Consider the following 72,089-nt stretch of genomic DNA (forward strand, 5'->3'; position numbering starts at 1 on the left):
TCATTAGAACCTCAGTGACTTGGACCTCTGGGCAGTCCACTCTTCCGGCTTCTCTTCCTCTCAGCACAGACGTACTTTCATCTCAGCTCTCCGTCCTGCTCGCCTTTACCGGCCCCGGGGCTGCTGACTCAGTCTCACAGATCCTAAGAGCCTGTGCCTCCCGTCCTAGTGCCCTAATTAATTTATAATGGAGACTGGACAAGAAAATATGTTCTCTCCAGTACGTTCTCCTCCTGAAGCTGAGTCACGTGGAAGCCGGGTTATAGTAGATGGTAACCTGGTGAGCGTGGGGTTAAGAGCAAGGGAGTGAGTCACGTGACGCACATGTCCATGCACCCGGCGGCGGGCTGTTTCACCCGGCTCACATCCAAGCTCTTTCTGCTGTGGGCCTGGACAGCACAGAACGCTGCTGCTGACATTTGCTCCTTCAGCAGCAGCCTTTCCCGAAGCTGCCCTGCCTGTGGGTCGGACCCGCTGGCGCCTCACACCCTCTCTGCCCGTCTTCCACTCCATTCATATCTCCGGAAACCGCTTCGCGTGGGTGTAGCTGACTAAACTTCATGTGGTTTCAGGAAATCTCTCTCTTTGTCTGCTCCAGGGCTTGTCTGAGACTGAGACGTGGGGCTCGGGTGCAAACGTGGCAGCGTGAGGGGTTCACAATCTGGACTCGGGTGCAAACCCGGCAGGGTGAGGGGTTCACACCCAGACCCGATGCAAACCCGGCAGCATGAGGGGTTCACATCTGGACCCAGGAACAAACCTGGCAGCGTGAGGGGTTCACATCTCTTGGATCACAATTGACAAACGAAGTGTAAGCTGGTGCAGAAACTTTCTCCTGTTCTGAACGATTCTGAGACACATTAGACATCATTCGTCAGGATGTTCCCTCGTAGGCAAGGGCATCCTCCACTCACCTGGAGACTCTGTGCGTGGAACGTGGCTTCCTCCACATTGGCCCCACCTCCCCACCTTGCCAACAGTCCAGTATCCAGGGCACAGCGGCAGGGACCGAAGATCCTGTACCAGGAGGACAAAGCACTGAAAGGCCACGAGTACTGGCAAGGACCCAGGGGACCTGGGAGGGGAGGTTGAAAGTGCTGTGCCACTGAGGGCGGAAAATCAGGCAGAGTGGGAGAGAACTGCGGTCATGAAAGCCTTCTCCCTGGACTGGTGATTCAGCGTCCTTGCAGGGACACCAGGGCAGGGCCCTTGGCGACCGACACACGTGATGCACTGCAAGTGTGACCTAGGGATCCCTGAGTCCCTCGGTATCATACTGAGATGGGATGAGAAGGAAGCTGCGGGCGGAAGAGGTGTGGGATGTGTTTACTATGTGAGAGCAGGAGATCTGTCACCGCAGTCGTGTTCCTTGGGGAGCCCAGAGGACACACCCTTCAATAAAGCAGTAAGGGAAGCCTGGTGGAGGGTCAAACACTGGCGCTTTGAAGAATCTTGGAAAAGTGCAAGAAGACACAAATGCTGGAAGGTGGGAGGTGGGCCCCTCGGCGAGGCAGCGGCTGAACCTATGAAGGTTCAGGTGCCAGTGTCTGAGGCATGTTGTCTTAACCTCTTCGGGATCAATGGCCAGGGACCGTATTCACCTTGCAGATGACTAAGAAAGAGGCGTGTGGCTTGGGAAGACTCTGGCATTTGGAAGCAAAGTGTCGCTTCAACCCATTTACCTGGTGACTCAAATGCTCCCAGTTCTGAGGGTTTCTCGGAACAAAATTGAGCTTTGCTACAGGTCCAGCCACAGCGCAAACTGCTCTGTTGATCACAGAGTGTGAGCCAGCGAGTCTGATGGTTCTGGAGGCATCTGTGGTGGACAGCGGTGCTGGGGAGGGGTCTGGAGAGCCCCCGAGAGGAGAGGCAGTGCAGACCCCGGAGGTCTGGAGCAAGGCCTTCCGCAGCAGAGAGCGGCTCCCGGCTGGAGAAGCGCCGCGCTGCCGGCTGAGGGCGTGGCTGCCTCTGCCCATCAGGGTCTGGGCGGTGTCAGATCCATCAGGCCCTCGGGCCAGGCAGGGAGCATCAGATCCTGCACTGACGACAGTTCATTGGAGATCGCTCTCGGACGGGTCTAGAGTATTGTCATTTACATGAACAGGTAGCTCAGACTCTGTGACACCAACATCTCAGCTTACAGCTGTGGCCTCGGGGCCTCCCATGACCCACCGACAGAGGCAGAGAGACCTGGGCCTGGTTCCCAGACAGTGGGCTCTATACTCGGTCCTGGAAGAAAGTGGAGCAGGCCCACTGCAGCCTCACTCAGGGGAGCTCGGAGGAGAGTCTCCCGGCCGGCAGGATGGGGAGCCCCGTCGTTCACTGGGAAGGGAGAGACATGCTCGTGGGATGCTGTGCGGGTTTTTGACCTGTGTCGATGGCTTGTCCGCAGGGGAGGGGCCTGGACGAGGAAGACTGGACACACGGAAGTGCAGGAAGAGGCACGTGAATGGTCTTCTGGCAGTGGGAGCACACCAGAGCATCTCAGGAGGTGCCGATGCCACCTGAGATCACAACGTTGGAGGCATTGTGGCACCTGTCAGAGACGGGGACTGTCCTTTGGGTGTCCCTCTGTCCCCAGCTCCAGTGCTTGGGAGCAGGCCCATGAGTGGTGATGGGCACAAAGGCCAGGCACAAGCTGCCTCCACGGCTGCATAGACGCTGCCACTGCTGCCAGCCTGACCTGCCACCAGCACTCTCTCAAGGGCCAGGCACGGGGGCAGGCTGTGCACAGTGGCCCCTTTGCCGCACTTGAGCCTGGACCAGGGGAAAGTCCGGTTCTGTGGCAGAGGCTTTAGGATTGCACTGGGGTTGGGGGTGCGTGGACGATAGGTCGGCGGGGATGTATGTCCTTGTCCAGCCTCAGCTACAGAGGCCTCGTGGAGGCCGTGGTGATGGTAGCAGGTGTGGGGCGGAAGGGCCGACCTCACTCCACGCTCCCTGCGCGCCTCACGGCAGTCCCGCGGCACAGGGTGCTACCATTTTGCCCTCTGACTGAGGAGGAGATAGAGGCAAAGAGCAGTTAAATAACTTGCCCAAGTTTATCTACAGCTGGTGAGAAGCAAACTGGGATTGGCACCCAGGGCGAACGGCCTCCCCTCCTGAGCTCAGGGCGTCTGTGGGCTGCTGAGCGGCAGTGTCAGGGGCCCTGGCTGCCCGGGCCCTGCTGCGGGGCTCCCCCGGTGCCAGCGCTGGACTCGGGGTGCTTCCTCCTTGCTGCATAGATACGGCCAGACTCTCCACGCGCTGCTTGCCAGTTTGAGAAGTCCAGAGCCGAGCAAACTCCCCTAGATGCTCCCAATTCACTGGGTGCATTGGTTACAATCCCTGTTGGTTATTGGCAGCTGCAGGTCAGTGCGTGCTTCCCAGGGAACGTTAATGAAAGTATTCTTAGGTAGGTTCTCTGTTTCAGCCCTTCACTGATTAATACCAGCTTTTCAGTTAACCCAAGTCAGTGAACTTCCTACGAACTAGGTTGCACTTGGTTTTGGTTTTCTCCAGTGAATGTTCTCATGTGTTTTCTTTCTCATTTGTTTATTGTGTCTCCAAGGACATTTCGAGTTCAGAAAAGCATAATTTGATGGAATTCTTCCTTCTGTATAAGCAGTGGCTCTCTCGTAAACTGTTTCCTGGTCTGTTGCGAATCTCCTGTGGCTGGTACACCACTCCGGGTAAAGCAAACGCCGGAGGTTCTGGGGACTGAAAGCAGCCACGCCCACCGCCGCCATGGCGAGCTTGTCTACTGGTCCATGCTACTCGGTCGCTATCGATCTGAAATCTCTTCACTTGCCTTCTTTTAAGAAGAAGCTGCCTTAAGAAAGAGATATCAACTGACAGCTATTTTCTGTTGGCAGAAGGACTATGATGTAGGTGCTTTCTCTTCTGTTTTGGAAATAAAGACAAAATGGCTTCCTCTGAGGCTCCAGGCCCAGCCTAATAGACTAAGACGTTGCTTAGGAGATCTCCCTAGGGTAAGCTGCTTGAGGGTAGGATGAGCCCATTGTGTTCATCACCCCACACTCAACATCTAGCATGGTGCCAGGCCCCTGGCCAGCAGTTGAGGAGTATCTGTTGAAGAAGGAGTGAAAGAGAGGAAGGAAGGAAGGAGAGAGGGAGGGAAGGAAAGAAGGGAGGAAGGAAGGAAGGAGGGAAGTAGGGAAGGAGGGAGGGAGGGAGGGAAGGGGGAAGTAGGGAAGGAATGGAAAGAAAGAAAGAAGAAAGAGAGAGAAAAGAAGAGACGGTGAAAAGGCCATCATTGTTTGGAGCCAGCATTCAGAGGCATCTGAACTGACCCCATTTGTCCTTCTACGCCGTCATCCTTGCTGCTCTGTGTCACAGCCACCGCCGTCAGGGAACTGGCATGTCCAGGGTCATAGAGACAGCTGGGTCAGAGATGGGAATTATGAAGAATACAGGTAAAACAATTGACAAAAACAGTTGGTGACAATTCTGCGCACTCAGTTCACCTAAGTGATGATTGAATTAACCACTGCTTCCCAGACCCTATAATTTATGAATTTGGGGAAAAACTTAAATGATGTTGGTTTTGTTTGCTGGGGCTGCCGTGACAAATTATCACACACCCAGTGGCTTAAGATGACAGAAATTTATTCTCTCACAGTCTGGAGGCTGGAGTCTGAAATCATGGTGTCAGCAGGGTTGGTTCCTTCTGGGGCATCTGTTCCTTGACCTCCTTGGCTTGCTGGCAATCCTTGGCTCTGTCTTGTAGCTGCATCAGCCCGCCCTCCACTGCTCCCCGGAAGGAGCTGGGCTACACGTCCAGGGACCTGACTTTTCCAGCTGCTGCCTGAGGGTCTGGCTTCCAACTCGCCCGTCTCTGGGAACTCCCAGGCTGGCATTTGCTGGTTGGTACCCCGGGATCTACTGAGGACAAAGTGGCAGATTTGAATGGCCCGGGGGGGGGGTCTTTCTGCAACTCCTTCCCTGGCTCCCCCTTCTCCCTGATGTTGATTTTCATGTTCTTGGAAAGGACCCTGAGCCTGCATTTCCAGTTGTACTGCCCTTCCCAATCGAGAGCTCAAGGCACGTTCCCCAGGTGTGTGAGGGCAGGTGTGTGAGGGGCAGGTGCATGAGGACAGGTGTGTGAGGGGCCACACTCAGTGACCGGCCCAGGCCCGTGCCTTCCTAACAAGCACTCGCTGTCCCAAGTGTCTTGTGTCTCTCCCCTCACTGCTGTCTTTGCCAGGCTACCCTCCTTCTTTGCTTCAGAGGCTCACTTCTGATGTTTCAGAACCCTACGTTTGACCCCAAAGCCCCCTGTACTGTTTCTTGCAGCTTTCTCCTGAGAGTAACACTCGTGGAAATCTTTCTTCTAATCCAAAGGGTCATTGTAGCCAGACCCCGCTATGACTTGGCCGTTCTTCTAGTGAAATAGGATGCATCACCTTGGGCACAGAGTGTACCGAGCACCTCCACTGGAACAGGACCTGCCCAGGTTGGAACAGGACTGCGGATCTGCTGCAGACACATTTCCAGTGTCTTCTTTGCCATATTTTACCTTTGCCAAATTTTATTTTTACAGAAGTTAGTCAGGAAACCACGATTTTCAAGGAACTCTGACAACATCCTGGGGAAGAACGGACTGAATCAGCGTTCTGCAGAATCAGAAATTCTGAGGCATGTGGAAGTCCACAGACAGGATGCAACAAAAGCACGATTTGCTGGGCAGCTGAGCTGGGTTCAAGGAAAGTACATCTTTGAAAATGCACGTTGCGACTTGACAATAGGACGGGAGAGATTTCCTCTTGATTCTTGGCTACAAACAGCATCACCTTGGCTCATGGTCTCAGGGGACTCTGCCCTCTGTTGGGTGTTGATCACAACCTCACACTGTGGTCACGTTTCACCACTCGTGTCCCATGAACAGCAGGCGAAGGCTGCCCTGGATTCATTTTTGATGCGTCTGCCCAAAGTAAGTAGTTAACCTGGGGCTGCTTCCCAGGGTTGCTAAATTTGCTGGTTTTGAGAGATTTGAAATAGTGGTTCCAGCCAGGAGGGATCCTGAGAAGTGCTTTGACTTTTAAACAGGACAACACTCCGAGTCTTTAATGCCAACCTCCAGAAACGTCTAAGGACCAAGGCGAGGGGAGACGTGACTTGCGCTGAGATTTCAAACTCTTCCCCAGCCGTGGGGCTGGCCATCTGGAGCAGCTGTGGGAGCCAAGAAGGAATCCAAGCTCTGTAGAGCCCATTCCTGGCGCTTCTGCTCCAACTTACTTCCCTTCCCACGTGGAGGTAATTTTATTAGAGCAAAACTCCAGAATAGGAACATCCTTTTTCTTCCCTGCTTTTCTGTGATGTGCTGAGAGCTGTAGGCACAGGCATCGTGACAGCAACCCTGTGAGCAGGTCCTGTTCCCTAGAGGAGAAGACAGTGCACAGAGATGACGTACCTGGTCCAAAGATGCTGAACCAGAAACTGGGGCCTGTACGTTGTGAGACATTGTGCTGGTTAGGCAGCCCTCTCCTTCGTGATGTGAAAGTAAAACAAAGGTGCTTTTGCAGATGGGCTTCGAGTGCTCCGTCAGGGGTCTGCAGGGGTCGTGAGCACGGGCCGGAGGGTGTGATTTCTGCTTGTGCGGGGAGAGAAGGCTCGGTACTGAAGCTTCACTCATTAGCTCTGGAGACCGCGCCGTGTAGAAGCTCTGCCCGCCAGCGTGGTCTACTTTCCGTGCAGCTCCCACCTGCTGATGCCAGGGCACCAGATGGTACGGCCGCACTCGGCCGTGGTTCCCCCCCCCGTGCTCCTGTACGACAGAGATCACTGCATACTTATGGGCTGTCGTCTGTCTCGCTCACATCCCCTGCCCCAGACTGTAGACTTCGTGAACTCGCCTTGTTCGCACGGCATCCCTCATACCTGTGTCTCTGGCGCATACTGTCTTCACACACAGTTGTCGATGGGCGACCAGATTGCTGCATTAGATGGCTTTCCTTCAAGAGCACCTACTATTTTTAAGTTCATTTGTGTCAAGCCTACTTCGAACTTGCTGAATTTATCACGTATTTATGTGCCCACATACATTTCATGTAAACTTGTGTGTTTGAATTTTCATGTAAATGGCTTCCTGTTGTACGTAACCTTTTGCAACTTGCATTTTCTTTTCTGATCCCAAATGTCTTTAAGATGAATCCATGTTGATACTTGTAGTTACAGTACATTGATTTAACCACTGTGCAGCGTTTCATTGAATGGATAAACTGTGGTTTATTTATTCATTCTCCTGCTGAGCTGTAGTTAAGTTGTTTTTACTTTTTGGAGGGAAGGGTCTCTCTATGCACACATGTGAGAATTCCTCCCAGTTAGACCCTTAGACATGGAATTGCTGGGCCAGAAGTTACGTGCAACTTGAACTTTGCCAGATATATCAAGTTGCCCCAAACTGTTGTGGTATTATTTTTTCAAAGAATAAGGATTACATTTCCTATGTCCTAATCAACATTTGTACTTCTATTGTAAACGTTTACCGATCCGACAAGCGTCTTATGTGTCTCATTTTTGTTTTCGCTTGCATTTCCTGAGTTATTTCCACCCTTATCTTTTCTCTCCTTATGGTCATTGGTCATTCAAGTTTCTTTCCTTCTGGATTGCTTGCTCATACTGTTGCATGTTTTTCCCTCGGGTTAGTGGTTTATGTCTTATTGGTTTGACGGAGCTTTTCATGGACTCTCTATAAAAACAGTTTGTGGTTTACGGTATTCACATGGCAGATATCATCTCTCAGCAGTCTGTGGCTTTCTTTTCAATTTATTTATGTTGTCTTTTTCCTATATATGTTTTAAATTTAATGCAGTATTTTCCTTCATGTTTGATTTGTTTCTATATGTTTTAAAGAAATCCTTCCTTGCTCTGATGTTATAAAAACGTTCTCCTATATTTCCTTTCAGAGTTTCAAGTTGGCTTTCTACAAGTTTGATTTTGGGGGGGCATTGGTATGAGAGAGGGCACTCTCTAGCCAGCACCATTTAGAAGTGTCACATCGTTATTTGAATAGGTAACACAGTCCCGTGGTTTGAAGATCAGGATAGTGTTATAAGACGCATACTGAGTGGCCTTGTTCTCAGCTCTGCCCCCTTTACCCTCCTCTCTCCATGCAGGCAGTCAGTTCTTACATGTGATTCTGTGTTTCTCTCTGCAAATAAAGCAATGGGAAAATATATTCTTATTTTCTCTTTCTTAAATACAAGTAACGTGTTCATATATTCTGCTTGGAGCCTTGCTTTTCTCACTTGACTATTTCTCCTGCAGGGAATACACAGGGAACTTTTCACCCTCTTTTTCAGTTGAATAGTATTCCATTCTGTTGAGCTATCAGGGTGTGTTTAACTATTTTCCTCTTAGATGGGCATTTGGGGCGTCCCCAGGCTTTTTCTAGTTATTACTAACAATGCAACAATAAATGACCTTATCCACACATCATTTCATGTGTGATAAATTCCCAGAAGTGGGGTACCTGGGTGAAAGGGAAATGCACATGCATCTGTAATTATGATGGACATCGCCAGTTCACCTTCACAGCTGCTGACTCATTCTGCGCTTCTCTCGGGATGTATGGGAACATCTCTTTCCTCATAGGCTTGTCAGTAGCAGGTGGTCAAATTTGTAAACTTTTGACAGGTGAGAAAGGGTATCAAGGGTGTGATTTGTGTTTCCATTCCTTTATTTTCCATTTTAGATTTTTTAAAAAATTGAGTTATAACTACAATTAAGCACACGTATTAAACTCAATGGTTATGTGACATTTTACATACGTCTGCATCCATGCAGCCTCCACTCAGGTAAAACACAGAGCGTTTCCCGTAGTCTGGATGGCTCTAATGCTGTCCCAGTCGGTGCCCACCACCAAAACCAAACACTATCCTCACATATTAGTTTTACATTATTTAAAATTTTATTTAATTGGAATCATAGATTACTTTCTCTTTTGTTTCTTTTACTCATATTCCGTCTGTGAAATACATCTGTATTCTTACACATGTCAGCAGTTTACTTCTTTTCCTTGCTGTGTGGTATTTTGTGGTGTGAACATGCCACAGCATATTTATTCTACGTTGGTAGACATTTTGACTGCTTATGGTTTGGAATATTTTGAGGGATGTCACCACGAGCATTTCTGTGTATGTCCTTGGGTGGACAGAAGGGTTCGTTTTAGTTGACTGTATCCCCCAGAGTAGAATTGGCGGGTTATACTTAGCTTTAGAGATACTGCCAAAAAGTTTCTCAAAGGAGCTGTTGTCAAGAACTGTGCAGGGTCTGAAGCTTTACCCTTGCTGCAAGGCAACACACCGGGCTGCCAGAGTTTCATCCATGAGACCACTGGGTCAGCAGTGAAAGCAGTTTATTGGAGCAATCGCATATCTGATAAAGGACTGTCATCCAAAAGATACAAGGAACCCGTAAAACGCAACAATGAGAAAACAAACAACCTGATTAGAAAAATGGGCCACAGATCTTAGCAGACACCTCACCAGAGAAGATACACAGATGGCAATAGCGTATGAAATAGCATATGAAAAGATGCTCCGCGTCATATGTCATTAGGGAAATTCAAATAAAAACAACAGTGAGGTATCACAACACACCTATTAGAACGTCGCCAGTCCAGAGCACTAAACGCTAGCAAGGACATGGAGCAGGGGAAGCTCTCGTTTATTGCTGGTGGGCACGCAAAACGGTGCAGCTACTTTGGAAGATACTTTGATGGTTTCCTACAAAACTAAACACACTCTTACCATAGGATCCAGCGATCATGCTCCTTGGTATGTACGCAAAGGAGCTGAAAACTTATGTCTCGTAAAAGCCTGCACATGGGGGCTTCCCTGGTGGCGCAGTGGTTGAGAATCTGCCTGCTAATGCGGGGGACACGGGTTTGAGCCCTGGTCTGGGAGAATCCCACATGCTGCGGAGCAACTAGGCCCGTGAGCCACAACTACTGAGCCTGCGCGTCTGGAGCCTGTGCTCCGCAACGAGAGAGGCCGCGATAGAGAGAGGCCTGCGCACTGCAATGAAGAGTGGCCCCCGCTCGCCGCAACTAGAGAAAGCCCTCGCACAGAAACGCAGACCCAACACAGCAAAAATAAATAATAAAAATAAATTAATAAACTCTTACCCCCAACATATAAAAAGAAAAAAAAAAAGCCTGCACATGGATGTTTATAGCAGCTATATTCAAAATTGCCAAAACTTGGAAGCAACAAAGATGTCCTTCAGTAGGTGAATAGATACATAAACTGTGGTACATCCAGGCAAAGGGATATTATTCAGCACTGAAAAGAAATGAGCTATCCAGCCATGAAAACACATGGAGAAACATTAAATGCAAATTACTAGGTGAAAAAAGCCAATCCGGGAAGGCTACATGCCATGTGATTCCAAATATATGACATTCTGGAAAAGGCAAAACTCTGGAGACAGTAAAAAGATCAGAGGATGCCAGGGGTTGCTAGGATGAATGGGTGAAGCACAGAGAATGTTTAAGGCAATAAAACTCCTCTGTATGACACTATAATGGTGAGTACATGCCATTATATTTTGTCCAAACCTATAGAATGTCCAACACCAAGGGTGAACTGTAATGTAAACAATGGACTTTGGGCAAATGATGTGTCGATGTAGGTTCATCAGTTGCAAGAAATGCCCACTCTGGTGGGGGCTGTGGACGATGGGTGAGGCTGTGCCCGTGTTGGGGCAGGAATGCACGGGAAATATCTGTACCTTTCACCGGTCTTAGTATTTTCTGTTATGTGCACCTCAGCTCTGGGTTAGAGGTGAGGGTTGTACTTAATATCCTTCACACTGCGTTGCTCTCCAGAGGTAAGGTGGTATAATTTGAACGCATTTCTGATGAAGCATCAGCCTAACAAAATATAGCTTTAAAAATAAGAAAAGTAATTTAATTGTCTGTAAATTTGTAAAATGTAAAATCTAAAAAAGTTCTATTAAATATCATGTTCTATTAAAAAAAATGATGTTTAAAAAAATGGATGGTTAAAATTCCCTCACGTCTGAAATCAAATGTTCCATGAAAGTTCTACTAAGATGATCTGAGAAAGAGCTAGAATGATTGGTGCACTGGTAAAGGAATTTGGATTTATTCATTTTAAGAAGTTCCTCTGCTCTTGGCCCAGAGCCATTTCTTCTAAGTAAGCCCAGCGCTAGGAACCCACTCTACCACACTCAGATGATACATGGAGAAATAGCGTCTATGAAACAGATTGGAAGGGGATCAAGGGGAGTGTTTTTTTTTTTTTTTATTTAAATGGCTTGAGCTTAAGCATCATGAAAATAAGCTATAGGGTTTTAACTCCTTTTACTTTTATACTTCTACACCTTTTTTTTTCTTTTTTTTTTTTTTTTGCGGTACGCGGGCCTCGCACTGCTGTGGCCTCTCCCGCTGCGGAGCACAGGCTCCGGACACACAGGCCCAGCGGCCATGGCTCACGGGCCCAGCCGCTCCGCGGCATGTGGGATCCTCCCGGACCGGGGCACGAACCCGCGTCCCCTGCATCGGCAGGCGGACTCTCAACCACTGCGCCACCAGCGAAGCCCATTTCTACACTTTTGATCTTTTGCTTTCTGTGTATTAGGAGTGGAAATAATCTGTACTTCTTTATTCCTTGTTAATGAAACCATAACACTTCCCTAACATTTCAAGCTGTCTGAGGTCCAAGGTGAGGTCAGCTGCCTCTCCATCCCCTGCTTACTGTGAGTAAATAATGAACAATAAAAACCATCTAGTGTTCTACTAGGAAATGCTGGCCTGTGTTTGTCTTGTTTGTACTTGTAATGAGAATTGCATCTTCATTTTCTGAAGACATGCTAGTTTGTCATAGACAAAGTTTAATGGCATTTTTGTGGCCCATGTTTAACGAAATTGTTTAAATGTGTTTAAATCTTTAGCTTATCTTTTTAAGAAGGCTCATTTTTGTTTTGCACTGTCTTTAACTCTGCACAGCCTTTCTCACAGGTTTTATTACAAATTAGATCCTTCCAATCAGGAGATAGTGGCATGGGAGAAGTGAAAAGAATAGCAAAAGGAAACTTCATTTTATTTAAAATTCAAATATGCATCAAGAATCTTTGCTGAAGAAAGTCAGTTCAGATGGCATAGGGATCAAAAATAGGAACAGAAAACACACCTTTTCCCGTATACCTTTTTTTTTTTTTTTTTTTTTTTTGCGGTACGCGGGCCTCTCACTGTTGTGGCCTCTCCCGTTGCGGAGCACAGGCTCCGGATGCACAGGCTCAGCGGTCATGGCTCACGGGCCCAGTTGCTCCGTGGCATGTGGGATCTTCCCGGACCGGGGCACGAACTCGTGTCCCCTGCATCGGCAGGCGGACTCTCAACCACTGCGCCACCAGGGAAGCCCTTCCCATATACTTTTTATGCCTGCAGTAACTTGCAATCTGCTAGGCAAGTTCTTTTCTACGCCCTTTCTATGTCTAAAGTGCTTTCTTTGCAAAAAGTTAAAACAGATGCTACAAAAGTAAATGATGTGGTTTTTTTTCTGGAGAAATTTATATTTCTAACAGAAAACTTCCCACCTCTTTTTAGCTCATATTCTGCTCTTCATAATGCAATTAAGGAATAACAAGAAATGTGAACCTTTAATATTAACATACACAAATTATAGTATTTATAAAACTTTTTTATAGAGTGTATCTTCTTTTTACTATCTGCCATTTCAAAGCTATATTAATTAACCAAATTAAGAATGTATATAGTATTCTGAGAATGATCTGTGTTCCATATATCCCAAAACCAAAGAAATTCTAAATCTGATTATTATTTAGTTTTTATATAATTTGGAATTTAAAAAAACTCACCCCCATCTTAAAGTTTATAAAATATAGAACTGATGAATGAATGACAAAATCTTATTCTCTCAAGGTCACTTAGATAGAATTAGGAAAACCAGCTAAATTGGTTTTTAAATGTTATATATTTTTAAAAAATAAAAAGCTGGGTGCTACCATCGTCTTCTTCCTTCTTAAACTACTAAGCACCTGCTGCGGGGTCTGTCTTAGACGCTGGGATGCAGGGAGGTGCGAGAGAAACTTCATCATCATTATCGCCATCATCATAATGACAGCTAAACACCAGGGCTGGCACTAGGATGAAGATAGCAAGGCAACTGCCTCAGGCACAAAGTTTGAGAGGATGCCCAAAAATTCAGCAGTCAGATAAAGAATGGTCACTGGCCTCACCCTACGCCCCACCCTGCCAAGAACTCACTATCTGTGGTGTCCTGCTCTAAGCACTTTATCTGTATTTCTCCTTAATGATTTTAATAACCTCCTTAGCTGACCCCATTCCAATGGGGGCGTCACTTACGGTCAAGTCCACGCAGTTAGTAATTGGTAGAAGTAGAATGGGGACCCAGACTTGATGTTGCAAATAGCGTTTCTTTCCCTTTACTGCTGCACAGCACAGGGAGATCAGCTCAGCTGGATGCTTTGTGATGACCTAGAGAGGTGGGGTAGGGAGGGTGGGAGGCAGGCGCAAGAGGGAGGGGATATGGGGATATATGTATATACATATAACTGATTCACTTTGTTATACAGCAGCAACTAACACAACACTGTAAAGCAATTACACTCCAATAAAGATATTAAAAAAAAAGTTTAGTCTCTCTAGCATGGGCAGTCATGGAGTCACAGCTGCGCAGAGGTCAATAAAAGTAGTGCTACTTCGGTGGATGAATGGATAGGGAAAATGTGATATATATGTAAATATGTATGTATGTATATTTCAGCCTTAAAAATGAAAGCAACCTGCCATTTGCACCAATGTGGATGGACCTGAAGGACATTATTCTAAGTGGGATTAAGTCAGACACAGAAGGACAGATATTGCATGATCGCAGTTATACGTGGAATCTAAAAAAACTGAATTCATAGGAGCAGGGAGTAAAGTGGTGGTTGCCAGAGGCTGGGGTGGGGAACGGGGAGATGCTGGTCAACGGGCACAAAGATTCAGTTACCAGGATGAGTAAGTTCTGGGGATCTAACATCCAGCATGGTGACTGTAGTTAACAATACTGTATTATAGTCTTGAAATTTGTTAAGAGAGTAGATCTTAAGTATTCTCACCATAAAAAAGAAAGAAAGAAAGAGAGAGAGACAGAGAAAGAAAGAAAAAGGAAGGGAAGGGAGGAAGGAAGGATGGAAGGGAGGAAGGAAGGATGGAAGGAAGGAAGGAAGGAAGGAAGGGAGGGAGGGAGGGAGGGAGGAAATGGTAACTGTGTGGCAATGGATATGTTATAATTAGCTTGATTTTGGTGATCATTTCATGATGTATATGTATATGAAAACATCACGTTGTACACCTTAAATATATACAGTTCCTATTTGTCACGTACACCTCAATAAAAGTGAGAAAAGTAATGCTTCTTCTCATCTCAAAGAGGACATAGCACCCACCTTTAAGGATGGATTTTCATGCACTTTTTCATGTTAACAGTGTATATCTGACCACTCTGAGAACTGACCTGGACCTTCTGTCCAATGTTCTCTTTTTCTCTGTTCTGTTAAAAATCACACCCCTCTCTTTTCCATGAGTCTCTAAATAAAATATCTGCCCTCGTACACCTTTGCACGAATGTAAACTTCATGTCTTCCAATTCCCTGTCTGCTTTAAAATAAAGGCACAAAGAGATTGAAAACAGGGTCTTGTGTGATTACTGCTTCCGTTACTGCTTCCGTCCATCTTGGGGAAGCTTGTCAAAGTAGAACCTGGAAAAGGAGGTCGTTTTTCAGGAACTGAACGCTCTACTTAAATGAACAAAAAGCAAAGGAACTCATTTTACTTCTGTGCAATTGCTGCATTTGAACATTATTACTGACTTTTTCTCCTTTGAGGGAACATTGTGATGCATTGAATGATTAAAGAAAACCTTTTCCGTTTGTGCTGTTTTGCTCCGGATAATGCGAGTCAAAATTGCATTCTGCATAACAAGGCTTAAAGGAATGGATTCCGTTTTGGCAAGTTTTAGACTTCATTCTCTTTTTATTCTAAGGAAAAACTCACCTAACAACTCTGAGATAATGAGACAAAAGACTGAGGAGAACAATGGTGCTAATGTGCGTCTAATCCTTTGCACTCCCTGTTCAAAGCCTCCTCCATCAAGTGCTATTATCCCTACTTTGCTGATGAAAAAATTAGTCTCAAAGGCACAAATGAGCCTCATACAGCAGTTTTCCTGTAAGTGATTTCTCTTTCTTCTCAAGTATAACAAAATCATAGATAAAAATGTTTGCAATTACCCATACCCTCAAAATACCAGATTTATTCAATAAACATTTATTGGATACCCACTAAGTTCTGAGTGGAGATAATTCATGCCTGAACTCAGAAGGAACAAGGTACAAGAGGGTGAAGCGATGCACGGAGGGGTCTCGGGAAGTTCTAGCTGCACCAGGCAACCCTTCCCCAATCCCTTCCATGGCTGAGACTCACAGACCATCAAGATGGTGTGTTCAGACTCTTCCAAATATTGTTGAGAAAGGGTTTCTTTCTTCCCAACCGAAACAATGAAATGTAATTAAAAATGATCATAGCAGATTTGGGCTGTGTGGGGCAGATGAAAGACAGGGAGATTTGCCTCCAGTTTTTAGCCTTCTTAAGCAATTTCTAGAAACGGATTGAATGTCAGTGCTCTCGACTGTACAGTGCTGATAAAGGTAACACTGGACTTCTCCATGAGTTGTGGGTTACTGTGGGTATAAAATAAAACAATGTGTGTGAAAGGACTTGTAAACGCTACATCATTAATATTTTTATTACTGTTGCTGTTACTTTTTTAAGCTTTTTTTTTATCTTAATTTTTATTTATTTTTGGCTGAGTTGGGTCTTTGTCGTTGCGCGCGGGCTTTCTCTAGTTGCGGCCAGCGGGGGCTACTCTTCGTTGCGGTGTGTGAGCTTCTCATTGCGGTGGCTTCTCTTGTTGCAGAGCACAGGCTCTAGGCGCACAGGCTTTGGTAGTTGTGGCTCGCGGGCTCTAGAGCGCAGGCTCAGTAGTTGCAGCGTACGGGCTTAGCTGCTCCGCAGCATGTGGGATCTTCCCAGACCAGGGCTCAAACCCATGTCCCCTGCATTGGCAGGCAGATTCTTAACCACTGCACCACCAGGGAAGTCCTGTTGCTGTTATTTTATTATTGAATTCTGGTCTAAAATCAACGTCATCAAAAACACTCACTAAAGGAGTGGGAAGATTAAAGAAGATGCGAGTTTGTTTGTTTGTTTTTCCAGTTGGTTTGAATCTAATAGAAATAGTTAGCATTTGGAATTTTATAAAGACCACTTTATCTATATTATCCTATTTCAGTCTCACCAAAACCCTGAAGCAGATACGAAAAGCACTATATTTTTAGCCCTATTTTGTGTGATTGAGAAATTAGGCTCCCAAAGTGCTTGTCTATGGGAGATCAATTTATAAATAACTGGTGAGTACACCCTGCCCAGGTTGGTTTCATGCATGAAAATGCCAAGGGTTTCCTTAGGGCATTTGGTACCCTGTGGCTGACCTCTGGCTGCCATCTTGGATTTAGGAGGGTTCTGATGGAGTAGTCTTATTGGTTCTACTCTGCTCCCCACCTGGTCCCAGCCTCTTTGAGGGTGAACTGCATCTGGTTTTCAGCTAATTTTTTTTTTTTTTTTTTTTTGTGGTACGCGGGCCTCTCACTGTTGTGGCCTCTCCCGCTGCGGAGCACAGGCTCCGGACAAGCAGGCCCAGTGGCCATGGCTCACAGGCCAAGCCGCTCCGCGGCATGTGGGATCTTCCCGTACCGGGGCACGAACCCGTGTCCCCTGCATCGGCAGGCGGACTCTCAACCACTGCGCCACCAGGGAAGCCCATAATATTCATACTTTTGATGTACAGAAAATTCCATCATTAATCCTTTAAAAAGACACATCTGTCTGTTGAGTAAATTAAATCACTAAGGCTTATAATATGGATTTTCTTTTCTTTCTAAACAACAGCAATTTATTGTCTCAGAGTGAGTTCTGGAGGCTAGAAGTCCAGAATCAAGATGTCAGCAGAACCGTGCTCTCTCTGAAGTCTCCAGGGAAGGATCCTTCCTTGCCTCTATCTAGCCTCTGGTGGTTCTGGAAATCCTTGGTGTTCCTTGGCTTGCTGCATTATACTTCCAATTTATGCCTCAATCTTCACATAATCATCTTCTCTCTGTGTGTCTGTGTCCAAATTTCTTTTTTCTTTTAAGGACACATCACTGAAGTAGGGCCCACCGTGATCCATTATGACCTCGACTTGATCACATCTGCAAAGGCCCTGTTTTCAAATAAGGTCACATTCATAGGTTCTGGGGCTTAGGACTTCAGTATGTCTGTTTGGGGAACACAGTTCAACCCATAACAATTACAGTGTTATAATTATCGTTCTTTTTGTGGATTTTCAATATAGCTTCGATATTGCAACTTTAACATCATTATTGTGATACTATATATATATATATATACATACATTGATTTTTGTAGTTCCAGGAATGTGAATTTAGGCATTAATAAATTTGCCATTTCTAAACAGCTATTTTCAAGTCACTGCTGTTATATAACACATCAGCCATCACGATGAAAGTAAGGAATTAGTCACTCTGAAAGTGCATTTCCAGCCCTGATAATTTTCACTTGTTTCCCGTGGAGCTTTATATTTCATTGTCAGAGTGAAAAAGGCATCTTCATTTCAATCAGAGAATGGATCTGTGTTGTGTGTACCAATGTGTTTTATTGGCGTCTCGAGGTGCTACCAAGCAGTGGTGAAAGGAAGGGAAGATGACAGCTGTTCTTACAGGATGGCAAAGGGGTAAAGTGAGACTCTTCCCACCAAGCCAACCACACACTCATATACGTGTACATTTCTATAGACACAGAGGTCTCAGCTTGAGAAAAGCCTCAAATACTACTTATAAGTATATACTTATACTAAATACTTATGCTTATATATATACTTATACATTTATATAAGTATATATAAGTATTATTTAGTATAAGTATAAAGTATAACGTAGTTATACTATACATATGTATATATATACGTACACAATAATACATGATATAGATATATATGTATAGTGTAGTTATACATATGCATATGTAGTATAATGCTATAACATATAATATTAAGCCATGTATAATATATACTATATACTTATATAGTATATATACTTATACTATATATTATACTACCTATGCTATAATTAGATAGATGGATTTTGAAATTAATAAACTTTTAGGACTTTATAAAGCAAGGTCAGCTATCAGCAATTTCATCTAAACCATTTTTACCCCATAGATCTTGAAGACCTAACCCGAAGCACTCCCAGAATTTGCTGTATCCAGTAGTATCATTTCTCCTCTCCCTTTACAATATTTGTTCTTCAGAGTCCTGTGGAAAATGTCATAAGAGGATTTTACCTGCTCTATTTCCTGCCTTTCATTTCATTGGTTCTCCCTGTAAAGTCAGATAACAGTATCAGAAGGATGTGAGTTTTAAGCTCTTACAGCTAATGTGACGCTATTTTCTAGATGTCTTGGTGCACACTTTAGAGCGGTCACACTCTTCCCAAAAGCAACTCTCCAAATATCGCTCATATGTTATTTGTGCATTTTGGACACACAGTTTAGAGCTAAAAGAAAGGGACCCCCCCCCCATGATGAGCATGGATGAGGGATTAGGTGGCCCGCTGGGCAGTTCCAGCCTGCAGTCCTGCACGTCATCTGTCAGGGACAATGGCATAATTAAGGCACTCATCTTCATTGCTCATTGTTGTTGTCATTTTCAATGTTATTCTGTAAAATAAGAGTAAACTTGGGGAGGGAGATCAGGGTAAGGTAAGCAAGGGATTAAAGCGGGAGGCTGACGCGCACTTTGGAGCCCGGGTTTGTCCCAGTTCCGCCACCTGTTCGCTGTGTGTCAGGTCGCATGACATCTCTGAGCTTCTGCCCTTGTGTCTGTAGATTGCTGATGATTATTGTACCCACCGCCCAGAGCTCTAGGGAGTATGAATGCTAGTATGTTTGTAGTACTTAGAGCAGTTCCTGGCACATAGTAAACATTATATAAATGTTAGTCATTGCTATTACTATTGTTTTATTACTATATCTAAGACGGGTGATGATGAATAACTTAAAAAATTAAACGCCTAAGAAATAAAAGCGATGTTGTCATTATAATCATTTCCAATAGTGAAAGTACATAATGAGTGTATAATATCTAGGGAGGGAGTTTCCTTCCTTCTGACCATTTCTTACAGACAGAGAATCTCATTGAAACAGTTGTACCACAGCTAACTGGCAAAAACCACATCCTCCGAGGACGAACAGGACGCCAGCTGGAAATTGTCTTGGCCTTCTGGTTTTAACCTGATCTTTTATTGGCTGATTAAACATCTAGATCTGTTTTAATTCTTTGGCTGTTGACTCTAACCACTGGCTTGGAAAACAAACCCCACCTTATTGGAACTGAGTATGTGTAATATTTATTCATGGGAGAAGTGATGATGGGCCACAGACTCACATCTATAAACTACAAATACACACAGGTTACATAAACCAGAGAGGTGTCCTAACACAGAGGTGGTCCACGGGGATAGTAGGGAATGAATGTGACCTTTCAAGAAAGGCAGTTAAAATGAAACGTTCTGTTGGATCAAGGGAAATATGTACTTGTCACATTATCAGAGGATTCAAATCTTTTCCAGCCCTAAAAGAAAACCCCATCACAGAGATTCAAGGTCTTGAAGTCTGTGATGGAGGGGAATTCCCTGGCAGGGACTGGGGAGACTTGCTTAGTGTTGGGATAAAACGTGCTCCAGCTGGGTGAGCACGAATGAACCCCACTCGAGGAGCATGGCCATGTAGTTTATTACCCACTCAGGGTCGTTTCTGTAGCATAAAGGGCACTAATAAGAATTATCCTGGGACGAGTGCTATAACCTGGGATGGTGCATGTGAACTGAGGGTCTCTCTAGGTTTGAAAAAAATCTAGAGAGGCAAACGCTTAGCAAAATACCACTTCACTGTTCAATATCCGGACTGAGTCCAGATGAGTCCTAGATGACAGAACCTTCCAGAACCGTGGATGGGCATAGGGATACTCTGATCTACTGGGTACCTACCTGAGGGAGAAGCAGTTACATAAACAGGATGCGATACTTCCAGTTCCCTCCCTGGGGATTTCTTTTTCTTTAGATGATTCACTTGAGTTTGGGTGTCTCTGAAAATGTTTTGGGCAGTCATAGAAGGTATATAAAGTTTATATGCTTCCTGGATTGTTATAAAAGATGCAATACAATTACAAAGACCATATAAAGCCAGTTTTTAACCCCCATAATTCACTTCATTCACTGAATGACCTTGGACGTCGATCAAGTACCCCCCCTAAGTTGGTCAAAATTGTCCCTGGGTTCTTCCTCGTCAGAAGTGTGGGAAGTAGCAGTAAAAGTGTTTTGTACTTTGAAGGGAAAGCCAAACATATACAACTCACAGGAGATTTTTAGCCAGATCTTCACATAGGGGTGGAAGAGAACTGAGGTGGGCAGAGTGTTAAAAGTCCTCTTGCAGTGAAATTTTCATTTAATGCATCATTCTGGCCTCCGACCCAGAATGGGACAGTTACGAATACATTCTGCTAATGTCCATTTTTGCTGCTCCCAGAGGCAGACTCAGCCCCGTTATTATATTTATTTTGACATTAAAAGTTACAGTTCCTTCTATACTCTCAAGGAGTCAAAGCTTTCATTTCCTTTAGGGTGAAGCTAATTATTTTGGAAGTTTTCCATTAGAATTATTTTTAAAAGGATGATCCCTTATGACTTGCAAGGTGTGACTTAAGGAATAAAAAGCAAAATGAGAAGCGATTCCATACAAGCTAAGGGAAAAGAATTGCCTTTCTAGCTGAGCATCTGACGTGTCTCAAGCACCAGATAAATGATGATATTATTGTTATTAGTACCCGAATTCCAGAATTGATTTCTCTGGTCCTGATTTCTCTGAGCTCCATACTTGTATTACAGACTGTTTACTTGACATCTCCATGGACGTGTTTGAGAAAATATCTCATGCTCTGCATAACCAAAACAGATGCTGGATTTTCATCTCGTCAATTGTTCCTTCTCAGGTCTTTATCATTCATCCCTTTATTCAATTTTTTTTCCTGAAATATGTACTGAGTACTGACTATACAACTGCCAAGCAGTGATCTAGACACTGCTAATACGGGTGATCTAGACACTGCTAATACAGCGGTGATCTAGACAGACACAAATCTGTGTCTTCATGGAGCTTGTTCACTGTTGCAGGAAACAAAAGAGTAAACAAATAAATATATCCCGTAATGCCAAAGAGTGATAATTACTCTGAAGAAAAATAAAACCATGTTAAAGTTCTTAGAACAGCATCTCTATAAGCTTTGATATTATAAAATGGAAATCTTTTTTCTTAAATTCGCCAGTGGCCTCATAACCCAGAGCAAAAATAATCCAAAACCTTCATGGTTTTACAACGTTTGGTATCTAGCTTTATCTCATTATATAATTCCCAGTACTCAGCGGGTTCGAGACACACTTTCTTCCTCCTGTTCCTTGACTTCTCCACACGTTTTCCCTCCTCATCACCTTTCCTCCTGATTCCTCTGTCTGTGATACTGTTCTGCATATTTTCATGTGGTTGTTTCCTTCTAGCATTCAGGTCTCAGCTCCAATGCTGCCTCCAAAGAGAAGCATTCTTGACATCCTCCCTGAATTTACCCGTCCCATCGCTCTTACCTTTTTCTGTTTCATGTGCTGCTCCATGGCACCTATCTTGCTGGCTTACTTGTTTGCACTACATTTCCTCCTGGCAGGATGTAGGCACCGTGATCAATAGGTCTCACCTGTGTTTGTTCGCTGCTGTATCATTACTGCTTAGAAGAGTGCTTGGCATACAGTAGGCAATCAGCAGATGTTTGTTAAATAAATGAATATACTGTTCCTTTAAAAAATTCGGGTAAAATTTAAGAAGGTGAGATCAAGTCCCTTCTGAATCTTCTTCCAACCAAGAGGAATTTTGTTGTTCATGTGTTGGAAAATATTTAGTTTACACAGCATGGCAGTAGCATATCTTCAAAGACGTATAAAGTTGTTAAAATCAGGGAAGGTGTCATGGGCATTCTTCAGGTAATGATTTAGGAGATGAAGGCACAGGTACCCTCTCATGTGCCACCTTAAATGCTTTGCACCTGAAGACTGGAAGAGTGAGATGATTAGCTCGAGGAAGTCTAATTTGCTAGTTGTGCTGCGTTGTCAAAACCAAAGACAGTGTGCAAACACATCTTCAATACGTTCCAGTATTTGCTTTTCAAATGAAAACATGAGAGGACAGGTTGGAGACCAAATCTTATTATGAGAAAATGAAAGGGGAAAAAAGTTTCTTGGAATTTTTTTTTAACATCTTTATTGGAGTATAATTACTTTACATTGTTGTGTTAGTTCCTGTTTTATAACAAAGTGAATCAGCTAGACATGTACATATATCCCCATATCCCCTCCCTCTTGCGTCTCCCTGCCACCCTCCCTATCCCACCCCTCTAGGTGGACACAAAGCACTGAGCTGATCTCCCCGTGCTATGCGGCTGCTTCCCACTAGCTATCTATTTTACATTTGGTAGTGTATATATGTCCATGCCACTCTCTCACTTCGTCCCAGCTTACCCTTCGCCCTCCCCATGTCCTCAAGTCCATTCTCCACGTCTGTGTCTTTATTCCTGTCCCGCCTTTAGGTTCTTCAGAAACATTTTTTTTTATTCCATATATATGTGTTAGCATACGGTATTTGTTTTTCTCTTTCTGACTTACTTCACTGTGTATGACAGACTCTAGGTCCATCCACCTCACTACAAATAACTCAATTTGTTTCTTTTTATGGCTGAGTAATATTCCATTGTATATATGTGCCGCATCTTCTTTATCCATTCATCTGTAGATGGACACTTAGGTTGCTTCCATGTCCTAGCTGTTGTAAATAGAGCTGCAATGAACATTGTGGTACATGACTCTTTTTGAATTATGGTTTTCTCAGGGTATATGCCCAGTAGTGGGATTGCTGGGTCATATGGTAGTTCTATTTTTAGTTTTTTGAGGAACCTCCATACTGTTCTCCATAGTGGATGTATCAATTTACATTCCCACCAACAGTGCAAGAGGGTTGCCTTTTCTCCACACCCTCTCCAGCATTTATTGTTTGTAGATTTTTTGATGATGGCCATTCTGACCAGTGTGAGGTGATAACTCATTGTGTTTTGATTTGCATTTCTCTAATGATTAGCGATGTTAAGCATCCTTTCATGTGGTTGTTGGCAATCTGTATATCTTCCCTGGAGAAATGTCTGTTTAGGTCTTCTGCCCATTCCTGGATTGGATTGTTTGTTTTTGAGCTGCATGAACCACTCATATATTTTGGAGATTAATTCTTTGTCAGTTGCTTCATTTGCAAATATTTTCTCCCATTCTGAGGGTTGTCTTTTTGTCTTGTTTATGGTTTCCTTTGCTGTTCAAAAGCTTTGAAGTTTCATTAGGTCCCATTTGTTTATTTTTGTTTTTATTTCCATTTCTCTAGGACATGGGTCAAAAAGGATCTTGCTGTGATTTATGTCATAGACTATTCTGCCTATGTTTTCCTTTAAGAGTTTTATAGTGTCTGGCCTTACATTTAGGTCTTTAATCCATTTTGAGTTTATTTTTGTGTATGGTGTTAGGGAGTGTTCTAATTTCATTCTTTTACGTGTAGCTGTCCAGTTTTCCCAGCACCACTTAATGAAGAGGCTGTCTTTTCTCCATTGTATATTCTGGCCTCCTTCACCAAAGATAAGGTGACCATATGTGCATGGGTTTATCTCTGGGCTTTCTGTCCTGTTCCATTGATCTATATTTCTGTTTTTGTGCCAGTACTATACTGTCTTGATTACTGGAATATAAATTGGGACCTAAATACTTGGCCATAGGGACCGACTATTGGGCCATAGGGAGTGGTAAGGACTGTGACAAACTAGAGGATGAATAATTTGCCTAACAATATTCAAATTAAATAAATTTTAAAAGCCCACCTGTTTGTCCTGGTTAAACAAATATGTATGAAAGATGCCGAGGACTAGTGAGTCATCTGTTTGCAAAAACTTTGAGTGTATTTTTAAATCCACACATGGCATAAGTTTAGAGTGTATCAAATATGTCTTGATATTTTAAAATGTCTTAAATATTTTTAAGACAAATTGTATCTAAAGCGCTATTTTAAATAAGCTGAAGTGGAGAATGTAGCCAAGTGATCACTGGATATTGCTCCCTGGATAAATACTGAGAGCAGAGACTGACCCTGCCCACGACTGCGGGTCTCTGTTTAAGTCTGCAGACTGGGCTAGGGACCCTGTGCCTGGGAACCAGGCTCTGGGCTGGCATCTTATTGGGTGTATAGGTCCTGACCCACCAGCCTGGTGAGGGCCAGTCCTCACTCCGTTTGCCTTGGGTTGGATCAAGGGGAGAGAGACGCTCTCATCTCCCCTACACCCCTTTGCCCTTGCCCTCCTCTAAGGAATGGGATTCTGGGGAAAGGGCTTAACTTCCACCTCTGATACTATTAGCATATTGTCAATATTTGTAGGAGAGGTGAGGGCGTTTTACCTTTATTTGTACAACAAACAATTAGAATTATGTTAGTTCTGCAGAGCTGATGAGTAAGTTGAAACTGTGTGTGTGTGTGTGTGTGTGTGTGTGTGTGTGAGAGTGTGTCTGTGTGTCTCTGTGTGTGAGTGTATGTGTCTTTGTGTGTGAGTGTGTGTGTCTGTGTGAGTGTGTGTGTAAGTATGTGTGTGTGTGTGTCTGTGTGTGTGTGTGGAGAGAGAGGGGTTGATTTGAATGTATTGTTAATGTTTGCCCATGGTAGAAGTGTTAAATTTCAGACAAAATTTGGTGGGAAACAATGATGGTCTAAAAAATCTCATAAAATACCTAGTGTGTAAATAAATAATTTACTGGTAACACCAGGTTTTAAGTGATCAGAATTTTCTTCAGTCTCTCTCAAAGCATAATGGTTCTCTGGGTATTGGGTAAACAATTCAGTATAAATACACCTTGGAATATTAAAAAATAAACAAGGGTGTATTTATTGCCTCCATTTTTCAGTTAGTTAGGAAAATTGGCTGAATAGCAGAGTCAAGTTCAGATTGTTAAAAGGTAATGTTGAACAATTATGTGAATTTCACTACTGTTATATATATATGCAAATGAGAGAGAAATTAGAAATGTGTTGGTGCTAACAGTTTCAGAATAAAAGTTATCCCTCTAATAAATCTTTCAGTGTAGCAGAGTTTGTACTGCTTTGTGGAGAGAGGAAATGGAAGAGGAGGTGTCTCACTATCAGTTTAGGGGGGTAGGGAGCCCACCCTTCCTACAGGTCCCATAGCCAGGAGAAGCCATCTGGAAGGCTGGATACCTCACCCTGGTGGCTGCAGCTCAGCCCCTTCCACACTGTCCAGATCCTCTTCCAAGCCATAGCTCTTTCTCTGGTTTCAGACTTTCTGTCCATGACTGGGTCCCAGGTGAAGATTCAGAACATCAGTAACTCATTTCATATGTATCTACAGTCTGGAGCCAGGCTGCTTGGGTTCAAATCCCGGCTTAAGTGGGTGCTTTCGAGAGTGTGCTGACCCCTCCGTGTCTCCAGTCCCTAGTCTGTAAAATGGGAATAATAACTTGGTTGTTGTCAGGATTAAATGTGTTCATTGAAGGGAGTGCGCAGAGTAATCCCTCCTTAAATATTAGCCATGTTACTATACTTTTCAGATGTACACTTGCTTATCTTTATCCACTGGAAGTATTCATTATCGGTGACCACGAGTGCTAGAAAGGGGTCACAGCAACTATACGGTTAAGAAACAAGCAAGGCATAATCATATACCGTCCAATTCTTTGGTCACTTCAAGAACTGAGGTACTTTCTTCTTACAACTCTAGTAATGTGGGGTCTTTTTAGCTTAGAATCCACAAATCCTGCTGGTTTTGGATAGCGTGGGGCTGGCTTGATAGAAGTCTATGAACAGCCCTCACCTCCTTTCCTCTGGTGAGTTTCTTTCACTCTTTACTACGGCCATTGAATTTTTCCTGCACATCTGATTTCTTCTTGGAATGGAAGGCAATGCCCGGGGACACGGTTCTGAGGCATTTTACTCTGTCGATGGAAATGACGAGGTCACGTTTGACAGGTTGCGAAGGTCACCTGAGTGGGAGGATGGTGCTGGGCTTGCTGAAGAGTGCTCAGGGGAGCAGCTGTCATGTGAGCAGCCTGGCTCCACTCCAGGAAGATAAGATTGGCCTTGGAATGTCATCTCTTTGGTGGCCTGAAGTTTCACTAAACTGACAAAGAGTAGCTTTAAGGATCTTAGGTGGGATGCACTTGGTTTAGCTGTGATGGTTGGGGGAGGGTGTTGAAACCTGAGGATGTGGCCATTAGATGCTCCTGTGGTAGTGGGTAGGCTGAGATAAGAAGTTCCTGGATTCTGTAGCATTTCCTGGAGGAAAAAGTAAGTCTTCTTTCTACCTAGTGCCTGTCCTGAATAGTGTGTTTGGGAAGGAGAAACGCTTGGCAAGGTTTAAGACTGAGTCTCATGTTATGAACTCAGCACAATAATGGTGCTCACGGTAGGTACATTTTCCTTGTTTAATTAGATGATTACTGCATCTTTTCAGTTTCAGCTCGTGTCATCAGCATTTCAGGTGGAGATATAGAAGCAGTAATTGGCAAAGTGGTCACTTTCTTTTCTTCTACATTGTCTAGGAGCCAAGACCTTGAGGCAATTTCTTTTAAGTGACGTCCCAGATTCTCAGGGCTGCCCTTGTGGCTGGCAGGTCCCCACCACAGTCAGTGGGGGGAAGATACTGCCTTGTTCCTTTGTCATCACTATTCTTCCATTTAAATAATTAGGGAGTAGAGAATGTGGTCTAAGCATGTAATGAGTTGAACTTTATTGGATGTGGGAAACGTATGTGTAATTTTGGAACATAGTGTTTTAAATGATGGACAGGTCATCTTTGAGTCCAGGAAGCGTTGAAAAGAATTGGTAGCTAAGGCTGTTGATTGAAAAATGGACAAATTTCAATGTATAGGACAAATATAGGTGAAATTAGCTTATTGCTAATACAGGAGACTCAGTAACTGAGTTGAGAAGGTGGGTCCAAGTGAGGTGTAAGAAAGTCCACCAATATCATAGCAGCTGGAAAACTGGGAAACTGAGTCCTGTTGATCAAGCCTGTGGATATGTGAGGACTCTATTTATTTGCCTGAATGAGATAAGTTTTTGTGACTATGGCTGTGTTATAGAACGTATACTTTAGATATTTGTCAATACTGTAGACTACACTGTACTTGGCAAAAGTATTTAACCAAAAAGGTCTGGTTATATAATAGTCCTAGTAAATCATGCTGCAGAAACTGATAAACTAGTGAAAAAGTAAGGGAAAAAGGAACATTTAAGGTAATATTGACCTTAAGATAATAGAGTTTCCAGAATGCTCTATCAGAGCCGGGCTGCATCTGAGTTCAGGCTGCTGAGCCCTGTGTGCTCACCCTCCGCCTTCTGTTTCACCCTAAGCTATCTTATGAGCAGTCCTGACATTCACCATTTATGCCAGGTGGCTTTCTGTATCAGCTGGGGCTCCTGGAGATGACCTTTTGGTTTCTTCCTTGTCAGTGAAGACTAGAGCTCCTAACAGCTGTCCTAAAAGCAGTCGGAAGCTGGTCCCTGATCAGCAGAAGGGTTTAAGAATCCATCAGCCTGGAATAAGTGTCCATACATGGAGCTCAGGAGGGACAGTTCATCAATGTCTTAGGTAACCCTGGTGTTTGGCCCGGTATTGAGTGTGCCGTGGAAAGTTAAGGTGCTTAAAAAATTATTCGCATTTTTTGTAAGAAGCACATCGTGCCAGTCATATTTCCGTAAGATCATTTTTCACCCCCTGCAAGGCCAGGAACGTGAGAGGGAGTGGAACTTGAAGGTGTACAACTTGTGAAAAAGATCGGCAAATGTCATGATTTCTATAACCGCCCACAGTCTTCACCTCCTACCGTCGCAATCGTTCCATCTTCACACTTCTCACCCTGACTTTTGTCAGATGTTTTCTTCCATTTTCCAGACCGCCGCCTTAGAGATATAAGCAGATTTGTGTATCGAAATTTTGGTTTTGAAAACATTCTAGACCTTTCCTAATTCCAGGAGAGTATGTACAAAAGCCTCCGAGTTCCCCTTAAATGAAAGAATTGGATCTAAACAAAGGGAAAGGTGCTGATTTTGCACTATGCATAGACTCTACCTGATTTGACTCTGGGCCATACAAAGTCAGCTGCTGCTGGAACCAAGTGTGCAGTCTATTTAAAGAAACTCACCTCTATGGAGCTGCAGTGTCCTTATCGCGGCCACTAGCCCCATGTGGCTATGGAGCTCTTGCAATATAGCTAGCCCGAATTGAGATGTGCTTTAGGCATAAAATATACGTTGAATTTCCAGGATTTACTGTGGAAAAAGAACGTAAAATATCTTACTGATAATTTTCACATTGGTTGCATGTTGAACGGTAATACTTTGACTATATTAGGTAAAATGCATTATTGAAATTAATTTTACTTCTTTTTTACTTTTATAATGTAGCTGCTAGAGAAGTCAATATTACATATACGGCTTGAATTACATGTGTATTGGGCAGTAATGCTATAGACTAAATAGTAAATGTCTTCAGGGAAGTCACAAAATGTTTCTAAATGATAACCTTATAGTGGCAAGAACTTAAAAAAAACAAAACCCACCCTGAAAAGAATGGCTTTTAAAGAGAGCCAGTGTTCACTATCTGTTTTTAATTAGGTAACAGTGAGTTCACATGACAAGGAGAAAATTTCCTGGGAGTTAATAGGGGCTGAGACAGCAGAAAAAGCAGGAGGTTATCTGCTCCATTCTAGGTAATACATATGGCTGGATTTACATGATAACTTAATTTGGATGGTAAAGAAATAGTCATAAAAATATGGATTCTTCTAGATAGCTAGAGTTATAAAGCCCAGTAAAAGAGGATTATGTAGTTGACGAAACATGCAGGTTTTTAGGGAATTATTTTCGGTTTTTATTGCTTAGCTAGTCCAATGGAGCTAATACTGGGAGAATCATTGCCATGACCGATATAAGAGGAATCGTAAGCATTCTACAAGTGGGAAGTTTTGCAGTCGGAAAAGAAAAGAAGTATAAATTGCTTCAAAGAAGTGATACCTAAAGGATCTTCCTAGTACCAATCAGGATTAAATTGTGAACAGGTGAATGAGGGTTAGCTGAGGGTTGGCCTATTGGGATTTTTAGTTAAGATGGACATTTTTCATATATTTTTCAGTATTCCAAGGACATGTGGGTTGATATCATATCCCCCAGGACAAATGGCCAGAAAATGGTCACGCTGACAACCCAAACAAAGGTTTTCAGAGTACTGGAAGAGAATCGAAAATGAGAATTAGTTGATTCTTCATTCACATGTAGCTGTTACTTGTTATGGAATTTTCTCTTCAACTTTACTGAAGCATAACTTACCTAAAATAAAATGTTTTCATTTTAAGTGTACAGTTGGATGGATTTTGAAAAAATGTGTTCAGTCATGTAACTCCAACCCCAACCAAGATACAGAACAATGCTATCACTCCAAAAAACTGCCTGGGATCCTTTGTGACAATCCCCTAACCCCCTCTGCAGGCCAACAGTGATACGATTTATAACACTTTTGATTAGTTTTGCTTCTTCTAGAACTTCATATCAAGGGAATCATGTACTTTTTTAGTATCTGTCTTCTTGAGCTCAAGATAAATGATGTTATATGTATCAATACTTAATGCCTTTTTGTTGCTGAGTAGTATTCCATTATATGTATAAGCGCGTTCTGTTTATCCCTTAACCTATTGCTGGCCATTGGGATTGTTTCCAGTTTTGGGCTATCATAAATAAATCTGCTATATAAACATTCACAGGCAGGTTTTGTGTGGCATACGTTTTCAAATCAGTTGGTAAAAACCCAGGGGCAAGATTGATGATTATATGGTAAGGTTATGTTTAGGTTTGTAAGAAACTACCAAACTATTTTCCAAAGTAACTGCACCATTTTGAATTTCCACCAACAATGAGTGAGTGTCCCTGTTGCTCTGTATCCTTGCCAGTATGAGGTGTCTGTTCAGATCTTTTGCCTACTTCTTAATTGGGTTGTTTTTTTTTTATTGTTCAATGTTAAGAATTTTTGCATGTTTGGGTCCAAGCCTCTAAGCATGCCTTGAGCTGCACCCTCTAGGTTTTAGTGTGCTGTGTCTTAATTTTCACTCATGTTAAAGTATTTTAATTTCCCTTGTGACTTCTTCTCGACCCATTGGTTACTTAGTAGTGTGTTGTTTAATTTCCACATATTTGTAAATTTCCAAGATTTCTTTCTGTTATTATTTTCCAATTTCACTCTCTTACGATTACAGAATGTACTTTGTATAATTTTAATCCTTTTAAATTTTTTGAGGTTTATTTTATGAACTAGATTATGGTCTATCCTGGAGATTATTCTGTGTGCTCTTCAGAAGAATGTGTATGCTTCTCTCGTTGGGTGGAATGTTTATAGATGTCTGTTATTCTAGTTTGTGTGTAACATTGTTCGAGTCTTTTGTGTCCTTGTTGATTATCTGCCTGGTCATTCTATCTATTATTGTAAGTAGGGTACTGAAATCTCCAACTATTTATGTTGAATTGTCTATTGCTACCCTCAATTTTATTAGCTTTTGCTTCATGTATTTTGGGGCACTGTTATTAGGTGAATATATGTTTATAATTCTTACTGATGGATTGACCCCCTTTATCATTATAAAATCTCTCTCTTATATGCATGTAAAGAAGTCTATGTTATTATGTCAGGTAAATCAAGTGCATTAGAACAAACGTAAAGGCAATCAAGGATGGATGTCTGAGGTGGACCCCACAGTGAGAAACAGGACCATTTAGGGAAAGATGGGTCATGGATGCAGAACAAAAAGTAGGAGACGAAGAGAATTTACCGATAGATATTTGATTTTAAAAATTGTTGAAAGTGAATTATTATGCATAGAATGTTACGCATGGGTGCCTGTGCCTTTTGCTCAGAGGGAGCCTTGGAATGATGACCTTTATTAGTGAATGGCCTTTATCCAATATAAACATGAAGTTTATCCTTATTTTTAAGACACTGAGATTCTTCTTTATTGAATTGAAAGGAAAGGGGGATAGCATATGAACAGAGATATGACTTTTCTCATCCAATCCTGAATAGTTTAATAATTCAAACAGATAATATCAATACAAATAATTTAATGGGTTGAGTTAAACATTCTCTAGTAGTAAGGGCAATTTTTACATCTGTTGGTTCTTGTCATTCTAGGACGGGAATAGAGTCTGGGAAACCTGGTGTCTCAAAGAATCTGAAGTGGATTGAATTTTAAATCCTCATCTTCCTATTCCATTGCCTTAGAATTGTTTGGGTCGGGGTGAGGTTTTACAGCAGCAGCTTATCAAAAATATTGCATCGAACCTCAATGATCTTTTCCTTTTTAGTGATGTGTTCCATAAACTCTTAAATCATCTGAAAATGTGAAACTTGATGTCCTTCTAATACAATTCTCCCAAATAGTAAAAAAGGTGGTATTGGGAGAGTATGAGAACTGCCATTATAAATCCAGCCAAGTGGGATAGGATGCTGTGATTAACTGCACGGTACCCAGGTAGATCTCCTGGGATTGCCACTGGGTGCAAGGTGAAGCGATTTCTCACGACTTCCTAACATTTATCCCCATAGATCATCGTGTTGAGCCATCAATCCTGTGAAGGTTAAAAGCGACATTACTCAAAACCTGGAGAGGCAGAGTTTCAAGAGGCTGTTATGTCATTGGGTTTAAGGCTTTGAAGGGGAAGAGGAGACAGTTATTTTAAGGTTGATACCAAATGCCTCCCCTACCTCTGCCCCAAAGATTTTATAATTATGGCACCTAACTCATCTGCTGGATCCTCTTCTTCATTTCCCAATTTTTACAAATGAGTCTATAATGGATCCGCATAAACACAAGCCTTTGTTGTTTTTGTTGTTGTTTCGTGGTTCTTCTAGAATTAAATCCCCGTTTGAAATGGAAATAACATGTCTTCATCTGCTTATATGCGTTTTGGTTATTTCTGACCACATTAACATCACAAAAATGTCAGCACATAATCTATAGCAGGTGTTCTTCTCATGCCAGGAGTAAATTACAGAGGCTACTAGGAGAAAAGCTGTTTTGCTGTGCTTTTTCCCCCAGAAGGGTTCTGATGGGGAATATGGGTCCAGAGTGGTTTTTTGACCTTTAGCCTTTAACTAGAGAAACTCACATCATGCTCTACAGTTAGACAGTGGCTTCATTAATAAATATTCTGTATATATCAAGGTCGAATACACGTCTATAAACTGTTTTCAGTTTCCAAGAGTCCCTCTCTTGAAAAATCTTAGCTGTTCTACGTGCTTCTCGAAATGCCACCATTAGCACTTCCCTTTGCTTGAGGCTTTTTCCCTGTTTAGAACGCAGATGCCCTGACGATGTTGATACAAGTAGCTTTACTCCTTACCTAGTCTTAATAGGCATGGCATTAAGGTGAATGAATTCATCAGATCATCTAAAACACGTTTTAATAAGGGAGAGGTGGAAAGCCCAGGGCAGTGGCCAGTGGGGCAAGGGGCAACTCGATCTTGAAAGACCAAGCAGGGGAGGCAGGGCCGAAGACCCTTAGGATTAGCCCTGATTGGAAAATAAATGTTTTGCTTTCCTCTGTAGTTTATCCTTTCTTTGTAGAGTTAGTTTACAAGATGTTATGAATGAATGAATGAAATTGTCTTCACAGGCACCAGTTAAGAAGCTAAGGATTACCCTGATAACATTTTGATTTTTTTTCTTGGAAGGAAAGAAGGGTTCTCTTACATTGAGCCCCTCTCTGATATATCGAGTCTAGAAAGACAGGAACTGGTTCCTATGGGAAACATTTCCGAAGATTGTCAGGCTGGACCTTCTGTCGCTCTTTTTTACCGTTGATTTTTATCTCCACCCATTGCAGTAACTGTGTTGTAGAGTAGCAGGCTCGTCTCTTTAATGTACGCTCTCTTTCTGGCTTCTCTCGCCTACTCTGGTCTTTACGGGCATCTGGATTTCCTCTCCTACAGCCCTGTGTGTGTGAACAACAACACACCGCCTTGAGCTTTATTTCCAGACTAAAATTTGTGCCTTAAGCTAAATAGATGCTTAAGCTGAATAACTTTCTGCAAGTGGGATACAAAGGTGAGCCTTTTGACTTCTACTATCTGAACTGGAAAGAGCCAGAAGCACACCTGAGCAAGATTGTTTAGCTAACCTTTTATTTTCAAAGTGAGGAACCTTCCCCAGACTTAAGTTTCATCCAGAGGATTGCCCAGTTGGGGTAAAGATTTAGAACTTACAGAACTTATGAAGATTTAGATAAACATTTAGAACTATACATTTCTAAAAACTGTAAAAGCTATAAAAATGAACTACTGAACTTAGATATTGCTACAGATGATTAGGAGGCCTTTAAGAGACATCTCAGTTCTAAGTTATCTTCTGAATCATTCAAGAAAAAATAACCCACTCATGCAAAAATGATATTGTGTACTTTCTTTGGAAACAGGTGTATATGGGAAATTTGCTAGACTGATAATGATAATGTACTGGGTATGGTTTTTCCCCCCTCTCTCTCCACTATTCTGCCTTGGACCGTGCAGAGGAATCTTTTGAGCTTCTCTGGGAAGCTCTGGGGTGGAATCTTCAATGCTTGTCTCCATCCCTTCCCTGCCTTTTCCCCCCGGGACGAGGGCTGATTTAATTGCCTCGCTTGGTTCCCTGTTATTCTCTCCAGGCAGCCCACCTGCACGTTGTAGGTCTTGTTCTCTCCAACCTGTACCTGTCACCAGGGCTGACCTCTTCCCACTGACTCTGTCCCCCTGAGCTGGCGGGTGCACCTCCAGGACAGTAGCCCTCACTTGGGAGCTCAGCATCATTCTCCAATCCAGCCACAAATAAGGCTGACATTTTGTTCCCCAACTCCTGTATTGATTTCTTAATTGTGCCTGAACTTCAGAAAAGGTTATCACAATTCAAGCTCCAACAAGAACATTTGGCATGATCTGATTAGTCTCCGTAGAAAAAGAGTTCTCTGAACCGCCCTTGACGGTGGGGGTCACATTGCCGTTGTAGCTTAAAGGAAACTTGGGTGTTGGGTTGAGTGTCACTCGGTGTAGGTGACGGCCCATTTTTCAGGGGCCGACGAACCACACTTGTGTAGATGAATGGCTACGATGAGAATGCCGATTTACTTAGTTTTGATGAAAAATATTCTGTAAGGACAACCGCACGTGTGTTTGGGTGGATTTACACATTCTCTCGCTTTGCACAGACTTCCTCAAGGCTGTGTTAGAATTCAGAGGCTGCTTGGGGAGAACAGGTGAGAGTCAGCAGATCTGACTGGCTTGTTCCAAAGGCAAGAGTCATCAGGAAGAGGGTTCCACATTCACATCGGGACCCCGGCCATGAACTTGAACTTCAGTGGTTCAGGGCCAGCCTGAAGGAGCCCTGACAGTCTTGACCTTCCGGCTCTCCTTCCATCACTCTGCAGTGATCATTCTCTCTGATGGGCACGTCTTCTTGGTGTATGTGTCAGTACCTCCAATTAGGTGAGTCAGGGCTCGGTCAGGGGACTTTGTCCTTTTCCAGACACTGTATGAGCTCTGATCCAGTTATCAGAGGGTGCAGCCGACTCTTCAAGGCTCCCTTTGGGCACCCTCACACCAGGATGCCTTTCCCACTTTTGTGAACGTCAGCTTCTGGTGTACTTGAACTCCCAGCAGCCATCGCCTGTGTTTCTTTGAAGGACGACTGCCATGCATATGAAGCTTCAGCAGACTCTGAGACTTTAATTACCGCCTTTTAAACCAGTGCGTAATGGGTGTGGAGGTGTCTTCTGATGCGGACAAGCGTCGGCTGTGATACACACTAACTGCAGGGTCTCTGTGGGCCAGAGCCCGCGTTGACCTCTGAGGGACTCTGCCTGGTGTCTCACCATCGCCCCGCCTGCCTCTCTTCCTTCCTGGTCTGGTTCCTCCTTCCCCACTCCCAACTGACTCTTTCTGGGGACATGTTCTCATAAATCACTTTTACATAAATCAAAACCTCAGGTTCTGATTTTGGGAAAACCAACCTAATTCAGACAGTATCCGTACTTCAGTATAACCAAATGTGTCCTGTCTGCAGTGGAGACATTACCTAATTTTCCCCCCCATGTCCCTAAATATCATGTATAAGCATTAGGAGTAGTAAATAAATAGCTAAAACTTCTGCGTAATTCACCCGCTGCCTTTGCGTAGTTAACCAGAGCGCGGAAGTGCATCAAAGCTCCCTGTGATATGACAGCAAGGCCGATGTGGGGGAGGAGGGACGGGTACCACGAGGCAGTCGGACGAGGCCAGGGCTGGGCGACGGGAGACCCGGGTCTCATTTCTGCTCTGTCGGGTCCTACTAGTCTGGCCCTGGGTGAGCAGATTCAGGTCTCTGGGTGGTAGTTCATTCAGATAAAAATGACAGGATTGGATTAGAAAATTTCTAAGCTCTCCTCAGTTTTAGAGAAATAAAGGGTCTGGAACCAATGTTGAGTGTTGAGAACGAGTTTTATGGCTAATTAGGGAACCCAGCACTGTACAGACAGTAGGCTCTGATGGACACAGCTCAGACGAGGGCACAGACGGTCTTTAAGAGCTGAAAACCATCGTCTCTGTGTTAGTCAAGGATTTCCAGAAACACAGACCCTCACCCACTGTATATACACATGTATAGAGAGAGAGATTTATCTTAAGGAATTGGCTCCCATGCTTGGGGCTGCAAGTCCAAAATCTGCGGGACAGGCAGGCAGGCTGGGGACCCAGGGAAGACCTGATATGGCAGCTTGAGTCCAAAGGCCACCTGCTGACAGAAATTCCCTCTTCCGTGGGAGAGATTCGTCTTTTCTCTTAAGGCCTCAACTCATTGGATGACGCCCACCCACAGGATGGAGGGCCACCTGCTTTACTCAAAGTCAGCTGAGTTAAATGCTCAACTCGTCTGAGAACACCTTCCCAGCAGCATCTGAACTGGCGTTTGACCAAATGCCTGCTGCTGGGGCCTCTCCAAGTTGACACATAGCATTAGCCGCCACACGCTTCCTTCCTGGGAAGTCACAATTGCTGTGTGACGGGCAGGCGGTGTCTGCGCTGGTCAGCTGGCCTGGGGTGAGTGCTGAGAGCGTCAGGGGGCATCCAGGACATGTGGCTCCAACTGTGCTTTCAGCGTTGCTGTGGGCCAGCTGGGCAGCCAGGCCGGGATTCTGCGCCTTCACCGCAGACATTCTGAGAGCCAAGGGGTAATTAGAGGTCTGTGTATTAACACTAAATACAGAAAGAGCAACTATTAAGATCAAGCTCAGGTTCTCTTTTACTACTGTACGCTGCAGGACGCCAGAGATTTTTGTAATTTGATGTTCATTTCATTCACTTGCCATTAATTCCACAAAATAAAAAGGAAGTTTATACTTCAGGAGAGAAGATTATTACACAAGAGGAAATTGGTTCAGGAACTGATTGTGAGTCAAGCACTTGTGTTATTAGCAGATACAGTTTAATATCTTTGAGGTCAGTGATGTAATTCTCAGGTCAAAATATTGCATAATAAATGAACAGCTGCAGATAGGCTGGGCCAGAAATCCTCATGAATTATTTAATTTTTGCTTATTTTTATTATGACATCTCCATTTCCAATGATCGTCTTTCACTATTGCATCAAATGCTCATCCTCTCCCTGCTTCTCCTTCTTACGCATGTGTCTGTCCGTCTCACTCCATCTGTTGTGTCTTCAAACCCCTTGTTCTCACCCCACATTTCTTTCATCCCACGTTTCCATGCTCTGACCAGCGTTCCTCAAAAAATGGTCCTGGGCTGTCTGCACGAAAATCTCTTCCAGAGCTTGTTAAAGATGTGGATTTTTGTACCCGAAGTCCCCACTGTCACAAACCCACATTTACCTGTGTGCATTGCATTTGCTCATGGAAATATTTTGTTTGAAGGTGGCAATGGTCCACTGTATCCTTTTTGCAGGTTTTTAACCCAGAAGGGTGACTAATGCATTGAGTTCTCGGGGTGGCAGGGGGAGGGTGGTATTAGGGCCGCTTACTCTGCCTGGGGGAAGGCTGACCCAGCCTATGTGTGCGATCAACACGTCTCTGTCTAGAGGAGAATGACAGTTTTCCTGACTCCTTGTTCAAGTTCTCTGGTAGTAGTTAAAAGTAGAAGGGGGAAGATGGTGAAACCTATATCTGTAATTGGTGGAAAATTTTAGGGTATAGATCAAAGTACACATTTGAACTTTTCATTTTGATATATTTTTGACTATTTTATTCCTCCTTGACATACATTCCTGTATCTCAGCACGTATCTTTTTCACATTATAATAAATTGATAGACACATTGATAAGGTAACAATAATACTAATGAAATTGCACATGCAATGTACTGTTTATTGTCTTTACATCATTTCAGTTAAAGCCTATTTTTCCCAACAACAAAGGAAAATCCCAAGAATAATTGCATTGCTATCACAGTATTTTAGTTTCTAGTAAAGCAAGAAAAAAGTGGCAAATAATTCTCCATTCAAACCTTCCCTGTGTTTGGAGTTGCATAGATTTCTGGCTGAAAGGAGAGAAGTTAGAAAACTATATGTTTCCTATGAAATGCTGAACTATGAATTATTATGGCAAGATTCCTGCAGCAAAGGTCAAAAATCTTCCTTTCATTTGCTGCAGTGAATCTTCTTCTCTCTTTCCTTTTGTCTCTCCCTCTGAACACCAACTGTGTTTGATTTTTTTTTTTCTGACCAATGATAGCACGACATCGTTGTTACATGAATGAAAGGTACATGGGAGATTTAAGATTTAAAAAATATATCCCGTCTGAGAAATGTGGATTGTAATCTGAAGTATAATCTCTGATTATATCTCAGACTTTCAAATCAAACCCATGATTAAAAACCACTTGTTATTCTAAAAATCCGAACAGAAAGAACACAAATCTGTCAGGTTTAGATATTGTCAGTCACTTGGTTGCAATGTAATTCCACGCCATATTTGGGGATCTCTTGCCTGCATTCAACAGAAGTCACACTTTTCAGACAACATAAGACTTAAAGATCAGTGGATCTGACGTGATGGAAGTGGAAAGTAAAATGATTGTTACAGAAATGGGTTATTTTAAGTAGACATTCCAGGAACTTCAGATCCCAAATTATTCACACAGCTTTAGTGGTCAGATGGAAATTATCTTTTCCTGCTCGTTACGGAAAAATCCACCAGAAAAATATTATATTCTCCTTTTCTGTTCTGATGGTAACAAGCCTGCCTAAGAGACCCAGTGTCAAAGAATGGTTCCTGTCACTTCAATTAGCAAAAATGATTCATAGCCCAAAACTGCACCCGCTTAGACGTGAGCCATATTTACACCAAGAATGCCGTGTTATTTGCTGCTTTAGAAGAAAAAAAAGAATACTAGGGTATGATTAATAGCAAGTTTTATACTGACTTAAAAAGACAAAACTACATAAAAATTCCATTGCCTCAAGGTTTTGATATGGCACGGTAAAGCTATTTCTCTCCTCTGCTTTTCTCAAAAATCACCCCAAGATACAAGAGGAAAAGGAAACAGAGAACACAAAGTCCACCATCAGAGAAACCAGAAAGGAACTGATGGTAGTGTGGGGTGGGGAGCAGTGACGAAAGAGCTGGTTTGCCATGCACAGCCTTGGGAAGACTTGAGAGTGCGATGTACCAGCCATTACGGCCTGTAGGTTCATAGTGACAGAGTGTTCCAGACGTGGGCCTCAGGCACAGAGGAGGGCGGACAAGAGTAGCTGAAGGACACACAGGTGTTAAGTACAGTCTGCATTTTGGATAGTGAATCTCTCCTTCCCCCTCCACCCAGTGACAGATTATAGTCAGGATGATGCTTCTCCAGATAAGAGATAGAGGATCTTCCTCTGGAGAAACTGAAATACCCCAAAGAAAAGATCTACAGATATTGGCAATTAGGAATCCCTGACAAAAATAAATCCAGCTTTTTTTTTCCCATTTGATGGGTTGTCTTTTTGTTTTGTTCATGGTTTTCTCTGCTGTGCAGAAACTTTTAAGTTTAATTAGGTCCCACTTGTTTATTTTTGCTTTGGTTTCTTTTGCCTTAGGGGACAGATCCAAAAAAATATTGCTACAATTTATGTCCAAGTGTGTTTGGTCTATGATCTCTTCTGACAGTTTTATGGTTTCAGGTCTTACATTCAGGTCTTTAGTTCATTTTGAGTCTATTTTTGTATATGGTGTGAGGAAATGTTCTAATTTCATTCTTTTACACATAGCTGCCCAGTTTTCCCTGCACCACTTATTGAAAAGACCGTCTTTTCTCCATTGTATAGTCTTGCCTCCTTTGTCGTAGATTAATTGACCATAAGTGTATAGGTTTATTTCTGGGCTGTCTATTCTGTTCTGTTGACCTGTGTGTTTGTTTATGTGCCAGTACCAAGCTGTTTTGCTTACTGTAGTTTTGTAATATAGTCTGAAGTTGTACAAAATAAATAAACAATGAGGATATATTGTACATCACAGGAAAATATAAATAAATCCAGCTTATTCCCCATTTGTTCACCAGTCTACAACTCTGCTTGCCCTAGGAACTTCCAATCAATGTTTTGGACATACAAGGATCTTCAGATATGCAAGGAGGGCTGGAAAAAAAAAAAGGCTAAATTAAAAGCAAATAAACAGAAAAAGACATGCAGAGAAAATGGGAAGCTGAAAAATATTAACATAAAAATATTTAATGTATTTAATATCCTTGGAAGATAAAAGAAGATGATCCACTCATGAAGCAAGAGGACGATGTTCCTTAAATATTCGAATGACAAAGAAGAGCTCGTCTAAATATAAAGATACGGATATAGATAGATGTAGATATAAAAGCCTAAATATATAATATTCAAATGACAAAGAAGAGCTCGTCTAAATATAAAGATACGGATATAGATAGATGTAGATATAAAAGCCTAAATATAATGCTTAAGAAAGTCTTGAGGCTTTAGAATAAAAAGATAGAAATAGACATTGGAGAGAAAAAAAGAAAATTAGAGGATCAATCCAGCTGGTCCAATATCTGATAGTAAGAGTTCCAGAAAGAGTAAACAGAAAATTGTACAGAAAAATTATCAGAAGAATAATGTAATAAATATTCCCAGAACCAGAGATTAGTCTCTAGAATGAAATAACCCAATGAATGCCCAGCACAATGAATAATATAAAAGACCTATCCCAGGTTATATCACCATAAATTTCAGAACAATAAGGAAAAGTTCTGAAAAAAACTTGATGGGTCAAAGAATCTAAAAAAGGGAGACAACAGGCTTATCAATAGCAACCCTGGAATCTAGAAGAGGAAGAAAAATCACCTTCAAAATTCTTATTTTCAACCTAAACTTTAATATTTAGATAGATTGCTATTCAAGAGTGAGGGGAGAATAAAGAAATCTTGAGATGTATAGTGTCAAGAATTTTCTTCTTTGGCCACTTTTATCAGGAAACCACAGGAAGGCATATTTCAACAAAAGGAGGGCGGGGGGAACTAAGAAAGAGAAAAGACTTGGGCTTTAGGGAACAGAAAATGTAACATAGGAGCGAGGGAGATGGGCTTGCCAATGATAGCAAAGCAAATCTCAGGTCAATAGCTATGTGGCATGGCGAGAGAGTGACTGAGGAGAGAGAGAGACATGGGGAGAAAAGTAAAGGGAACTGATGGGTTTTCTGATGCATTTGATCATATGGAAAAATGATGTTGAGAGTTCTGCACCACTGCCAGAGGGTGTAAAAAGACATAGTAACTATTCAAAGAAAATGAAAAAAAAATGACAAAAGGATACACATATCAACTGCAGGTAAAGCAAAAGATGGCATAAAAATGAAAATATAATTACAATACATATTGATTAGAAATAAAGAATTACATGTATACAACTGTATAAATACTAATTTGGGGTTAATTCAAAATAAAATAAAATTATATTGAAAGGTTAAAGGGAGAAAAAGAGCATGCAAGTGTGCTAAAATTCTCAATTCTGAAATTTTGGATTAATGTTGCATAACCTTACTGAATCATAAGGAAAACATATGTGTGTGTATATATATATACACACACACACATATGTTTCCTCTGAGGAAAAGAAGGAAGTGGAAGATCAGGAGACAAGGGATATTCTTTTTCTATTTTGCGGGGGGCAGGGGGGATGCGGGGGTGAAGTAGAAAAGAATAGCTTTATTCCTTTGCCAGGCAAAGGGGACCACAGCAGGCTAATGCCCTCAAAACTGTGTGTCCCGGCCTGGAGGGGGTAGTGAAGAGGTTTTGTTTTGTTTTGTTTTTTTCATTGGTGTACAGTTGCTTTACAATGTGGTGTTAGTTTTTGTTATAAGCGTCTTAGAACTATCGACTGTTTAAAACTATTTGCGAACAATACTTCAAGTAAAATAAATTTTAATTAAAAGGTAAAGCTAAAAGATCAACCTAGCATTTCTAAAACCTCAAGATACCCAAACAGAACTGGCCTCATGAACAATGGTCAGTACATTGAAGCTACATCCACTGTGGCATCTGAAATCAGTCTGGGTGACGTTTTGGCAATGGACCACATCGACAGTTGACCAGTGATGATCAATAAAAATGCAAACAAATAAGTCCTTAAAGATGACCTCAGATCACCATCACACAGCAGGAGTACTTTATTGTGAATTGTTTTTCAGTTTACTTTTAGCCACCAGGGGGGTCTGAAGGGGAGATAAATTTTATTGTGAGGGAAAAGGGAGGAATGCAGCTGGAGGAGAGGGTCACAAGCCCCTCCTCTGTCAGCCAGGCACCCACATGAGCACGGACACCTCAGGGGCATCAATAAAATGCAGAAATGAGGGTCAAAATGGATGTGAGAATAAGGAAAATCTCCTGGATTCCGATCTCAAATGATTACTGAAATGTACGAAAGAGAACATAGTTTAAAGCAAATTCTACTTTTTAATTAAAGAATAATCTTAATAGAATCTTGATACATATTCTGTGACAGCTATATTTATTTATCTGTTTTATTTTGGCTGCGTTGGGTCTTCGTTGCTGCGCACGGGCTTCCACTAGTTGCGGCGAGGGGGCTACTCTGCATTGCGGTGCACGGGCTTCTCATTGCGGTGGCTTTTCTTGTTGCGGAGCACGGGCTCTAGGTGCGCAGAGCTTCAGTAGTTGTGGCTCATGGGCTCTAGAGCGCAGGCGCGGTAGTTGTGGTGCACGGGCTCAGTTGCTCCGTAGCATATGGGATCTTCCCAGACCAGGGATCGAACCTGTGTCCCCTGCATTGGCAGGCGGATTCTTAACCACTGCGCCACCAGGGAAGCCCGTCTTTCACCTTTGCCATCAAGTGTTCTGCATTTCTGGAAGGCAAAGGCTCTAAACACGAGGAGATTGATAGACAGCCTATATTCATCCCCTCTACCTGGAGCACCGATGGCTCTTGTGATGTGAGTAACTACTGCATACCAGGCACAAGAACAATCCTGCCATCTGTTTATGTGCAGGTCACCAGGCAACAGATGGTAAACTTGGGTAAGTTTGCTTTTCTATTTTGAGATTTACTGAGGATGGGGGAGTTTATTCTCTCTCTCTCTCTCTTTCTCTCTAATACTGGAGAAGCACTTTCATTTTTAGATAGTGTCGAAGTTCTAGAAAACACTTGTAATTGAAATCAAGAGTTTTCTGTTAGCACAGAGTGCTCCTGTGGAGGACTGTAAGAGTTTGTCTAGGTGTTTAGGTCTGGTGGGAGAGAAAGTAGTATATGCGGATGTCTGCAGATGTCTTTGGAAGGTCGGGACAGAGAGCCTGGTGGTCAGGTCAGCATCTGGGACACACACACTGGTGGTGGTTTCTGTGATAGGAACGGCGGAAGGGTGCCCTGCTATCTCTGTTCTGCTCTGGGAGCGGGTTGGCATTCCTGACAAAGGAGAATCTACTCACTAGATTTAAATGGTACCCTTTCCGCAAGCTATTTAGCCTGAAGTCCTCAGTGTCAGCAGCTAGGAACACAAATAGTGAAAATTTGATGTCCTGAGACCCATCCTCCCCTAAGCCTGACAGTGAAACGTCCTGTTGTGTACATGGCTCTGGGCATCCCCTGAGGTGTTTACCTGTGTCCATGAGAAACCCGTCCTCAGCTTCAGGCTCAGTTCCACAGAGGAATCACCCCCTTGTCACGTGCAGGTTCGTTGCTCTTGTGAAGTGAACAATTCTGTCTTGTCTTACGATCGTTTATGGGTAGAGGAGCGTCTGGCTTGAGCCCCACGGAATTGAGCATTTTACGTTGTAGCTATTTCACGCACCACGATCTAGGCTAGCCAAGTCCAAGTTCCTAACGACCCACAAAGCCATATTACAGTCAAGCTGTGATGACTGGTCTTCATGGTTTGGCGTGGTGCAGGTACTTCTGCCATCAGGGATGCTGTGGGAACCATAGCTTCGCAGGAACACAGGGTGAGTGACATTTCTCAGCCCCACAAGTCACCTCACTCCTTCAAACCTACACATACTCTGCTAGAATGAACAGGTTGGGGCGAATTTGGTGTCATGGTACCCAGAATGAATGTTTGCCCTTTATAGTCAAGTCTTTCTGACTCACAGGAAATCTGTGTTGAGGGACCCTATTGTATCTCTGCCATCTGGCTTTCGTTGTTCCCAGCTTCTCACATCTGACAGTCACGCCTCTGTTGGTCTAAGCTCCAAACCCCAGTGATAGACAAGATTCCACAACCTGGGTGTCTAGCTCCAAATCAGAAAGATACATATTCTGAGGGTATATATATTCCACTCTGCCGCTGGAAACATCCAGACCCCCCGGCAAATAGATCGCAGAGGGAGGCATGATGTCTAACTTCTTGCACGGAAAAGGGAGGAGAGTAATTCTGGTCCCAACCTGTCAAGAAACAGGAGTTCCAAAACTAATTCTGGTGCCAACTGTGAACGTAATAAAATTATCACCTTGAGACATCAACAATTGCATAACAGTTTATAGTTTACAAAGCTGTAGAGAAAACATAACCACTTATTCCTAAATTCAGTCTTCTAAAATTTCCCCCCAAAGTCTAATGGCATCATTTCTGTTGCTTAAAAAAAATCCTTTCGCTTAACTCCTTCTCAGTTCCTCAACATGACTTCCATCTTATTCTGGTATTGTTGTTGTGTTAAATCTGATGTGGAGTATTTCCAGGGTAGGCATGCATTGGTTAATAATCAAGATATTCGTTTCTTGCATATACACAAAAAATCTTGCAACATTTTTACTAAATTCAGGTAGTCAGGCCTAGGGATTGGAGGTTGATGCCCAAGGCACTCTCAGACTGGCTCCTCTAAATATATTGTCACTGATTCACGGGTTATCTCTGCGAATAAAACTGATGATCTCAGTTTAACATGTTTTGTATTTTTATATGATTTTTAAATGTGCCCAAAGAATAAAATCCTTATTCTGTTAAAAAGCTAACTCAGAACTTCTTTTTCTTCCACTCTCCCATTTAAACATGGATGTAGAATTACTGACGTTTAAAGATCAACCTCAGCATGTAAATGCATTTGTAATGACTATAATTTCTTGCTCTGGACTTTGACTTCCTCAGGATCTGAAAGTAGCATCTGCCAAAGGTTAATGCAGGAATAGGGCTCCATATTTTGAATGCTGTAAGATACAGTCTAGGGTGATAAAAATTGGTCTGCTTTACGGAATTTAAATGAATTTCAGTCTTAGTGCTTCATGACTGAAAATGAAGAAAATTACTTCCATGAGGGCTTAGAAACATGTTATGTTTGTCATCGTGAACCAGTGGCTCAATCCTATTCTAGGATTTTTATGGGAATTGTATTGGGCCAAATTCCTGGGGAATTAGGGAAACAGCTGTCTGAACATGATGCATAGTTTAATAGGAGGTCATTTCTTGGGCCCCTAGCACTCAATGGATGCTAAAGAAACACAGTGAAATACAATAAACCCAGTGTTGCAACCTGGGACTTCCAAAGGGAACTCCATCACAGTTCAGAAGCTTGGGAAACAGCCTGAATGTCCAAGGGCCTGCTTTGTCTCTCGATATTTATACAAACTTAGGCAACTTATTTAACTTACTGGAACCCAATCTCACCACCTGTGAACAGCTCATCTTTATGCTTGTTTGTTGTGGTTTTTTCCCAGAGACAGAATTTCTTAATTTTTATGGAGTAAAGCACATTATGTTTTTTCTTTATATTAATGTTTGTTTTAGGTCTTATTTAAGAAGTCTTTCCCTGGGTAGAGGTCATGATGAGGAGATCCTCCTATATTATCATCTAAAATATTTAATGTTTCATTTTTCATGTAAGATCTATACTCAATCCACAGTTAATTTCCGTGTAAGCTGTGAAACAATCCAATTTAATTTCTATGTACGCACCTGCAACTATTCCAGCACCATTTATTGATCTGATGACGGTTTAGTCTGGATCTGTCTTTTAACCCTCTGTTCTGAAGTAAAACCTCAGCATCTATCAAAAATCACCAGATGTAACCACCTAGAGGGGTGGGATAGGGAGGGTGGGAGGGAGGGAGACGCAAGAGGGAGGAGATATGGGAACATATATATATGTGTATAACTGATTCACTTTGTTATACAGCAGAAACTAACACACCACTGTAAAGCAATTATACTCCAATAAAGATGTTAAAAGAAAAAAAATCACCAGATGCGGTTAGGACTGATTCCGAGCTCTGGATTCCCTTCCAGGGCTACTTTCCACCACGTATCAAAATCATGCTCTGTTACTAAATCTTGATATCCCATGTGGCACAGCTACCCTTCTTGTTCTTTCGTTTTTCCAAAACAGTCTTGAGTATTTGTTTCCTTTTTATTCAATGAAAAAAAATTACGTCATAAAACCATAAACAGGCATGCACACACACACACACACACACACACACACACACACACACACACACGTCCCACAATGGTTTGGGATGTTGACTGAAGTTGTACGAAATGAACAGATCATTCTGGAGCGATCTGATATCTTTAGAATATTGAGTAATCCAAGTCAAGAGCATGGTATAATTGTATTTATATAGCTCTTTTTGAAGGTCTTACATTGAAAGACTGTAGTTTTCTCTTTGGAGAGAGTTCATATATCTTGTTATTGTTAAATATTTGATAATGTTGATACCATGAATACTTTTTAGGAGAAATAGACTCTACATACAAAAAAGGGCACAAGGCAGTTGTAAAGTGGGCACTTGTAAAGTGTTGTGTAAAGCTTGATGAATTATCACCAGGTGGACACACTTGTACAGTCACTATCAGTACCCAGAGGACCCTGTGCTTTCCTCCTGATCACTACCCAGTCCTCCCCAAGGCAACCTTTATCCTAACACCGTATAGTAGCTTCTCCTGTTGATTTTTAAAAACTCTGTTAACATTCCATTGGTCTTTAACCTCCTCTTCCATTACCACTACACTGCCTTAATTACTCTATCATTCTAAGAATTGGATAACCAGTAAAGTAACCTTTCTAACCATATACTTCTTTTTTTTTACAAACTTTCATTTTTAAAGCATAGCAAAATTGAGTAGAAGGTACAGAGATTTCCCATATACTTCCTGCTCCCATGCATGCATGACCTCCCCGCTATCAGCATCTCTCGTTAGTGATACATTTGTTACAGTTGATGAACCTACATTGACACATCATAGTTACTCAAATTCCACAGCTTACATTAGGCTTCACTCTTGGTGCTATACATTCTATAGGTATGGACAATGTGTAATGACATATACCCTTTTTATGGTATCGTACAGAATATTTTCACTACCCTAAAAATCCTTTGCTCCCCCCAATTCATCCCACTCCATCCCAAACCCCAGGCAACCACTGATCTTTTTACTGTCTCCATACTTGTCATTTCTAGCCAGAATCGGAGAGTATTGTAACCTTTTCGGATTGGCTTATTTCACTTAGAAATATGCATTTAAATGTTGTACTTCTTTTAAAATACTGTTTTGGCTATTATGCCACTTTGTATTTCCAGATAAATTTCAAAACTAGTTTGTCAGTTTGCATACACACACACACACACGCACACACACACACACACATACTCGTGTACAATACCTGGTTAGAATTTTTATTGGGATAGTATTAAATATATAGAACAACTTGGGGAAAGTTGCTATATTTAGAATATTGAGTCTTTTAGTTTTGTCCCTTTATTCATTTACATGTTCTTTAATTTTTTCCATAATGTGTTTACTTTTCTTTGTGGAGATGTTGCACATTTTAGAACTAGTTTGGCTTTCCAATTCTTCTTGAATTAGCTTTGGTAAATTGCATTTTACTAGAAATTGGCCAATTTCATCTAAATTTGAATATTCATTGGCACACATTTATTCAAACATCTTTTTAAAATCTTTTCAGTGTGTTTAGTTTTCATTAACATTCCTCTTTTCATTTACAATATTATTTGAAACTTCTTTTTTTCTTGATCCTTACCATTAAAAGTTTATCAGTTTATTGGAGTTTTCAAAGAGGCCAAGTTTGATTTTGTTGTTCATCTCTCTTGCATATTTGTTTATAGGTTATATTTTTATCTTTATTATTTTCCTTCTTCCACTTTCTCTGAACGTACTTTGCTGTTCTTTATGAAATAATTCTCCTTAGCCCATTGATTTTCAGCTTGTCTGTGATGTCTGCTGGGATGAAGTTTCCCAGTTTTTATTTGCTTGAATATATGTTTATTTCTCCTTTATTCTTCCTTCATATTTTCATTAGTTATAGAATGGTAGGGTGATATATTTCCTAATATCTCTTACATCTCTTTCACACACATGATACACAGACACACACAAAGACATACATATGTATGTAGTAGTAGTAACTTACTGGAATGTGATCTCAGGTTTTTAGGACAGCATTTGCTCAAGAAAAGTGACTTCCTTAATTGAAACTTGGACTGTGACCTTGACCTCAGCACCAAGGGCAGATGATGTTCATACCCAGAGCCATCACACAGCAGATAAGACCATTGGGAACTGTAGAAAATAACCACATTTGCTTTATTCCTCCTTCACTGACGTTTCCTCCCCTTCCTCCTTCTGTTCCTCCTGTATTTCCTTTTCTTCTTGTTGTCACTCTTACCCCATTTTTCTCCAGATTATCAGAAGGTTAATTTTGTGCCTAGAGAGTTATGTGGATCCCGACCAAATACGTATTGTGTTAGTTTCCTGGAATTTTAGTGCCCCAAGGGCCCCCTGGCCAAGTTCCCACATGTATTTGTATGATTTATCGACCACATCAAACTTCAGCACTAGGTATGCACTTTTCTCAAAAACAAATTCACGAGAAATGGCATGGCATGTAAAAATAGTTTTGGAATATGACTGCCAAGGCTAGTGATAGGAGCCAACACAGCAGCAGCTGGGACTGGAAGCAGAATGAATTGCTGCATAGGAACATTTCCTAACTTAGTACTGCAGGGTTGGCTTGGTTTTCAGGGGCAAGCAGAGCAACCTGAAGGCTCTGAATCAAAAGGCACGGGATGCGGAGCCAGACATCCAGGGACTGAGAGGTGAGACGTGCCTTATCACACTTATGGCCCACAGACACCTCAGTCATGTCAAGTACAGCAGTTGCTCCTTTCCTCTTTCCACCACGGGGAAAACGATGTTTCTCTCTACTTGCATCTTCCAACATCTTTTCTGAAACCTAATTTCTCCTTCACTTCCAATGTAACTTTTTATCACTCCAGATGAGAAAAAAAAGATATTAGTAATTTAAGGGCAGAGAATAATTTTCTAGATAAGGTGACTTGAAAAAGTGAAAGAGGAATTTCACAACTCTGCATATCTGATTAATCCATGAAAAAAGAAAGCTTTGATGGGGTTCTGTCTAATCTTTGTGGATTTGCTTTACTCACCACTCTTGTTTGAAGTGAAACAATGTAATATTGTATCAGAGAAAATTCCTGAACTGTAATACTCTGCTTGGTGCTGTATAATATCTTAGATATTGGTGTCCAAAATAATTAAGCACTACCATGTGGTCGGGATCTCCTCTCCATACAGACCCCTTAAGCGATATGGTATAAGTTATGTTGAGTAGCAAAAATAATTCTAGAAGTTCTGTCTAATCTCACTCAATATTACAACTTATTTACCTTTATATATTTGGGCAAATGATTTCCTTAATTATCTCCTATAATTGCGCATCAAATTAAGCAATGCTCTTTCAAAAGTGATCACCTTAGGAGCCTATATCTTCCTCTGGAGGTGTTTCAGTTCAGAACATGACACGTAAGTGACCTTCTGGGATGACCCTGAGAACACCAGCACGTTCTTTCCAGTATTCATAAAGACAGTAAATTTTCATCATCAGAGAGTGAATTTGAAGTCTGGAAAGACTCAAGAGAAATAACAATAAAACGAACTCCACTGAATAATAAAAACAATCAAGACAAACATTATAGTTTTTGATTAGTAGAGCTGAGCAAGTAAAAGTAATGAAATTGATATTTTTATTATGTGATTTGTATCCTGTTCCATAAAGGAATTTTTCTAAATGAATTTTTACATCGTAAATGAATTTTTATATTTGAATGACTATAGCATCCACAACGAGCATTCTCAAGAAGAAAAAGTGTTTCACATGGTCTTATACTGTGCATTCTACTCTGCACTGGGAGACTGAAGCAAGATCTGCAGAGTTAAGAAGGGCCTTATGTGTGAGTCATCTGAAATGCACTTTTGCAGGTGTGGTCCTGTGTGTGGTTTATTTCATGATGGTCACAATTTCAGCTGAACCCTACATAGCCCGTTTGTCAGTACCTAGGACAGCAACAAGATCTCACCCTTTTAGCAGAGAATTTCTTCTCTAACCTTCAGAGCGTCTTTTGAGCGTGCAAGAAATAAAATCTCTCACGTTGAGAAAAGATATTAAAAATTACTTCTAAAATTCCTTTAGATATGTGATTGTTTTTAATAAATCCAACAGGAGCCCTTCAGGGACTCCCACACAGTTTGAACTCAAATCAAAGGCAGATCATTATCAAGTGACCTTTCGTTCTGAGGACATTACAGTTAACATAGGGATACCCACAAGGGTCTCCAGAATTAACAGGTGAAGACTCTCAGAAAATAAATGTCCTAATTTTGAAGACTAAACGTAGCACAGAAATTTATTAACAGAATTTGTTTAGAAAATGCTCTTTTCAGAAACAAAAATAAATTGTGCACTTTCAGGAGAATTGAAAAGTTTATATTGTGTAGTGATTAGATGCAGATAAAGCAATTCACTTTCCCTGTGTTGTTTGGAGTACAGTTTGCTATAAAAGATAATCCCACATTTATAATCTGGACATCTTATTATTAGACTTCACTAGGTTTTTATAAAATGCACTGGATATTTGGTAATTATCTTCTCCTCCTCTTAAGCCCTTTGATGCTTCTCAATCCCTGCCCCAGAGTGACCTTTGTAGGGAGGTTGGCTGGCTGCCACTGAGTGGGCATTAAAGTCAGAGCACAGAAATTACAGCACCAAGAGACGTGTGTGTCCTACAGACTTACCCAAAATGGAATCTCTTAAATCTGTTTCCCCCAGTTGCCTTTGGGATCCGATTCGAAATCAGTATTTTGTGCTTCAAGCAGATAGACAAAAGACAAAATTAATTCTACTAATTTTTTTTAATGAAATGGGAACTTTTAATTGATGTTACTATAAGCAAACTATACACGTACATGCATACACATCTCTTTACAAGTGAATTTTGGAAGAGAACACCCACATGGGGGAACTTGTCATGTTCTACCTCGCATACCTTGGGGAGCATAAAGTATAAATAAAATGCATGATCGCTATTACGTTAATGCACGATATATTATTATTATGTTATATAGACTAAGAGATTACCAATAAACTATTGATTCATGTAAATAATTTCTGTTGATTTCTTACTTCACAGGGTAAAAACAAAGGTCTGAATAAAAGCTTCTCATACCCACACACTTAATTAGTATACTTTGTTACTCCTCAAGGTTCTTACAAAGTGGAAGTTTTTGAAGAAACATTTAGTTCTTAACAAATACAATTCTTTTATTTTTGCTATGCTAAATATAGCATATTGCAAATGGGTTTACTAATCCTTTTAAACTTCAGTACCTGGAGAAGCATTTAGATTCAGGATGTGAAGCGCCAATCACTCAAAAAGAACACATATTTCTCTATGGAATCGCCTCAAGAGTAAAAGAAAAATTCTTTTATTATTTCATAAATTATTTGCAGTGCAGAAAGCAACAGGAGAGCAGAAGTCTCTCTGGGGCTGGGTCCAGGGCGTCAAACAAATTTTCCTTGCTGACGTGGGCTGGTGGGATGCCCTGAGAGAGCCGAGTCCCAAGGGTGCAGGCGTCTCAGTCCAGGAGGTCAAAGCAGAGAACAGAGGAATTTGAATTTGAGCAAAAATTTTTTTGTGCCACTTTGTGCCACTTTCCCACATTGTTCTTCAATTTTCCCTCTGTTGAAAAATAGATCATCTATTATTTAATTCTCTCACTGCACAGGTACTAGGGCTAGAATGATGGAAGACAGAGCCTTGGACCTCTGCTTTTATGGAGCTTATGGGCATGGTGAGGGGGTTTCAGACAATTGGGAATCAGTATAAAATCTCTGTCCTGGGGGAGAAGCCTCATGTTGTGAGAATACAGGGGAGAGGACCCCAACCTAGCCTGGTCTTTGTGTAGGAGGACTTGGGACCAAGTTCACCTTCTTAGAGGAAGTTATCAAGCAGGTACATACTTTATAGCCCAGTAAAAAAGAAAAGTGAGGGAGAGTGTCCCAAGCAGAGGGAACAGCAAGCCCAGAAGCCTGGAAGAGAATGTTTTTTTGAGAAACAATGAACTTCAGTATGGCTGGAGCCTAGAATACATTGGGTTTGGTGGCCGAGCAGTCTGGGGACAGGGGCTGGGGAATGGAGGAAATGGTCAGAAAACAGAACGTAGAGGCTGGTGAGGCTACATCTGAAGGGCTTTTGTAAGATAAGGAAAGAAATGTACAGTTACTCTAAGAGAGGTGGGTAGCTTGAAGGATTTTAAGCAGGAGAGTGACACGATTAGAACTGAATTTTACAAGCTTCCTTTCGTCCTCTCTATGCAGTCCTTCTAATGTTTGAAGACAGCTAACGTGCTCTATTCCCATTTCCTTCATTCTTCAAGTGGGGAGGTTTCCAGAACTTTTGACGAGATAACCTTCTTCCGAGCAAATCTATTTTTTTAATGTTCCTCTTAAAATAAGGGACCTGAAGCAGAATAGGATGATCCAGGTGGGCTATCTAAACAGCATGTAGCATAGTACGGTTCTGCCACCCTTGTTTTCTTGGATATTACTCTCTCATTGGAGCAGATTAAAATTGCTGTGGCACATTGTTTATTCATTTTGAGCTTATGGTAAACTAAAGCAAAATAGACATTTTTTCCCCTAACTAAAATTGATGCTGAGTCAAGTCTCACCCATCTTGGGTAAGTAAGAGTTTACATATCCCTGTCAAACGTCATGTTGATGGTTTCCGTCCATCATTCATGTCTATCAAGATTGTTCTGAATCTTGCTTATGTCATTGGAGGCACTGGCCGTCTGTCTTAGCCTGTGTCAGCTGCAAATTTAATAAGGATAGTTCCTGTATCTTCATCCAACTAGCAGCTGCTCTCTGGGGTCTCCTCTCCTGGTTGATAAGAACGCTATTTTTTACCTTTATTTATTCAGCCAGAGAGAAATCCACTGAAGTACTTTCCAAACCACATCTTGTAAGATTCAAAATAATATCACGAAGAACGTGGCAAAAATGTCTTGATGAAATCGATTCCTATGATTTCTTTGATATTTCCCCTATCTTCTAGTGTAGTAAGCCACTTAAAAGTGGTTAGTAAGCATCTTTTTACCTTTATAACAATCAATCGAAAAGAACTTGTAAAACTTGGCCAGGTGTCGGCATCCATCTTCCTGGCCTGTAGTCTCTGGGTGGCAAGGTTTCTCCCCATCTGGAATCATCCATCTGCCGTCTCCAGGGTCTGTCAGCTCTTCTGTCCTCTGCGATTTTCTGAGAATTACCAAAGGGTTGGGGTCCCTTGGTGGCACTTTTCACACCGGATTTTAATGGACGGGTAACTTCTCTCTACCCAGACCCTCCCCTGTCTTCCAGCAGCGATTCCCCCATTGGTACAAGGAAGACAACAGTACCTCACCTTGGGGCGGTTGTGAGAATTGCATGAGTTCACACATGCATGTTCTGGTTTCTTATTAGAACAGTGTCTGGCTCACAGCAAGTGCTCAGTGATGGTAAGCGTTAGCTATGAATGAATTTGCAGATAGTCGCTCTCTGTTTATTAATATTTGGCGAAATTCTCTGAGACCTCAGGCTAGTCTTACTACCTCTTTGAAACTAAAATTCTAGTCTGTGATATGAGGGTGACAATGATCTCTACTGTTTATCTCACAGAGGATCAGATACAACACTATGACTTTGGTGCCCACAGGTATGGTTTTAGGTACATATCGATGCTGGAAGGACTGAAGCTGGACTTAGCCATATTTAAGCACAGTATAGCTTCAAGAGACAAATGCGGATAAACAGTAGACACAGTTTGGTTTAACTTATTCTTTTTCATAAAATCATTTCCGGTCATTCACCAACCAAGTCAGATACCTTGATGGTGTGTCAGTTTTGAGATAGTTATGAAATGGAACACATATGGATTTTGCTTGCAATGACTGTATTCATAAGTGGTTTTCCATTGTCATTCATGTAGTCCAGTTGAATGAGCCAGTTGTTAAATTCTCAAAAAATGCATCCACTTGATAGATAGAAGCTGTATTTTAAAACATGTGTAAAATAAATAATAGGTGTGCTTTATCAAAATAAATTTTATTAAACTAAAAATATATTTTGCCATTTTCCCTTGTGTAGTTCTGCCAGAGTTGGTCCATGTAATAGTTCTTTGTTCTCTGTTCCGGTGGACAGGATACTCCCACACAAAGGAGATGATGAGAATGCAAAAGAGGGTCAGTGTGAAGTTTAGTTCAAAAATAAGTCTGTGTTTAATCAGAAGGGAACCCTTCCCATTCACGTTGTAAATAAACACAGGTGCATGACGGGGTGGTGGGACAGGAAGCCTAAATATTTCTGAAAAACACTGCCTCTGCTCTATCTCTGACACCACTGACCTGGTTTGGGCTTAACTTAATTTGAGGGATTATTGGGAGAATTAAATGCATTGCATATAAAAGGCAGGCACACAGTTGTGGCTCCATCTCTGATAGGTTTTAGTGCTCATTGCTTCTAAGACCTCCCTCTGGCTAGTACATCCAGAAAGGGAGAGACAAACAGAAGAGCCAAGGTGCACAGAAGAGGGAAAACAGACACCCTAATAGGTCAGTTCCTAGGTTATTATAATAGGCGATTTGAAATTGAAAAGAACCCTCATTGAATCCTGCCTCTTCAGTCCAGGAATGAAGTCTAGGAGTTGGAACAGAGAAATCAGAGAGGGTCTTTGTACAGAAGTTTGAGAAAACTGAAGCTAGCATTGCGATCAAAAGTTTCTGCCCGGGCAGCCTGGCCCTGTGCAGGGCATTGCACTGCCAGATGTTGATTAGTCTTGGGTAAGCGTTATTGACTTCATTCCATTTTTGGCTCGCTTATCAGTCATATCTTAGCCGGGGCTGGGAGGGGTGAAGTTCTGTCGTGGCTCTGATGCCGTCTGTGCAGATGTTTAGAGGCATCAGTTAGTGGCAATCAAGTAGCCTTCTTAGTTAACCTCTAGTTTCCTGGCTGCGTTCCAGCTCCAAACTGTCGCCGGTTGTGTAAAACACTGGAGGGATGCAGAATTCTTTCTGGCAGGTGTTTCGTTTATTCATTTTTGTTTGTTTGCTTGTTTAGAGATAAATGTCTGACGTTGAAGCCACTTCAGAAAGAGGAAGTTGGTTGGGGGGTGTGTGTGTGTGTGGTGTCCTGTTAAAAAAAAAAAGCTACTGATAACCAGAAGAGAGTATTCTAAACAGATTTTTTAAGGAGGGCACGTAGCTGACATTTGCTTACCCCAAATTCATTCCGCATTCTTCCTTGCAAACAGATTGCTGCCTTTATCTGGTAATTCACATTCCTCTATAATGCAAGAGAAGTATAATAATATTTAAAAGGAAAAAGGAAGAGAAAACAAGATAACACCTCAACCCTCTGGATGAAAAAGAGGAAAAAAGGATACCAAATCCCTCTCAAATTGATATAACGACATGTAGGGCTGTAGTTGGCAAAATAATGGCCCCAAAGATGACCACATCCTGATCCCTGGAACCTGTGAATGTGTTACTTTACATAGCAAAGGGGAATTAAAGTTGCAGATGGAATTAAAATTGCTTATCAGTTAACCCTAAACTAGGAAGATTATCCTGCACTCTCCGGGTGGCCCCAATGTAATGAAGGCAATCCTTCACAGCGGAAGAGGGGCAGAAGAGTCAGAGGGATGAGATGCTAGACTCACCCCTCCACTGCTGGTCCTGAATGTGGAGGAGGGACCACAAACCAAGAAATGCCGGTGGCCTCTGACACTGGAAACGTTCAGGAAAGGGAAACCAACGCTTCCCCTTTCCCTCCAGGAGGGAATGCTGCCCACCAACACCTCAATGTAGCCCAGTGACACCGGATTTAGATTCTTAACAGAACTGCGAGATCAATGTGGGCTGTCTTAAGCCACTGCGTCTGTGGTGACTGCCACAGTTGCTCCCTCCTGACACACTCACTCAGCGTGTCCTCCAGGAGGGGCTTTCTTTCCCTCCCCGAATGTACCTCGCGGTTCCCACTGGAAAGCCTGTGCTTAGCTGCTTCTTGCACGCATCAGCCCCTTTCTCCATTTTCCAGTCTCTGTTTCGCCACGTTACCTGGAGTATGCCCTTTCTCCAACCCTTTACTTGGGCTTTCTCTGTCCTGCTCTTTTCTTCACGGCATGCATTGAAAATTTAAAATTAGATATTATTATTTTCTTGTTTCCCATCTATTTTCACCACTAGACTGAGAGATTTGTGAGGCTAGGAACTGTATCTCCTTCGTTTTCTGATGCACCCCCAGGGCCAGCACAGCACTGGGTCCATAGCTGTGCACAATGTCTACGTTAATTTTTAAAAGTCAATGTATTTATATTAATTTTCTTTCTGAGCTACTGATTTTATGATATTTATCTGTCTGCAATTTTGTGCTTAATTATTGTAACGTTAAAAATAACATTATTTAACACTTAACATATATAACATTTAGAACACCCCTCAATTCTAATTTTTAAAGTTTTCTTTGCTATTCTTAACAGGTGTGCTTTTTTCTTATCAGCTTGATAATCATTCTGTTACATTCTCCAAAACTCATATTGAGATTTTGATTGGTATTAAAGTTAATGTATAAATTAATTTCTGGAAGAATCTTTATCCTTCCACTATGCTGCCTTCTCATTAAGTGTCACAGTATGGTTCTCCTGTTTAAATATTCTTTTAACCTCTCAGAAAAGTTTTATATTTTTAAGTAAAGCTTCCTAGTTCCTAATTTATTTTTTGTTAGCTTGTTTGCAGGTATTTTATTTTATAGGTTGCTATTATAAATTGATTCTTCTACTGTTATATTTTCTTTTTTTCTTATTTATAAATTATTTTATTTATTTTTGGGTGCATTGGGTCTTCGTTGCTGCGCGTGGGCTTTCTCTAGTTGTGGCGAGCGGGGGCTACTCTTTGTTGCGGTGCGTGGGCTTCTCATTGGGGTGGCTTCCCTTGTTGCAGAGCACGGGTTCTAGGCACGCGAGCTTCAGTAGTTGTGGCACGTGGGCTCAGTAGTTGTGGCGTACAGGCTTAGTTGCTCCGCGGCATGTGGGATCTTCCCGGACCGGGGCTCGAACCCGTGTCCCCTGCATTGGCAGGCGGATTCTTAACCACTGCGCCACCAGGGAAGCCCCTACTGTTATATTTTCTAATTGTTGACTGCTGATATATTAAAAAGGATTTTGGTCTATTTTGTTTCAGCTGCATAAGTGAACTTTCAAAAAATGTATTCTAAGGGTTTCTTTTTTTAATAGATTCTACAGCATTGTTGGGAGGATTGAATGACATGCACAGTGTATTTTACAGATTGTAAGCTCTCAGTAAATACTTATTTTTCTTCCTCTCTTTGTCCTCTTTCTCTTCATGCTTACTGTGGCACATAATCAATTTCCATATGTATAAAGGCCCTTTTGTTCTCTGCTTTCCAGTAGTTATAGTTCTTATTTTGTTTCACGGGTTGTTATATTAGTTAGAACTCCAAAAATGAGTATTAATTAACCGACTACCAATTTATTACCAGCTAATCAATTAACTAATAAAGCTAATAATTAATTGATTAATTATTAATTAACTATTAATAGCTGTTAATAATAGTTTAAGAAAACATCTTATAATTCTCAGTTTCCCAAGAGATTTTTAACTTTCTCATATTTTTAACTTTCTCATATTTTTCTAAGTCTCTTATTGAATCTTTTCATATGATTCATTACATTTATGTATTTCCTAATATTCTATTGTCCTTCAATTTCTACTTGGTCACAGGGTAAATTTTTAATATTTTATATTGATTTAGGTTGGAAGTATTTTATTTTATTTTATTTATTTTATTTATTTATTTTTTTTGCGGTACGCAGTCCTCTCACTGCTGTGGCCTCTCCCGTTGCGGAGCACAGGCTCCGGACGCGCAGGCTCAGCGGCCATGGCTCACGGGCCCAGCCGCTCCGCGGCATGTGGGATCCTCCCGGACCAGGGCACGAACCCGCGTCCCCTGCATCAGCAGGCGGACTCTCAACCACTGCGCCACCAGGGAAGCCCGGAAGTATTTTATTTTGAGTGTTTTGCTTCTATTATATAAGTAAAAGGGAACTGCAGTCAAATTTTCTTATCAATTGTAGGTTCTCATGTTAGAGTAACGTAGGCTTTATAAGATGAGTGGAGAGCCTTTTTATCTCTTTCGGTGCTCTGAAACCAATCTCTCTCTCTCTCCTACACTTCAGTAAATGACACAATCTTTTATCCAGTTATTCAGGCAACTTAAGAGTTACCTAGTTCATTGAATCTAAAATAGCATTACTCTTAAACTATACCATTAGTTTATGTATCAGTAAGAAAGGAGAAAATGCTGCTTGTGACTAAAAGAAGTTTTGCCACTTGTAATTTTTCTTTTATAACTTATTAAAATCTATGTAGAGTCCCTTACAGCTTTTAACATCGTATATTAGCTTTGTATAGGTAAAAATAAGAGCATAAGTAAAATACACGTAGGGTGTTCCTGCATTTTTTTCACTTTCGGAGTTCCGCTCCTCTGGGTCGTCCAGACCCCTCATCATCTGTGCCCATGACACCGTCATCAGCTGGGCAGGCCAGTGATGCCCCTCTGTGACCTCAGGGTCACAGCTGCTGAAATCATTCCGCGAGCGGTGCTTCGCACTCACGGGCAATGGCAACCACTTAACGACGGTCTCTGTGATGTCAGCCGTGATTTCAGGTGCATCCCAACTTCAGGTGTCTTCGTATGAATGAAATACGGTACTTGATTTCTCTCTCTTCCTCACCCTCCACATCCAAACTATTAGCAAGTGGTCATAATTCTATCTCAGATGATTATATCTTGTACTTATTAAATCTACTCATTTCTGTCGATTCCCACTGGCACACCCTTGGTCTAGGTGACCATAAACTTTCATCTGGATGATGACAACCCTCTAAGTGGTCTCACTAAGCAGTCTCCCCCCTTGGCCCCCTAAAATTTCTTTCCCACAGGGTAGCAAGTTTTCTTAAAGTCCTTATGGTGTCCTCAAGTAACTGCATCTCTGGCTGTCCCCTAAGTGCCGTGGTTTAGTTCCTTAGACATGCCAAGCTTTTGCCAACGCTCGTATATGCTTTTCCTTACATTCTGGACAGCTCACGCGTGTCCTCATCCTCTGTGTGTCAGCATAAACAGCATTGCTTCAGCGACGTCTTCCTGATGTCTAACTTTCATGCCCCTGCTCTTGTTATGGTCTGTTTCCAAGAGTCTCAAGAATCGTTGGTGGGAAGTATTTTCTCAGCCTGTGTGTCCGAGGGTCTCTTTCTATTGTCTTATCTCGTGAATGTCATCTGGGCTGTTGGAAGTTCTCTCCAAGCTCATCCTCTAGGTGCTGTGTCTCTGCCTGATGAGGGAAGGCTCATCCCAGCCCCGTCGCCTGGTCCCTAACTGTCAATATCGTGGAACACAGAAATAATTTCAGTCCCCAGCACACCTTTGCCAGGATGTCCTTGAGCAGTTTAATTACCTCCCTCTTCCCCAACCTTTGTAGGGTTGTCCCCAGCTTCTGGACGGCATTCCTCTTTGTGATGTAACCTGAGTCCCAGCCAGGCCACAGCTTATTTGACCAGGCTGCTCAGTGACTAAACAAATGATCTTCTTGAAAAAGTTCAAATAAGAGAGAGGGAAGAGAGTTGTCCCATGGTAGGAATTTGAACTGAAAAGTTACCAGGAGATAGGACCAGCCAAGAAAGCACAAACGGGTAGTGGACACCAGGGCAGCGGGGGAGAGAGGGGAGGTCTGCAGGGGAGGCATACTGAGAACACGTATCACTGAAGAGGAGGCTGGGGAGACAGGCAGACAGACAGACTAAGAAACTAAGAGGCGCTGCCCTGGTCAGGACATTAATCCTCGTTTTCATTAGGAACATCAGCAACTCCTTTCAGTTCTGTTCTGAATAACACACATGGCATGTGCGTGTCCGTGTGTGCAGGCATGTGTCTGCACGCGTGACCTCCTCTGTCCTAAATAGCACATGCTGCACACGCGTACACATGTGTGCAGGCATGTGTCTGCACGCACGAGCTCCCCTTTGCTAGCTCCTGAACTTCATGCTCTTGAGATCCAAGCCTCCTTTAATGCTCTCCTTCTTCGAGCTGAGCCAGGGCTTCTTGGGGTCAGTGAGGACAGAGTGTCCCCTCCGGCCTGTGTAGCAGAGTGTTCAGCCAGGGACCTGCAAGGCCCTGTGAAAACGAGCTCAGGGGGTGAAATCTCCTTGCCCTTCACGACGGAAGAGCCTCCTTTGATGTCCCAGAGCCCCCTGGTTCCTGCCCCCTGCCCACCCGCTTCACGTGGACAGACCACAGCTAGGAATCCAGTGCCTCATGGCCCAGCCCTGCCCCAGGGTGTCCTGGTGATGTAAGCGGCCTGTGACTCTGAGTTGACTAGAAAGGTAGGGGTGGGAGGGGGCCAACGCCTTACATGCCTAAGAAGCAGGACCCTCAGGATGGGCTGCCTGACCGCAGGCAGCTCTGGACTCTGAGCTGGGGCGGGCGTCCGGGCGGGGCATGAGGGGTGAACCCGAGGGTGGACACCATCCCCTCTGTCCTCCCAACAGGCGGGGCTCGTATCCCTGGTGGGCGGGAGTAGTTTGTCACTGATTTTCTTCTTTCCTTCATCCATTTCGATTCTTTTTGTATTTAGTCCAAATTCCTCTGATTCTGTAAACAGACCAAGTCAGTTAACTGCTGGTTTGTTTTTGTTTGTTCATTTCGTGAATGGGCTTCCATTTTCATCTTTAGATGTGTCTTCCTTGGTACGTCAGGGGCCTGTTGGAGGAGCTGCACCAGGGCTGCCAAAGTGCTATCAGGGCGGACCCAGACCTTAAGTTATCCAGAATGTACCCTGTTCCTTATACAATCTGGTGACTCTATATTCTCCAGAACCCACGTGAAACAAAGGAAGCAGCTCACAATTCCATGTCTACTCCTTTCACAAATCTGGAGCCATTCTGAAAGTATGTACACGTCTTAAAATAGGTTTCATCTACTTAGAAAAAAAATCAAATGCTATTTTAATGTAAAGAGTTTCCTTTTTCTTCTTGTTTCATAAAAACCCAACACAATTCATTTGGTAATGTAAATTCTCCTTTTTGTTTTAAGAAATTATGGAGGATATCTCAAGTTCCAAAACCTTTTATAGTGTCAAAGCAAACACTGCACCAGACATAGTGAGACACATAAGGAAGACTTTACTCATGGCTATTGCAAGAGAGAGGAGGGGCAAGAACTCAGCCTGAGCTCCAGGGACACATGGGCTGGGCAGCTTTTAAGAGCTGGGATGGGGGAGTCCTGGGCCACCGTGTTTGCTAGTTTGCCTTCCACAAAGAAAAAGTGAACGTTCTCATATCTTCAGGCAGAAGGTGGTTTTATACCTTGGAGGAAGGCCCCTCTGAGAGATGGGGAACCTCTTCCTTAAAGATCCCACTTAAAGGGGGTGGCTCCCAGGTCCTAGAGAAAGATAGTCTTCGGTTGTAAAACCGACAAGAGGCTTTTAAAAATATATAAAAGAGGCATTTACAATTACAAGGTTTTCTACAGTAAATGCTGTAAGGGAAGAGAGGGCAGGGCCAAGCATCAGGAAGAAGCCTGTCTAAAGTCTGCTCAAGGCGAGGGGATATCAAGGCCTCTTGGTCACTAGAAGTCATCAAGTGAAAGGGCAGACAGAGGACAACGAATTTCCCTATTCAGGGTTGTGTGCGCGTGCGCACGTGCCTGCGTGTTTTCCATTTGCACCAGGAAAGCTAAAATGATTTTTAGACTCATAGACCTGTGAGGAGGAGAACCGTGGCTCCAGGTAGAGCTCAACACCCCCTGATGCTCTAGAATTCTCCCTGGGCCACTACCCTGGGGCAGATTTTGTTCGGAGCATCAGGTACCTACGCTTCCAGCATCCTTTCGGGCTGAAGGCACGAGCGCTGGGACATGACGGAGATGCTTTGGAGCAGGCGATCCGTGTCTGGATCAGCGGTGGCCCTGGGCTCTTGCACAGGCCGTGGAGAGGACGCTGGCCTCGGGAGCAGAGCGGCAGTCTGTCCCCCGGGCCTGCTGCTCTGCGATCCGCCAGCTCAGAGCTCGGAGCCCCTCCCAGTGGGAGTGGAGAAATCTCCCTGTGTAATCTCTGGAGGTGGAAGGGAGACCTTTGTGGCGGTGCCTCTTAGGAAAAAGGCCACCCGGAAGTGACTTGACGTGAAATCCGTGGGCTTAGTGGGTCAGTCATAATTAAGGAGTTTTCCCCCCTTTCTCTGTTTCCCACACTATCTTGAGTGTCTTTCTGAGAATAAGTAGACCTTCTTTGTAATAAAATCTGACAGGGGGTATGACAGCCGTTGGGAAGGGAGGTTGGCAGTGATGAGGGTCTCTTCATCCTAAAGCCGCTTTCCGTGGGGCAGCCCAGGCTCCCTCCATCACACGAAGGCAGCTGCTTCCTAGTGGTATTTGGAGGATACCTGTGATGGGTCGGCTGTGCTGTGAAGGTGGCCTGGATGACTACACAGGGACATCCCTGGACTGCATGGTGCCTTTTTCCTGGTTCCCAGGAGGGTGTGAGGCCGGTGGAGGCCACGGGCCTGGTCAGCTTGCACGCTGCCCTCTGCTCCCGGGACCAGGCCAGCTCGTCCCCCCGCCAGCCTTTCTCAGAGCCGAGCGGTGGGGCAGCTCCGTGTGGCCAGGAAGCTCGGGAAGGGCCTTCCTTGCAGCAGGAGCAAGTCGGGGTTTCCCTGGGGCTGCTCTGCGCACCTCTGTTCTTTCCTGCGTGTTAGGAGCCGGTTCTCTGGTCCGCGCTTTTCTCGTGGCATTGAGAACCCCAAGTGCCCCAGCATCACTCTCTAAAGGCCAGGAAGAGGCTCCTTGGCTGGCATTTCAGGAAAAAGTCTAGTTTTCTGATACGTTGCTGCAAGACCATGATTTCTGTCTATTCCTCCCTTTCAGCTCTCGTCTGACCTCTTGCTTGACACGTTACCCTCATAGCCTCACCCTATCAGAATTAACTCCCCCATGAAGCTTTAGTGTATATTTTGACACTGATCACAGCACATCTTCTGTTAGGGGTGTGTGTGTGTGTGTGTGTGCGTGTGTGTGAGGCCTTGCCCCACTCTGACCCTGTCCCACGCCACTCTCTCCCTGCCGACCACTCACTGTACTCTGTTAGGTGTGTGTGTGTGCGTGTGCGTGTGTGAGAGGCCTTGCCCCACTCTGACCCTGTCCCACGCCACTCTCTCCCTGCCGACCACTCACTGTACCCTCTGGCCTTTCTGGTCCGCAACAGCCGTTGCACTTGCTGCTTCCTCTCCTTGGGAAGCGGCCCCCAGACCCACTCACTCTGGTCTACACTGGTCGGGACTACATTTCTTTTTCATTTATTCATGGTGTATAACTCATTCATGGATTCACTGAATAATGATAATAAAAAAAGAACATGACTAAGTCCCCACATTTGCCGAGGGTGATTCGAGACCAGGCAATGCAGTGGTGAATTCAGCATGGTCCTTGTTCTCCAGAAGTTTACAGTACCGGTGGGGCAGCCACTAAACACAGAATCAGAGGCTGAGAAGCTACACGAGAAAAGCAAAAGATGCAGGAGGGAACGAAAGAGGTCCTGGTTTAGGCTGGTGGTGGGCGGCGGCTCTGAAGATGCGCCACCTCTGTTGGGGGCTGAAGGTGGGCGGGATGCAGCCAAGGAAGAGGGAGGGAGCGAACACTGTGTGAAGATGCTCAGATGGTCAGGGCTTAGCGCATCTCGGAACAGGAGGCCAGAGTGGCTGGGGCTTAGCGATCAGGGAGGAGGGGAGGACAGATGAGGCGGGAGAGGCAGCCAGGGACTGGGAATTGCACTCAGACTGAGGTTTGACCTCAAGGGAAATTAACGGGCGCTGACTGAGGGCTTAAGGCGGGGAGTGGCATGACGTCATGCGCCACAGTGTGAAAGCGGAGAGGTTGTGTCCCTTATCCCCTCCCCTGCAGCCCCCAGGTTAAGTCGTACATCAGAGGAGATTAACTTTAGATTTTCCTGGAAGGCCCAGTTCTTTACTCGGTCCCGTACCTGTTGGGTCAGCGCCTGTTACTGTGGTGGTCGGCTTCCGGGCGGCTCCCAGTGATGCAGGAGCATCTCAGTGACCCCGGTCTTCCACTGGACTTGCGGCCGAATCCCTATTCGCATTTCGCATTTACTTGTCCTGGGAGGTCATATATTAACACTTCTGTCATTCTTAGATGTTATAAATGTTGTGCGGGAGCCCATCGTCTGCAGAGTTGGATTCTACACACTCTGGAGGAGAGGCTCCTTATTTGGAAACTTAAAACATGGTTTTAATGAGATGAATTAATTAATCAGACTGTATTAGATACAGTGACCTTCTCCCTAGAGAAGATAACGTTCCGACATTTGCATCAGGATCGGATTGCTAACCCTAGAACCCTCAGACGTTGTTTATGTCAGTGACAAAATTTATGGTGCTAAAAGCAGTCTAGAAGTTTCCAGAATGTTCTTCTCCAGCTCATGCACTCACAGCGCAAGCGTCCACGCCTAGCATCGATAGGCTCTTTCCATGTTTCTCTCCGTAATCCGGCAGGTGTGCTGCCAGAACCTTCCTGACCCGTCGCTGCCACCTCAGGAGTGGGTGTGCTGTCTGTGGAGGTGTCTCCTGGAGAAAATGCATTTGGATCCACGAATCTGCTTTACGCGACTCCTTTATTAGGAAATGGAAACAGCTGCTCAGCGCGCATGCTCCTCTCTGTTTTCCTGCTGCCGCTTCGCACGGGCTGTCGATTAAAGGGAGCTGGTCAGGAAAACCAGACTCTAAACCCTTTGATGGCAGAGGAACCCATCACAGAGAAGTAGCTGTAAATCCTGCAAGTTAAGCAAATGCCTGCTCTGTTTTTACGTGGGGACAGACAAACCCAATGCCGACTAGACGAGACGTACTCTTAACGCTAGATGCTCCAAGTGCCAAAGACATTTTCCTTGTGTTTTTGCAGTTCTTAACATAGGAGGAAGACTCTATTCATTTTTAACAGAGAATTAAAGGGCAACAGGGTACTGATCAGTCTTTCCTTGGTGGAAAAATGGGGTTACATGCTGTTTCCCAGTAATAAGTTGAAGGGGACACGGGGCAGCTCAGAAGTTAAGACACATTTCAGCGTATTTGCTTGCTTTTAGGAAACATTCCATTCAAAGCAATTTGATAAAATTTAGCCTGCTTTATGCTACACGCTATGTGAATTGTTGAGAAATGTTGCTGAGAGGACTGTCCTTACCCTGAAGAAACAGGAAGTTCAATGGTGGAAATAAACAAGATACGGCATATCTCGAAGGGTCCTAAACTTGATGAATACAAGCAAATATGAAGGATTATTTTCTTTCTCTGAGGTCACAACCTCTGACCTGAGCTTCCAAGGTTGTATAGAGGTTTAGAGCCACTGCAGGCAAAGGGGATGACCTGAGTATGCACGTGGAGTGGCATGGCGTGGCAGCCGGTAGCCCACTGGGGGAACGAGGTGCAGTCACTGTGACTTCGGCCATCAAATCGAAGTGCCCGTTCAGAGATGCCCTTCTTCTTATCTAGGTCACTGGTTTCAAACTCTGCCAGGAGAGGCAGGGCTTCTACAGAGAAAGCATCAGGTGGGCCGGGGGATGACAGTCAGGGGGCGCTGGGCCCCGGTCCTTTCTCCATCAGAGTGACACCCATCCAAATAAAGAGTTTTCTGGTCCCCAGAAAAAAAAGGATTCTGAAAAAGGCTCATATTAAACTATCGTTTGAAGAAAGTGTTCCACTGCTAATAAAACCACTGACTTAGGGAAACTCAGTACTTTCTAGACTTGGACGAAAATGAATAAAAAGGACTTTCTCTGGGATCTGGTTAGCACGTCTTCTGGTACAGAAGAGGAGAGAGGGAATGGTTAAATCGGCCTCTTTTCTGACACATGGAGTAAGATTCTATAGCCAAGGGTTTGGAACAGCAGTTTCAGTTCTCTACGCCTGTCACAGTCTCAGAAAGTGCAGTTAAGCTAACCTTGGTCTTGAGACTCTTTGCTAGTCATAGATTTCAGGCAGAAACGTTGGGGCATGGATAAAGACAGAGGTAGCAAATATGTACTGTGGACTTTCCCTGGAGGCAGACTTAGGCTGGCATGCAGCTTTGGTTTGACGGCTCTGTTTATCACTGAATGTTTAAATCAGTGCTGTACGTGTCTGAGCAGATGTGGCAAATCTGTGGTGAGGACAAGGGAAGGTCTGTTGTAACAATACAAGCGGTGAGGGTCCAGGTGCACTGGCTCGGTCTTGGGGTAAAGGTCAAAGATGGCGTGATGGAGTGAGAGGCGGCAGAGTGGAGAGATGGACAGCACAGGTGCTGGAGCCAGGCAGACCTGGCTGTGGATTCAGTGTGGTCAAGACTGAGGGACTAATAAGGAATCTAGAAACTAGTACGACTTGGGGGCATTTTGGAAACTCTTGCAAAGACAACTGATTAGGGGAATAAAGTGAAATATCCCGTCATCCAAGGATATCGATACTATGGCCCTATGATACTGCAATTCACTTGGGTTGCCTTGAATAGCTAGCATAGCTTAATGTATTGACATTAATTTAAAAAAAAAAACAAGAACAAAACAAAGACTGAGGACATAGCCAAACTGTCCAAGAGTTACAATTCAAAGCCTAAAACTTTTTATTAGAAATACCCATGGAAGATTCTAATTTCTGCTGCTTATGTAGTATGTTACTAAATCATTCAGAGGTGGACAAAACTGTGTTTGGGCCAGGAGCAGGAAAGTGAACTGAGCTCAGTCTCCAGGCGGAGTGGCTTTTTGTCATGCTTTGCCTTTCTGCTTTTTTTGAGGCATCAGATTTGATAAAGGACAAAATAAATAAATCTCTGAAAATACAAAAATCTTGGTTGATTCTCTACCCTCTGGCAGATTTTCGAGGCCTGATCCAACCTCAGTCTTTTGTCCTACCCATCACTGTGTCTACACCCGGGTTTAAAGCAACTGAGGCAACTTGGCCAAGCGGTTCTGCAGCACATAGATGATTGTCATTGTTCGGATGTGATGTCATTTCGCTTAGACTCTGCATGAGGAGGTGACCGTGTCCATCTCACCCACCCCGGATCAGCAGCACGGAGTCTGGCGCTGGCGCAGGAAGTGAGTTCTGACTGTTCCTGGACACTGTCCTGAGGCACTTCCTGCACCATGTTTATTCAAAACAAAGTTCACGCTCCTGAATTCTCCTTCTCTCAGTTCCCTGCAGATACTCTTACGGCGTTTTATATCATCGATGTTTCAGGCCGTGATATTGGTGACATATCAACACACTTCTGTTACCTCAGAGTTTCTCTTTCTCTCCTTACCTCTTAGAAGTCTTTACTTTTCTTTCTGCTAACCTATTGTAATGACAAATACCAAGTTTACAAATAAGAGGCTTAATTCTCACTGTTGAAAATAAGGGAAGAGATTTACTCTTTCCCTTTTCTTACAGCACTTCCTGTAGAAAACGTGTAACTAAGTTCCTTCCCTCTCTCTTTGAAATATATGTAGATCTTTTTAAAAGCTAATTAAGACTCTGCCCCTTTTTGGGACCCAAGGCTGTCTTTCTCAAGGACCTCAGGGCCACCCCTTTAAAATGTCATCATTGAGGAAGAAAGCACCCCCATTTCTCAGTCTCTTCAGCAGGCTCCTTTCTCCAAGTTGCCAAACTACCTCCTATTATGAAGATATGAGAAGTTTAGTTTTCCTTTGTACAGAGCCAGGTAGGTAGCACAGGTGGTCACCCCAATTACCAGGTGACTCTAGGATGAGCTGTTTGTGACAGCGGTGCTCCCAAGCCTCCTCACTAAGAACTACTTCTTGTTTGTTTTGAGACTGTGTGTGTGATGGGTGGAATCTGCTGCACTATATAAAAGGTGAGATGCCTTTCTGTCTTTACATCTCCTAGCAGATTGTCTGTGATGCACGTCGCATTCTTGTTGAATGCTTATTCAATAACATGATTGTTTCTTCTCTTCTGGCTTTGTGGAGAGGTTTTCTGGGTTGAGAAGAGGTTTTGTCTTTAATTATATTTCCCCAACACTATCCACATATGTCACCGAGCCTGTCAGCAACACCCTAGCTGCCATGTACTTAAGACTTAATAAATGCTATACATAAATACCTGATTTAATCCTTACGACTTATTAAGGCAAACTTTTATAAATCACCACTTTGCAGTTGAGGAGACTGGGACATACGAACATTAAGTAGTTTGTCTAAAGCTAATTAGCTGCAACTGGCAAAACCAGAGTTTGAAATCCCTTCTGCTGACCACAAGCTCTGTGCTTGTCACCGTTGTATTCTGTTGCCTCTTAGCGGTTCTCTTTCTTGACACTTTAGTGTCTGCTTCTCAAAGGCCAAAGTGTAGACTTGTTCGTAGAAAACAGAAAGAGATCTGAGGTCTTGAGAGTCAAGAAGACCACAGACTATGAGGCCAGGATGTGGGAGGTCATCGCTGTGGTTCGTTCTTGACGTCTTTGTTGGAACTTCCTGAGTGGGTGGTCATAACTAGCCTGGGGCGGGGCTGGGGGTGGAGGTCATGATTAGATGTGCTAAGCAGGTTTTTTAATTGCTCTTTATTGGAGTATAATTGCTTCACAATGCTGTGTTAGTTTCTGTTGCACAGCAAAGTGAATCAGCCATATGCATACACATGTCCCCTTATCCCCTCCCTCTTGAGCCTCCCTCCCACCCTCCCTATCCCACCCCTCTAGGTCATCGTAAAGCACCGAGCTGATCTCGCTGTGCTATGCTGCTGCTTCTGCTTCCCACCAGCCAGCTATTTTACATTCGGTGGTGCATATATGTCGATGCTACTCTCACTTTGCCCCAGCTTTGCCCTCCCACCCCATGTCACCAAGTCCATTCTCTATGTCTACCTCTTTATTCCTGCCCTGCAACTAGGTTCATCAGTACCATTTTTTAATTTTTTTTATTTTTTAGATTCTATATATATGCATTAGCATACAGTATTTGTTATTCTCTATCTGACTGACTTCACTCTGTATGACAGACTCTAAGTCCATTATCTGATTACAAATAACTCAATTTCGTTTCTTTTTATGGCTGAGTAATATTCCATTGTATATATGTGCCACATCTTCTCTATCCATTCATCTGTCGATGGACACTTAAGTTGGTTGCATGTCCTGGCTATTGTAAATAGAGCTGCAGTGAACATTGTGGTACATGACTCTTTTTGAATTATGGTTTTCTCGGGTATATGCCCAGGAGTGGGATTGCTGGCTCATATGGTAGCTCTATTTTTAGTTTTTTAAGGAACCTCCATACTCTTTTCCATAGTGGTTGTGTGATAAGCAATTTTTATGCTTAATTTTCACATCAGAGTGATGAGGAAGAGACTGATATTATCCCCATTTTAAATATTAAAGGCTTTAGAGCCTTATTATGGAACTTTCTCTAGGTTGACTAATGTGGAGCAACTGAACCGTATGTTCTTAAGACTGTTAAGAAAGACAGTAACAGTATTACTTACCCGGTCATAAGAATCGTATCGGCACTGGCTAAAAAGACTGCTGACCAGGCCCTTTTATTGAGAATCTTGTTTAGTACTTTCACCAAAGGTGCCATGAGCATCTCACGGGAAGTTAAGTAGGGACCTCTGCACAGAGGATTCTGAACAGTGAGGGCCTGGGGGCAGCAGGGAGACACGCTGGTTCTCGAACTTTCAGTAGAATGGTTTCTAGAGTGATGGCGGTGGAACCACAACTGGGAAATCGCGAGAAGAGTGAGGAGTGCTTTGGGTCCTTTGTTAAGGTGAAGAGTTTGGGAAGTTGGAGAGGAGCTTGTATTGTAAAGTGGGGTGGGGAAAGGCTGTGCCCATTCAGGTTAGAAGGTGGTGGAGGGGAGATTAGCACAGATGTGAAAAGGCAAGATTTGTATTTTGGTTTTTATGTTTATGTTGACAGAGGAATAAGGGTGGGCAGATGGAGAGGCCGGTGCTCAGGGCTGAGCCTGGATGAGCACGAGTGGGAGGCTGGGGCCGGATGCGGGAAGGCGGAGAGTTTGGAGCCCAGGGTGAGAATCCTGCACGGCAGGGGTGCAGGACACAGAGAGGAAACCGGAGACACGGGTGCGTGATGGCATGTGAGAGATGCGAGTGGAGGTGGGGCAGGGACCCAGCAGATCTAAGTAGACCCCCAATTCCAAGGGTTAAACAAAAGCAGTCTTCTCATTTATAATTAATTGGAAGCTGAATTGATTCGTAAGCAAGACAATTTTAGATCCTAGGAGAAAAGGATCGTGCTAATAAAACAAGGTAAAGAAAAAGTTTAGAATAGCCATTGAAGGTGTGTTCCAGAAAATCCATCAGAGGTAAATAAAATATATAATTCCTGAGCTTCAGCAAGAGTCTTACTGAATCTGGAAAAAAGGAATTGGTAGTGAGTCATGAGATGTTAGAACTGAAATGAAGCCTGACCACAGACATCGGTTCTAGGTCTCCAGGGCTGTAGAGAAGAAGCTGAGACCCAGGGTAGACTCAGGCTGAGCTCCCAGGGTGGTGGATTTGCCCCTGTCGCACGTCAGCCTGCTAAGTCCTGCAGGCCTTGGACCCTGTTCAGCCACCTTCTGTGGCTCGAGTGCAGAAGAGGATGAAACAGGCTGTGGGTTGGTCTTGTCCTGAGTCGTTTATAATAATAACTTCTCGAGTTAACCAAAGGCACTAACAATTCTATATATTTCTCTGTGCATGTACACCCTACAGATTCAAATAGTCATGCCTGACGTGGCGAAAGATCATAGCAACCTCTCCGCCTTTGTTCCATATTTTCTTCCCAGTGTAAAATAATTCTTTGTTTGTTTATTTGTTTTGTACAACAAACTAAAGCATTTCATCATCAAGTGAAAAACCTACCTGTAAACCACTTCCCTCCAATCCCTGCCTAGCTTCCTCCCACTTTGCATTTAACTATTCATTTTCCTTTCTGCAAGAGGACGATATTATTCCTACATTCCTTCTGGCTTCAGCAGTTTTGTTAAGTCGTTTGTGGTCATGGATTATTGCTGCCACACTGAACATTTCTTTGCTCTTTGAAGATCCTGGGAAGAGGATTTGAAAATCATGGAATGAAACCTATCATGGACCACAGAATGGACTGGGATGTTCAGATGGGTAGCAAACTCAAGTTCAGTATTTGCGATCAGGGATGGAAGAGCTTTTGGTTTGAAAAACATGTAGCCTCAAGCAACGTAACATATGATTCTTTCTTTATTCTAGAAAGAGGCACGGCAATAAAAAGTTGGGCTCTTCTAAATGCAGAAGGGGAGGTGGGCCCATGCTTTCCTTAAGGAAGAGTGACAAATAACAATAGGTTTCTTTGATGATCATTGCTGAAGATGGTCTGGAAATTGCTAATAGTTCCATGAGCACAGAAAGATATCACAGCCTCCTTAGAGTGGGAATGCAGACTTTGGAATTAGCTTGGATTTCAGTCTCTGTCATTTTTCTGCTGATCTAGTCATTTAACGCCTTTGTAGCATCCTTCAAATTCTATCCAGTTCTGGAGTTGTGTAATCACATAAGTATGTAATTTAATAATGTCCTGGGAAGTGGTGGCTGGATGAGAAATCAGAGCCTTTTATTGAACTGAGGATTTTTTCTTCTGTAGACGGTCCCTCTCTTCCTCCTGGTTTTGTTATTTGGCCTTTTTTGTTGTTGTTGTTCACTTGCAGGATGATGTTGAGAGGATGGGAAAGGGTTTGAAATTTAAGTGAGTTTAGTTTGCAACCTGCTCATATTTTTGGAAAGCAATTTGCTTATCCTTTTATCCTTGTTTGTCATATGAAAGGGATTTTGGAAACAAAAATACCTGGGTAATAAAGCCACTTCTATAAGTGGATGTAAGATGGCTTTTACTAGATTATCAGTACTTGGAGGACAGAGACCATCTCTTGCTCCT

This window comes from Pseudorca crassidens, chromosome 12, assembly GCF_039906515.1.
Source record: "Pseudorca crassidens isolate mPseCra1 chromosome 12, mPseCra1.hap1, whole genome shotgun sequence".
NCBI classification, from domain to species: Eukaryota; Metazoa; Chordata; class Mammalia; order Artiodactyla; family Delphinidae; genus Pseudorca; species Pseudorca crassidens.